Source organism: Juglans microcarpa x Juglans regia, chromosome 3D (genome assembly GCF_004785595.1).
Source record: "Juglans microcarpa x Juglans regia isolate MS1-56 chromosome 3D, Jm3101_v1.0, whole genome shotgun sequence".
Lineage (NCBI taxonomy): Eukaryota > Viridiplantae > Streptophyta > Magnoliopsida > Fagales > Juglandaceae > Juglans > Juglans microcarpa x Juglans regia.
In genome coordinates this window covers 24,061,136-24,133,224 of record NC_054598.1, presented here as the reverse complement: position 1 = coordinate 24,133,224, position 72,089 = coordinate 24,061,136, and the positions used below count along the sequence as shown (strand labels likewise).

Here is a 72,089-nt window from a genome sequence, read left to right as displayed (position 1 = left end):
TTAAAGCATGAAATGTGATGAGTGAACTAAACTTAGATTAAAGTCTTAGACTTGTGATGTTTGCTATGTTGCAAACTAGCTGTTGTGATAAATTCACTAACATTTAATGTTTTATTCTTATTATTAATATTTATTAATGTTTGTATATAGAGTTGGGCACACAATCAAACGTGACAAGTATTGAAGATTGAACGTTGACGGCTTGAAGTTGAAGTAGCAAGTAGCAACTATCCAATTTGTTGTCATTTAATTATGTTATATTTTTTAGTTGCATTTTGCTATGTATAAGACAATTTGTTTTGTTTTTTTTTTTTTTTGTTTTCTTTTAATATGTATTAACTATTAAGTAATACTAAACATCTAGTAAAGTTAATTTTTTTTAATTATGTAATAAGTAGTAAGTAATAATTATTAATTAATATAGTTAGTTAGTAATAGTAGAAAATTATAAATGACATTACTATTAAAATTTAAAATGAAATCAACTCAAAAAAAGCTCAAAAAGATATTGGATAATGAAATGAGAAAAAAAAAAGCCCAAAATATTTGTTGAATTGGCCCAATTGGGATAGAACAAAGGCCTAAAAAAAGGGCGCAATAAAAAAGCCCAAACCAATCAAACTGACCGGAAACCGGCCGGCCGGTTTCAGTCCTTAACACCGGTTGGTTTTGATCGGTTTTTGTCCCTAATATATGTGTCTCGGTTGGTTTCGATTTCATGAGAAAACCGAACTGATTAAGTCGGTTTTCAGGCCTAATACAAACAGATGGAAGTTACAACATGTATATAGGGGAGGCAATCAAGTGGCACATAGTTTAGCTAAAAAAAGAATTGATTTAGGAGAGAAAATAGTGTGGATAGAGGATTATCTGGATGATGTGTTTTCTGTTCTACAGTTTGCTAGAAGTGTAATACTTGATTATAGTTGAATGAAATGAAGATATATGAGGTTTTATTAAAAAAAAAATATTAATATTAAGTTATTAGTATATTATTATTTATTTTTATGTATTAAGTTACATACTTACGTGTACAATATGGTATATTATATATGTATATTATACAGTAGTTAGTGACTTAGTACATACTACATAGTATTTATCTAGCTTATCATATGTACTTACATGGGTGTTTTAGGCTTAGCCCTTAGGTATGTTGTTAAATGCATGTAATACATTAACTAATGTATTTTGGTTAATTATTATTTTTATCTTTATTTGGTTATATGCATGATATTTTGGGCTCTAAAATTTATATTTAGATTAAAGTTCTGATTGGATAGGAAAGTATTTTACTCATCTCATCATTATAATTTTTCTAAATTTCCGCATAAAATATGATAAACAATTCAAAATTTTCAAATCTCAAAATAATAATAATATTAAAAGATAATATTATAATAATATTTTATTCAATTTTTAACTTTTAACTTTCATTTAAAACTAACTCATCTCATCTCCTCTCACTATTCAAATCGCACTTAAAATAGTATTATACATATGTACTAGAAAAACCAACAAACCCAACAAAAAGTCAAAAAATGAATCAATCATTAACCAAAAACACACACATAAAAAAAAAAAAAAAAAAAAAAAAAAAAACGTTTTTTGGTTTGAGAAAACAGAGAATACGGGCACCTTTAGTGAATCGATGTTCCAATTTTTATACTAAAATCATATGAATTAATTCGCCAAATAAACAGACTACATGTCTTCTCTCGTCTCCTACGAGTAGAGGTTTGGGTTTTCTTCCTGTCGTTTCGTGCAGGGTTTCCCTTTTTTTTATCTTTACTGATTATTTCACATGGCGGAGGAGTTGGAAGAGATTTATGGGAAGCTATCATTAACTGAATCGGAGCAGGAGACGGTCGTTGTTGTTGTCGATTTGGTCCAAGACAATGTAGTGAGAGGGGGAAAGTGTTTGATTGTGCGGTTGCTCACGCTACGTAGTTACAATCAGATGGCTTTCAAGCAGATGCTCTGGAGAGTTTGGCATCCTTCGAGAGGATTGAAATTGCAAGAACTAGATTCAAAGTTCCTCTTGGCAGAATTTGATGATGTGCGTGATAAGGAAAGGGTTCTGCGTGATGGTCTGTGGTCCTTTGACAAACAACTGGTATTAGTCAAGGATTTTGATGGTTTTCAACAGGGTAAGCAACTCAAACTAACAACAGCATCTTTCTGGGTCAGGGTTCATGATCTACCCTTGGCTGCTCGCAATATTGAAGTTGGAGAACTCATTGGGCAATCACTGGGTCATATGGAGGAGATCGACTTGCTAGATGGTGAAATTGCTTGGGGTGAATTCATGCAGATTCGAGTATGCCTCAATATCACGAAACCTTTGCTACGAGGGAAGAAACTCTACATTGGTTCTCGAGTCCCCTACTGGGTGTGGTTCTCTTACGAAAGGTTGCCTGATTTTTGCTTTCTCTGTGGACGGCTAGGTCATGTATATTGAGACTTTGAACAGGCACGAGGTTTTGATGAAAAGACAACCCTTTTTCCATATGGATAGTGGTTGAGGGGAGTGGGGCGTGGAAACAAACCATTGGGGACTAATGGCCGCCAACCGTCATCAACAGAGGAGAATCCCGAGTTTGTGGTTCACCGCAATGCTGGGGTAGTGTTGGAGGACGATGCGGCGAAACATGCTCCACTAGATGTAACAGTTAATCCTGAACCGTTACGTGCTGATTTATCGGAAGAGGCTGTGCAAAGGGTGGAGTCCGTTGTGGGAAGATCTCACACGAATATTTCGAAAGTGCCATTGAAGGAGATGGAACATGAATCACGGGTTCAAATAAATGCAGTGAATCCTTCTCGGGTTGAGGTATCCTTGTTGCCAGTGGGCTTACCAGATATGGGCTTAATGAATCCACTCACTGAGGGGGCAATGTTTAATGCGGCCTAGATGGATATAGGCTCGACAAGTAAGGAGGGCCCCCGCTCGAAAAAGAAGGCCTTGGAGGGGAGAATCCAGTCGTCTCCTATGAGCAAGTCCTGTGCAAAACGGAAAGCTGTAACACTCGAGGCTAGGGCTCTTCCACTGGGAGGAAAATGACCGAAGTTGAGGGTTGTTATGGTGACAGAAGCTGAGCACCTTCATGAGGTCCGAATTGATCTATCGGCAGAGGCTGGGGTCCAGCCCTGCCGGCAGCCATGAAAACATTATGTTGGAATTCCCGTGGGCTTGGGAACCCACAGGGAATTCGTGCTTTGCACGATCTAATCGCCCACGATGGTGTTTCTTCAAGAGACTAAGCTGACGACTCGAAAGATGGAGGTATGTAAGTATAAATTGGTTTTAATTCTTGCTTTACTGTGGATTGTGTAGGGAAGAGTGGGGGGTTAGCGTTGTTATGGAAGGAGGATCTTGTGGTTCGGTTACAATATTTTTCTATAAATCACATTAATGTTCTTGTTAGAGAAGAGAGTGCGTGTGAATGGAGGTTTACGGGCATATATGGAAATCCACAGACTACAAGTAGATTTATCACATGGGATTTGATTCGTCATTTACATGCTGACGATAGTGTACCATGGATTTTGGGGGGTGATTTTAACGAAGTATTGCATATGAGTAAAAAAAGAGGAGGTAGACTACGACCTGAGAATCAAATGGAGGCATTTAGGGAAGTATTGATGGACTGTTCTTTGCAGGATGTGGGGTTTTATGGACCCAAGTACACATGGTCGAATGGAAGGGAAGGTGATGAAGTCATTAGTGAGAGGCTTGATCGTTTCTTGGGCAACAACAGTTTCTTTGGTTTGTTTCCCTATGTGGTGGTGAAGCACGGGGTAGCTGCACATTCTGACCATTTACCTATCTGGTTTGATTCTAAGGGCTCTTTTGTTGAAGGGAGAAGGAAGAAACAATTTATATTTGAAGTAATGTGGGTAGGGGAGAAAAAATGTTCTGACATTATTGAGAATGTGTGGGTTGATGGGGACAGGGATGAAAGTAATAATATGGAAGGGGTGATGAAACGTATTACAACGTGTGGTAAACAATTGGCTTCATGGAATAAGAGGTCTTTCGGTCATGTGCAGAAAAAGAAAAATGAGGCAGGCAAAAACTGGAAGAGATGCAAGCAACAAATGTGGAACAACCTGATTCAGTGGGCTTGTCAAAAGCTAGAGAGAATTTGCAATTATGTCTGGAATGGGAGGAAGTGATGTGGAGACAGCGATCTAGAGTGCAGTGGCTACATGAAGGGGATCAAAATACCCGTTTTTTTCACTCTCAAGATAACACTCGAAGGAGGAGGAACTGGATTAAGGGCCTACGAAATGAGCAAGGTGTGTGGGTAGAAGGAACTTCGAAGCAGAATTTGATTGTTGATTTTTTCGAGAAACTTTTTTCTGCATCTGGGCAGAGTGGACAACAGGGAGTTCTAGACTGTCTGGAGAGGAAAGTCACACCAGAGATGAACCAACAGCTCACCAGACCATATGAAGCAGAGGAGGTGAAGGTGGCTCTCCAACAAATGCATCCAACAAAAGCTCCAGGACCTGACGGTATGTCTTCACTATTTTTCCAGAAATATTGGCCTATTGTTGGAACTTCTGTGACTCAAGCTATGTTGCACACTTTGAATGTGGGTAGAATCCCTAAAGAGCTAAATCATACTTTAATTAGCTTAATTCCAAAGAAGAAGACTTGTGAGTTGGTTTTTGATTTTCGACCTATAAGTCTTTGTAACGTGGTGTATAAGCTAGTTTCAAAAGTGATTGTTAATAGGTTGAAAAATTTGCTACCTGATGTTATATTTGAATCACAATCTGCTTTTGTTGGGGGAAGATTAATGACTGATAATGTGTTGATTGCATATGAGCTTGTGAATTTTTCGAGGCACAAATGAAAGGGTCCGAAAAGTTATATGTCCCTTAAGTTGGATATGAGTAAAGCATACGATATGGTGGAATAGATATTTCTAAAGAATATTATGTTGAAGTTAGGGTTTGTCAAGTCTTTTGTAAAGCTGGTCATGGAATGTGTTAAAACGGTCTCGTTTTCCATCCTGGTGAATGGTGAATCCCTAGGGCATATTATTCCTACTAAGTGCCTTGCTGAAAGATGTTAAGCGGAGAAGTATGGTGAAAGGCATAAAAGTTTGTAGAAGTGCACCGAGTGTAAATCACCTTCTATTCGCAGATGATAGCCTAATTTTCTGCAAAGCCGATTCTCAAACAACATCTCATATTCAGGATTTGTTACAACAGTATGAGTTAGCCTTAGGTCAGATGGTGAATAAAACAAAGACTGCTATGGTATTTTCAAAAAATGTTCTAGAGTTGAGACAAAGAGAGATTCTTGCACTTTGGGGTGTGAGAACTTTTCAGCAATATGATAAGTATCTAGGTTTGCCTAACCTAGTGGGGAGATCTAAAACTAGAGCTTTTGAGGATATTAAAATGAAAGTTTGGGTTAAGTTGCAGAGCTGGAAAGGAAAATTATTATCTCAAGGCGGAAGAAAAGTTCTTATAAAAGCTATCGCTTTATCCATCCCTACTTGCACTATGAGTTGTTTCAAATTACCGTTGGGTTTGTGTAGAGAGTTGGAGAGGTTGATGGCTAGGTTTTGGTGGGGGCAAAAAGAGGATGAGAGGAAAGTGCATTGGATGAGTTGGCAAAGGCTATGTATGTCAAAGTTTAGAAGTGGTATGGGTTTCAAGAACTTACATTTCTTTAACATGGCCTTGCTAGCAAAGCAAGGGTGGCGACTCTTACAAAATAATGACTCTTTGCTCCAAAGATGATACAAAGCTAAATACTTTCCAAATGTTTCCTTCTTTCAGGCAACGTTGGGTCCAAACCCTTCTTACGCTTGGCGAGGGATAATTGAAGCTAAAGAGTGGTTAAGGGCAGGTTGTCGGTGGAGAGTTGGTATGTGGGAGAATATTAAAATCTGGAAAGAGTTCTGGGTGCCAAGCCACAACTGTTTACATCCAGCTCTAGATGGGGTTTCAGTTAATGAAGCACATGAGGATGAAACAATAGATTCACTAATTGACCGGGACACTAGACAATGGAATATCAGTCCAGTTAGATCTCTCTTCAATCCAAATGTAGCTAATAGGATTCTTCAGATCAGGTTGTCAAGTACTGAGCATATGGACAAGTGGATTTGGAATGAAGAATCTCATGGAAACTTTATTGTGAAGAGTGCCTATCGGTTGATACAGAATCTGAATTTGGAAGGTACTGGGGATAGCTCTTCGTTTATGGTTGATAAGAAAGTGTGGAAAGGAATATGGCACATGAAAGTTCCTACCAAAATCAAGATTTTTGCATGGCGAGCTTGTAAAAACATCCTACCAACGCTGACTAACTTGAGACATAAGAGAATAGATGTGGCTAATGTTTGTTGTTTTTGTCAGGCAAGTGGGGAGGATGTGGAACATGCTATTCTCTTCTGCTCTCATGTTAGATTGGTCTGGTTGCAGTGTCTTCCTTTATTGCAGAATGTTCAGTAGCAGGCAACTTTCTTGGAGTTGGTTAGGTTTGTTTTGGAAAGAGGGACTGAGGCAGATTTTACTTTGTTTTTCCTGGTTGGTTGGAGTTTATGGTTCAAACGTAATAAAATGATGATGGAGAAAATTGTGATTGAGCCTATGGCAGCAGTTAATCATGCTCTTTCTTTGCATAAAACCTTTACACAGCTGAGAACCTCTAGTGCTATGGAGTAGGACAAAATTTGTAGATGGGAACCACCTCCACCTGGTTTCTTAAAACTGAATGTTGATGGTGCAATGTTTGCTGATGTGGGGAAAGCTGGAATTGGCGTGATCTTACGGAATGAAGAGGGACAAGTCGTCATGGCAGCAACTAAAAAGGAGGATATGGTGGATGAGCCTGCTACAATCGAGTTGATTGCTGTGCTGAGAGGATTACAACTCTGTCTTCCACTTGGGATCCCTAAACTGGTAGTAGAATCTGATTGTTTACTATTGGTTCAGGAATTACAAGATAGTCATGAGTTTTCCTCCTCGAATGGCAATCTGTTAAAGGATGTTAGAGATCTAATGAAACTTTTTAATAATTTGCAAATTAAACATGTTTACAGGAAAGGAAATGGAGTAGCTCATAGCCTGGCTCGGTTTGCATGGAATGTAGTTGATATACAGATGTGGTGGGACTATGTCCCAGCTTTTGTAAATCATGCTCTTTGGTTTGATAAGTTTGCTATGTAACGTTTTTCCTTATGAATGGAAGCTTCTTTATATTAAAAAAAAAAAAAATAATTCGCCAAATAATCTCAAAATTGAACTAACCAAATTTGATTACCCAAGGGGTTGTACACTATCGAACCCCCCCTCTCTCTCTCTGAAGATTAGTTTTTTCTCCTATTAGTAGCTTTTTCCAAAGTTTTGAATACTGTGCCGAATGCGGTAACGGTCAAGGCACTGGAACGAAATATTTCGATACCGATATCGTTTCATGTACTGTTTCGAGATAGTCAATATATAAATAAATTATATATAAATATATATAAATTATATTCCAAAATAATAGTTTATATATGAATAAATTATATATAAATACATATATATATAAATTATAAATAGCCTAGTTTGAATTGAGGGGCGAAAAATGAGCTTGTAATTTGAAAAAATGAAAAAAAAATTAAAGACCGAAATATCGACTGGTACGGGCCGAAATACAGGTCGGTACAGGTCGAAATATAGGCCTGCACGACCGGTATTTGAACCGATATGAAATATATAAAATACCTGTACCAGACCAGTGGCCGGTACGACATATACCGGCCATACTGATCGATACAATACGGCATTTAAAACAGTAATTCGTTCCCTTTTGATACCTACCTTACTGATTATCTACCCATCTATTCATCACTATTGAACTCAAACGCCATCAATGCCCCACTAACTCAACCCACCAACAAATTGAAATCTACCCCACCAACTAAAGCTCCATCGCCATCAATACCCCACCAACCATTCCCACCAAATACCCTAACCAACCAAATCCCTCCCAACGATGTCAATAAAAAAGGAAAAAGAAAGTCTGGAATCACTCATTGAACGTACAAAGGCTTTAACTTAGGATGATATTACTCTAGTTCCTGAAGCAGACACAGCAGCAAAAATTTCGAACCATGCACTGATTAGTAAGTTGGTCTCTTCCAAAAATTGGAACAAGTATATTTTTCATTCCACAATCCGTGCGGTTTGGAGCTTCATACAAGGACTTACCATAGAAGATTTAGGATCCAATGTATTCCTTTTCACATTTCCATCACCGACTGTGAAAAATTGAGTTTTTTTACAAAGGCTCTGGAATTTTAAGGGTTATCATATGATGCTTAAAGAATGGCCTCCAGGTTTAAATCTTCAAGAAATAGACCTAATACATTCGGCTTTTTTGATCCAAATATATGGGTTACCCCTAGAAATAATGACTAAAGAAAATGCTGCAAAAATAGGAAGAGTGTTGGGTTATCTACTTGAAATTGATCAAGCTTTCCTTCCCACCAATGGGGTCAAACAATGTCTAAGGATTCGAGTAGAAATTAACACGGAAAAGTCCCTTTATGAAGGGTTCATTCTTCCGCGCCCCAATCATCAACCAGTAAAGATCAGCTTTAAATATGAATTGCTTTCAGAATCCTGTTATGGTTGTGGAAGAATTGGTCATCTTCTACAGTCATGCCATATTTTTCTCAATCTAGCGGAGGAACATTTTTTCGGTCCTTGGATGCAAGTAGAGTCCCAAGAGGTAAAAAAGACAAATGCGTTTCGAAGAATCCCAAAGAGACCAACAAAGCACCCAGGCCCTACATCTATCAGACCAAATGAACTTCATCCCTCCTACCCTTCCGCCAGTTCGCATTAAAGAATCAGTCACCCCAATGTTTCATGAAGGTTCGGGAACAAGTGATCCAGCCAAAAAGAGCGACATAGTTGAGCATCTGAGGAAAGGAAAATCGATTATTGTCAATACAGATGAAGGCCAAAGGAAGGAATTTTGTATCAAGAAGCTTTTCTCTGTACTACCAGGCGAAGAAGGAGAAACCCTAAAGGGTAACACTGTTCACTCCAAATCACTGTATCAAGACTCAGTATATATCGCCACGTGGAATTGTTTCAACTCACCAGACAAAGGCTTCAGACCCCATTAAGGTGAGCAGCCAAAATTTCATGTTCAATAATTTGAGGCCTATGTCACTGACACATTTGTCTGCCAATGAACCCCTGTCACTCCACGTGTCCCGCACTTCATTAAGTCACTGCATCCAGAATACTGATAATCAATGCAATGTTCTCTCGGATTTATCCCCTAACATAAAGTAGTCTGACTCTCTGCAATCTGGCAAAGAATACATTGGGCCTCTCTCAATCGAACCCGAGTCCAGCCCATCATTCATCAAACAGTTCATTTCCCAACTCAAAAACCAAAAAAGCCCATCTGAGTCACAACATTTCCCTTTTAGTTAGCCCATTTGGTAAGGTTTGTTTTGCAATCAATACGATTCAACTCAGCCTAACAAATATTTTTTCTCTGACACATCAACCCAACCCATCCTATCTTGAGCCCCAGGCCATGTTCACCCAGTTCGAACCCCCCCTTTGACTCAAACCCTACCAGAAATGAAAACGTCATCATCTGCTGAACCCTAATACCCATCTTTCATCCAAAATGATACTACGAGGAAGAGGAAAACTTCATTAACAGAGATGGAGCAGTTCAGGAATCCCTACAAAAAATGTTTACTTAGCACTACAATCCCAATTTCCACTGATGAGAAAGCAGGTGATCAAGGAAATGAAGACGCGACAATGGTTCAGAACCGAGCAGCGCAGCAACCAAAGAAAAATCAGACCTCAAGGAAGCAACAAAAGAAGAGTTCAACAGTAATCAGATACTCACCATATCAAACTCACAACTTGAAGGTAACGAGAAACAAGGTTCAGTCTCAAACCATGAATCTATTCCCTATGAATCCAGTGACTGAAGTGACAGGGTCTTCACTGCCACTAAAGGAACCATGAAACTTCTTGCTTGGAATTGTCGAGGCATTGCCAAGCCTCATGCAACCAGATCACTCAGGGCAAATCTTAGGGTTCACAACCCTGATATTATTTTCCTTTCAAAATGTTTAATAGCTTCTAGTGTTTGTGTACGTACTGTTAATATGTTGGGTTATGCCTCTTTTGTGTACTCTCCTCCTATCGAAAAATGAGAGGGGTCTTTTGCTCATGTATCGACCTGGTGTCGATCTTGAAATTGTACATAACTCTAGTAATATAATTTCTGTTTTGGTGTACTCTGATCCTAGTCATTCTCTGTGGCTTCTTAATTTGGTTTACTGTCCAGCTTCTTACAAAAGAAAGGAGAATTTTTGGAACCTTCTCTCAGGTATCATATCCTCATTTTTTGGTCCAACTTTGGCCTTAGGTGACTTCAATTCCATTACTTGTCAAAATGAAAAATCTGGTGGTAACCTTTTTGCTCAATCTCAAAATCTAAAGATCTTAACCTCTTCATGGAAAACTTTGGCTTCGTGGATTTATGATTTTCGGGTCCTAAATATACTTGGACCAATAATAGGTCAGGTCCTCACCTGATTAATGAGAGATCAGATAGAAGTATTACTAATACCTCTTGGATTGATCTGTTCCCCTATGCCATTCTTACCACCCTTGCCAAGGTAACATCAGATCATGCTCCCATCCTCTTGGACACAACAAAGAGAAATACTTTTCCCAAATCTTTTAAATTTGAAGAATTCTAACTTCGTGGCCCTTCTATTTTCAAAATTATTAAAGAAGCCTGCAATTCTCAATTTATGGGAATCCTTTCTTTTATTCTATCAAGGAAGTTAAAAATCACCAAGAAAGCTCTCAAGGAATGGAATCAAAAATCTTTTGGCCATATTCAAACTAATCTTAAAGTTTTGATGTCTAATATTTCATCTCTCCAAGATCAAAACGCTCAATCTTCATCTAGCGCCGTAGAAGCCGACATAAAAGAAAAAATCAATTAGTTGCTTCTTACGGAGGAATCTCTCTGGAGACAAAAATCAAGAATAACCTGGTTGACAACAACTGATCTTAATATAAAATTCTTCCATGCCTCAACTTCAATTAGACAGATAAGGAATAATATTGATTGTCTCAAGCTTGGAAGAAAAAATTGGACTGCCGATCAAACCATAATCTCTTCCAAGATCCAAGAACAATTTCAAGCAATTTTTTCTTCTTCTCATCCTATATCTCTAGTCGACATGGATTCCCTATTCCTAAGGAAAATCTCTGATTTTGATAATGACTTTCTTTGTAAAATTCCTAATGAAGAGGAAATTGCTTCTATTATTAAAAATCTTCCTTCCACCAAGGCTCCTGGCCTGGATGGTTTTACGGGTCTTTTTTGCAAAACCTTTTGGGAAGTCATTAAATTGGACTTGATTGCCGTAGTTAGGAGTTTCTTTATCCATGGAAAACTGTTAAAGGAACTTAATCACACTAATTTAGTCCTGATCCCGAAAGTTGGCAACCCAAATGATATCAATCATTTCATACCCATAAGCATGCCCAATGTTTGCTATAAGATTATAGCAAAAATCCTTGCTAATAGGCTTAAATCCATCCTCCCTAACATCATCTCTCCATGCCAATTTGCTTTCTTACCTAGGCGCCTTATTCATGATAATACTATTTTGGCCTAAGAAATATTCCATTGTATGAAAAAAAGAAGGGGAATAATAGGTCAAATGGCCATTAAGATCGACATGGCTAAGGCATTTGATTCCATGGAATGGTCTTTTCTCCTTGATATCCTAAAACATGCGGGTTTTAGATAACAATGGATCAATTGGATCAGAGAATGCATCACCTTGGTGACCTATTTAATCATCATCAACAGCTCCTCACAAGGTTTCTTTCACCCTTCCAGATGACTATGCCAAGGTGATCTGTTATCGCATTTCCTCTTCATTCATGGTACAGAGGTTCTATCTAGACTCATTACTCAAAAGAACAATCCAATAGTCTCAAGGACATCAAGCTCTCTACAGGTGGTCCTTTCATTACTCATCTCCTTTTTGCTGATGATCTGTTTCTGTTTGGGTCAGCATTTGCTATTAATGTTAAAAAATTATCCGATTACTTGAAGACTTACAATCAATGGTCTGGCCAAAGCATCAATGAAACCAAATCCTCTCTCCATTTTAGTAAAAATGCCACTCTTGCCTCCATCAATGATGTTAAAAGCTTTTTCAACTTCAGAATTTCCCCCCCCAAATTCTAGATATCTAGGTTTACCTCTCTCCAATGGTGCCGATAGGAAAAAAAATTTTGCAGACTTAATGGAGAAAGTCCAAAACAAGCTCCAGGGTTGGAAATCAAAGGTTCTCTCTCAAGCTTCAAAAACCGTCCTCATAAGAGCAGTAGCAACTTCCATTCCTTCGTATGTGATGTCATCCACTCTTGTTCCTAAAGCAATTGGTAAGAACCTGGATTCTCTTTTTTGTAGATTTTGGTGGGGTATGAAGATAGAGAGAAAAAGAAATTCACTCCAAAATCTTGGAAGTCTATCTGTCTTCCTAAATCTTTGGGAGGACTTGGCATCAGAAATATGTCTTCTTTTAATTCTACTCTGGTTTCAAAAAATGTTTGGTCTCTTCTTAATGGACCAAATAGTCTTTGGAAGAAGGCTATCTCAAAAAAATACCTTGGTTCTAAAGCATTTTTGGAAGCTACTCCTAAAGCTTTTACAAAGGCTTGGACTTATCCCTAGATACCCACCATTCACAACTTCATCCCTAACCCAAATCCTGATAACAACCTTGAGCCTGATCTAAACATGCTTGTTTCGGATCTCATTCTAGAGGAACCAAGACGTTGGAATGTTCTTTTCCTCAATATTCTTTTCTCGGATCATTCCTCAAGAGAAATCTAAAAAATTCCCCTGACCAACCATAATTTTCAGGATGTTCAAGATAAGCTCAATTGGATTCATCATTCCTCTAAAAAATTTTCGGTTAAATCAGCATATGCTGCCCTTGTCAAGGACAACAATCTTTCCAACCCTAATAATCAGGCCCTCAATTGGAAGATTTTATGAAAATTGAAAGTGCAAGATGGATTGAAATTATTTCTTTGGAAAATAAGCCATGATATCCTTCCTACCAAAACAAAGATGAACAATGTCATGCATCTTGATAAAGATCAAATTCTCTATTCGTTATGCAACACAGAAACAGAAGACATCTCCCATCTTTTCCTCAATTGCATTTACTCTAGAATTCTATGGAGGCATTCTAAATAGCTAATTGACATCTCTTCTTTTGCAAGACAACCCTTTCACATTTGGCTAAAAACCATCCTCAATCCTTTAGCTATCCTAAAAATCCCAAGGAAAACTGACATTCCTTCCAACTTTTTACTCTTATAGCTATGGATAGTCTTGGGTTCCTCATAAACAAGAAAATCCATAATCAGGTCCCTTCCTCTCCAACACCTTTTTCCTTCATAGAGTCTATCTCCTCAATTTTCAATCAACATTTAGCTGCTTGGGCAAATAAAATGGAACTAAGGCGCCACCCAGTAGGCCATTTTCTCATCATATTCGACATTGCAGTAAGGGCCTAAGGTTCTATAATAGCAGCCATATGTTGGAATGATTCAAGAGAAGCTATCTATGCAATTACTGATTTCATTTGCTGTGTTAGTCCAAAATTAGGAGAAGCAAAGACAACCTTAATGGCAATTACTGAAGCAAAAAGATTGGGTCTGCTAAAAATTTTACTAGAAGGGGACTCAAGCATCACCATAGATGCAATATCCAACCCTACTATTGTACAAGATTGGAACATGATTCCAACCATGGGTGACATCAAGCACCATCTCCTTTTTTTCAAAGAATGGGAAGTTAGGAAAATACTCCGTTCCATGAATTAATGCGCGCACAATCTGGCGCAATGGGCAGCGGTGACGCAAGTCTACGACAACATCCCTCTAATCCAAATTCCCCCTTCTTTATTGTTATTTCATAGTGGAAAGGATTCACCTCTTTCATCTGTATAATTAAGTTTCGTGGTTTTAGACAATTTCTGATGTACTGAGTTTCTTTTTCATATATATAAAATAGTAGTCTTCTTGTGAAAAATAAATAAATAAAACCAAATTTGATTACCCCTTTAGGGTGTATTTGGGATTGTGGTATGAGTTTTAAAAAGTATTTAAATACGTTTAAAAACTCTTTATAGAAAAATTAAGTTGGTTGTGTATTACATATCAAAGCATTTTTAATCTCAAATAAACTAAAAATACGTTCGAGGAGAAGCATCATTTTGATGCTTTTCCTCAAAAGTGCTTTTTAGGATAATGCTGAACGTAATTCGAATTTTAAAAAGATTGTCAATAGACAAAAATACCTATACAACTTTTAGATAATTACAACTTTCAAACTTTCAAGAATATGGTCATATTCTTTAAAAAATCAAATAATTGTCATTTATATTTCAGAAATGAATTTTTTAATTTGTTTCCAAACAAATTTAATATATTTAAAAATGTTTTAAATATATGGTTATCAAACAATAAATATCTTTTTAATAGTAAAACTTATTACTTAAACTATAAGCTATAAGCTATATTGCGGTGGGAAATATAACTTATAACTTTAAGACTTACAGCTTATAACTTAAGTAATAATTTCTACTATTACAAATTTATTTACTATTTGATAATCATATATTTAAAATATTTTCAAACATGTTATGTACATTTGTTTGGAAACAAATTAAAAAAAGTACTTTCTAAAATATAAATGAGGATTATTTATTTTTTAAAGATTATATATTTTTGAAAGTTTGAAAGTTATAATTATCTAAGTTGTATAGATATTTTCTCTCATTAAAGATATTTTTAAAATTCAAATTACATTCTTCATTATTTGGAAAAACACGCTTGAGAAAAATAAACATTTTTTTTAATTTATTAGAGATTAAAAAATACTTTAATATGTAACATCTAAACAACTAATTTTTTCAAGCTATTAAAATTATTTAAACAGTTTTTAAAGAGTAATGCTACTCATCATCTCAATTCTCATCATCCTCTTATGATCTCATGATGTGGCATTAGATGATTTGAGACTATTTATTATATTTCACTTGTGAACCTATCATCTAATGTTACATCATGAGAGGATAAAAAAGTGATGATGAGTAGATTTTTTTCTTTTTTAAAATTCCTAATACAACTCCTATTAGGACCTTAGTTAAGTCTACCCATGGTAAAGCTAAGAAAGCTTTTCAGAAAGCGAAAGAAGCAAGAGAGAAATAAAAGGGTGTAAATGATAGCATTGACGGAAGAAATGAAATGAGAAAACTAGTTAAAATTTAAGTGAGATTCTCTCTTGCTGCTCCTCTAACGGGAGACTCTCTACACCTCATAGTGAATTCTCACTCCTTAAATAAAGTAAAATATAAACTCAGCTTTGCAGTTCAGATCAAACAAGCGATATGGAGATGGACTCTCTAATTCAACAAACAGAAACACTATCATGGGAAGATCTCAACCTCACTCTAGCCATAGAAATTGCAAAAGAAACCACAGAACTTGCATTAGTGGGAAGAATAGTTGCAACCAGACCACTAAACAAAATCTCATTGCATGCAAGCTTCAAAGCAGCTTGGAATTTTATCAAAACAGTCCACATTGAAGACTTAGTTGTAAATCTTTTCCTCTTCACTTTCCAGACAGCTCTAGATAAATAGATAATCATTAGTCAAGCCCCATGGAACTTCAAGGAACATCTGCTCATTCTAAAGCCATGGCCTGCTGGATCTACATCGCATGGGATAAGTTTAAATACATCAGTTTTTCATGTGCAAATACATGGTCTTACACTGGATCATATGACTATTGCAAATGCCACAAAAATTGGGAAAGCTCTTGGAACTTTAATGGAGGTGGATGTTGATCCACACCTTGGAATAACATGCAAAAAATTCATAAGAATCAAGGTAGAAATAGACAAAAAAACCCACATAAGTAGGGATTTTGGCTCTTAAGAGATTACAATATAGACACATGGGTCTCTTTCAAGTATGAGAGGCTATTGGATTTTTGTTATGCATGTGGTAGGCTGGCTCACTCACAAATCTTTTGCACTTTTCTGAAAGTTATCCCCACCCAACTTCCCTTTGGACCTAGGCTTAGAGCCGAAAATCATATTTCTGGAATTATCCTACCACCACAACAAGGTCAAGCAATCATTCCAAGAATTACGCAACTAGAAAAAATTACAGAGGAGGTTGGAAGTATCGGCACTCTTGTTCCCATATCCATCACCGACCAAAATAAGTGAACCCCTACCAGAATATGAAGTATAGCCCACGGAAGGATCACGCATCACATTAGAAAACCCTCCTACTGCACATGGCCCCCCATCTAAACGACAGGAACTTTTGAAAGGACCTCCTGGCTTTTTTATCCCAATGATGGAAATTCGGCTAGTTAGCTCCATGGAGACCAAGTAGAGTGAGATTGCAGTAAAAAGAAATGATCATCTGACTCATGAAGATAGCCAATAGACGAAGAAAAAAATTCAAAAAATTTCCAAAGAATCAGTTACAACTCCCAAGGGGGGAAATCCAGGCTCTAGAAATGAGGAGGAAGATCTGGCTTTCATGTTACTTGAAAGGCAATCCAAGCCAACTTGGAAAATTAAAAAGACAAAGGAGCATGTCAGAGCCAAACCAAATCAACGGGCAACTCCACACACAGCAACATCCAGGAAAATAAAGAAAGCTGGCGAGGCGGGCTCTACCATGCTTCCAACAGTTCCATGAAGACAATTGTATGGAATTGCAGGGGATTTGCTCGCCCCAAAGCAATTAGAAGTATAAGGGAAAATATTAGGAAGTACAACCCGTATAACCAGGACATAATATTTTTGTCGAAAACTATGGTGCATGTTGAACGCACCTCCACTATTGTAAATAGTATAGGTTTCTATCATTTTGTAAATTTCCCTACCTCGGGAAAAAAAGGAGGATTTTTACTATTATGGTGTCCAGGTGTAGATGTAAAACCAGTACATGTGAATATGAATGCAATATCTATTTTAATTTACTCTGATTCGCCTAACCATCCTTGGCTAGCTAGATATGTTTATACTCCAGCACATTGGCAACACAAAGCAAATTTCTGGACTTCACTGGACTCAATTCAAATTCTTTTCCTGACCCTTGGATCTGGATAGGAGATTTTAATACTTATTAAATTAGAATGAGAAAATTGGAGGGCGTCCAGTAACTTATTCATCAATTGTGGGATTAAAAAACTTGATGCAAAAACATGGCCTAATAGACATTGGTTTCTTAGAATCTCAGGGCCCTCATTTACATTGACGACCAATCGATATGTGAAGGCACTGATCAGAGAAAGATTGGATAGAGAGATTGCAAGCACACAATGAAAACTATTATTTCCAGATGCCACAATCCACCATCTTACTTCCTCAGCATCAGATCATCATCCACTTATCCTTAATACGACCAAAGTGAAAAAGCGAGCCTCATCTTTCAAATTTGAAGAATTCTAGACCTGAGAGCCTCTCAATCAGATAATTATTCAGGAAGTTTGGAGTAAATATTTCAATGGGAATCCGGCCTTCATATTATACAGCAAGATTAAGGCCACTAAAGAAGCTTTAAAAAAATGGAACAAAGTCCAATTCGACAAGATCCAAGTTAATATTCAACAAATAGAAAGTGAGCTCAATTAGATCCAGTGCAATGTTCCAAGTCCGCAAAGTCTAGCAAAAGAAAAGCAGTTACAAGCCAAGCTCCAAGATCAACTGAAGCATGAAGAAACGCTATGGCATCAAAAGTCACGAATCAGTTGGTTCACTATAATGGATTTGAATACAAAGTTCTACCATCTCTCCACAACTATTCGATGTAGAGGCAATGGGATCGACTCCATCAAAATCAGCCCAGGTAATTGGACAATGGACCAAGATATCATTGAAATGTCTTTCATTAATTATTTTAGATCTATCTATGCTACTTCAAATTCAGTTATTTTGAAAGACTTGGAAAATCTTTTTGAACAGCAAATAACAGATCAAGATAATGATTTTCTAACTGCACTTCCTATGGAGGAAGAAATTTATGGAGCACTAAAGCAAATTCCAAACCATAAAGCCCCGGGCTCAGACGACATGACATTTCTTTTCTACAAATATTATTGGAAGAACATAAAAAAAGAAGTCATTGCTACAGTCCATAATTTTTTCTAAAGTGGGAAATTGCTGAAGTAGATGAACCAGACCAATATAGCGCTTATCCAAAAAATTGCAAATCCATGCTCTCCTCAAAATTATCGACCAATCAGTTTGACCAATGTCGTATAAAAAACCATTACAGAAATCCTGCCGAACCGCTTAAAGAAAACGCTCCCAAATATCATATCCCCTTTTCAAACAGCTTTTGTCCCCAGTCGCAACATCAAGGAAAATTCTATAATTTCCCATGAGTTGTTTCACCATCTCCAGTGAAAGACGGGGAAAAAGGGCCAAATGACGATAAAACTAGATATGGAGAAAGCTTTCAACTATATTGAATGTGATTATCTTTTTGCTATAATGAAGGCATTGGGATATAGCAGTACATGGATCAACTGGATTAGAAAGTGTGTAACAACAACCTCTTTCTCAGGTTCTCATAAATGGTTCTCCAAGAGGTTTTTTCCAAGCGCAAAGAGGTCTCAAACAAGAAGATCCAATCTCTCATTTCCTTTTCATTTTAATAGCAAAATCAGAAGCTACGGGGAATCTGGAAGGAGTTAAATTGAACAGAAACTGCCCCCATATATCTCACTTATTTTTTCTGGATGATCTAATAATTTTTGGGAAAGCAGATGAAAATACGGCCCAAACCATTAGTGACAATCTTGAGAAATACCAAGCTTGGTCAGACCAGAAAATCAACAAGGCAAGATCATCAATTTTCATAACCCGAAATACCAACCAAGCCAAAAGAGTGATGATCCTGGCCAAAATGCAATGCAAAGAATCAACATCCAGAATGAAGTACTTAGGAATTCCGACATCTTTTGAAAGGTCAAAGAAAGTGAACTATAAAGAACTAATGGACTACATAAAGAGGAAGCTAGAGGGCTGGCAATCAAAATTATTATCACAGGTAGGCAGAACAATGCTTATTAAGACAGTGGCAAGCTCGATCCCCACGTACCAAATGTCCACGCATCTATTGTTGAAATCAGTTTGCAAAGCGCTATATAAAAGTTTTAAGAATTTTTAGTGGGGAACAACAAAGGAGAAAAAGCACAAGCTATATTTGAAATCTTGGAAATCGATTTGCCAACCAAAAAAATGAGGATTGGGATTAAGGTTAATGGAAAATATGAATTTAGCACTCCTAGCAAACACATGATGGGAAATGAGCCAACCCAACTCAGGCCTGTGGCATTCACTACTTTTCAAGAAATATTTGAACAAAAATTCATTTTGGCAGGCAACCTCAAAAGTGGCGGATTCATGCTTATGGAAAGGAATTTTGAAGATGAAAAAACTACTAGAAACAGGTACATGCTTCCAAATCTACAATGGTTTTTCGGTTAAAGTATGGTCAGACCCATGGATACCAATTGCAGAAAATTTCAGGCCACAACCATTGAACCAAGACATTGAAATCTCTCCATCTCTTAAAGTCTTTGATCTTATCAACCAAATAACCAACTCCTGAAACATTCAAAAATTGCAAAATCTTTTCAAGCAAGAAAGCATATGAGAAATTCAAAAAATTCATTTGCCTTATGCTAGACAAAGATGGAACTGTCCGATTTGGATAAATAGCCAAAAGGAAATTTTCTGTCAAAACTTACCATATTGCAGCAAACTTCGCAAATACACTAATTTCAAATCTTCAAAATTTCTCAGTTGGAAAATATGGAAACTAAAAATTCATGATCGCCATAAACTCCTCTTATGGAAAATTTTTTGGATCATAATACCAACCAAAGAAAGACTGAAGAGCTTCATTCCAAATCTTCCATCCATTACTTGTCCATTATGCAAAGGAAAAGAAGAAACTATGTTCCATTTTTTTATTGAATGCCCAATCACCATAATTTTATGGAGGCAAAGCAACTAGACATTAAATCTTTCATCACTGGCAATCACCATAATGCAAGAATGGATACAGATTATCACTGATCCTGAAGCAAAATTGGGATTAAAAACGCAGGAAGAGCATCCTTTCCAATTATTTGCAATTCTGATAATAGATTTTATATGCAAATCAAGAAATGATGTAGTCTACAACCAATTAGTTATTTCTCTAAAGAAGGCAAAGGAGAAGTTGGACGCTTCATGCCAAGAAAATCTCCATGCAAGGAAACAAAAGGCGAAATCAGGTCAATCACAAGAATGGCAAGCCCCTTCCAGATACCAGATAAGTATATCCTTTGATGCTACAGTACGTGATTCTTACTCGACATCCTCAACGGTAAGTCGAGATTCAGAAGGGAATAATGTAGAAATCTGGATAGAGAAAAATGCTACCATAACACTTGTCATAGTAGAAGCCCAAGCAGTAAATCTCGCATTCAAAATGATGGGAACATGTACAAAATGGCAAATCAATAATGGAAGGAGATGCATAGCTAGTGATATCAGCAATCCAAGGAGAATTGGTGGTCTGGCAGATTGACCCTATAATTGAAGACATTGCTCAAGTGTTGAAAACTCAAAACGACTGGAACTTTAAAAAAAATAAACTGATCCTAAAATCGATGTGCACATTCGGTAGCGCAATGAGTAGCAACCAACCATGTTTTTGGTAGCATACCCATAGAAGAACTTCCCTCGTGTATTTTGCTTATTGATAACGGGAAGGATCCTCCCCCTACTAGCTTGTAATTTACTTCGTTAATGAATCCATGCTTGATTAGAAAAAAATAAATGAGAAACACCGACAGAAGGTAGTTGAAAGGACACCATCATTCAAAATTCAAGAAAGAGAATAACTTCAGACATGTGACACCTACAAGCTGACTTTAACGGAAACCAATAGCGCGCTGACATGTATTGGAGCTCATGACCAAACATTACTCCCGTAAATAGCAGATTAGTCTGTCCTATTTGCCTCAACCTCTCGATCTGAACCCTCGCCCTTTCTCTCTCTGCTCTGCTCTCTCACTCTGTCGAAGGAGAAACAGCTTTCTCTCTATCTCTGCTCTCTGAATCTTCATCTCTGAAAGTACCATCAGATGTGCTCCCTCTCTCTCTGCTCTCTGAATCTTCATCTCCGACAGTGCTCCCTCTCTCTATGCTCTCTCTCCATCTCTGAAAGTGCCATCTGAAAGGCATTATCCCAAAAATCTGCTTCGTCTCTCACTTCCCTCCATATCAAATCTTCGAAAGAAAGCCACCAAGCCCTCACTGGAGAACGTAAAAGCCACCCAGATTCTCGAGATACAGAAACCCAAACTTTGGGTCACGCTGCGCTCTCGATCCAAAAACAAAACTCAGATTTTCTTGGTATGAACCTATTTTGGATTTCATTGTTCATGTTTTCTCATGATTTTATTTTTCTGAAATCCCTAATTTTTGAAATTTAAATTTTGTAGGGTTTTATCATTGCTTGCTTGAAAAAACTTGAAAACCCTAACCCTCCCTCGACTCTACCGAATAATGAAGGTACGTGGCTGGATAGAAATTTGAGTTGGATAGATTTTGATAGTAGATTTGGATAGAAATCTGAGTTGGATAGAACCCCTACTATCAAGTGAAAATGCAGCTAAGCAAATATTGCTGTCTGACTTTTTCTCTGTTTATTTTTCTTGTGCGTTGTAAAATATTGCTTGTGTGTGTATGTTGGGAATTCTAACATCTAGCTATAGCTGGTCTGAATCATTGTAATGTTGGAAAATTGGATTGCATTGTGATAATCTTGTACTTAATGCTCTTTGTGCTTTCTTTTTATATTTTTTTAGGTATTAGAGTTTCAGTTTGTGGGATGCAATACGTGCTTGAGATTTTGTATGTAATATAAGCATACAAAATATTGCATTGTGAAAATTAGTAATCAAGACCACTCTGTAGCCATCAATGGCATGGTCTTCTGTAGTGAAAATTAGTAATCAAGACTGTCTGACTTTTTCTCTGTTTTATTTTTCTTGTGCGTTGTAAAATATTGCTTATGTGTGTATGTTGGGAATTCTAACATCTAGCTATAGCTGGTCTGAATCATTGTAATGTTGGAAAATTGGATTGCATTGTGATAATCTTGTACTTACTGCTCCTTGTGCTTTCCTTTTATATTTTTTTAGGTATTAGTGTTTCAGTTTGTGGGATGCAATATGTGCTTGAGATTTTGTATGAAATATAAGCACTACATTTGCCCAAATCTCAAAATAGTATTAATGTTTGGACTAAAAACAGCCAGCTTATGAAATGTTGTAAAAATGGCTACTAAAAACATTCAACTAATTGTTTTTGCCTTTCAAGTTTAACAGCGGTGCTAGTTCAAGTTCTTGGACTTCAACAAGAATGGATGAAGGTTGGTTGGAGAGACCACTTTGTTATTGTGGTCTTCCATCGAATCTAAGGATTTCAGCGAAAGATACTAGTTTTGGTAGACGGTTCTTCAATTGTCCAAAGTATAAGTTGGACAAACAATGCAGATTTTTTCAATGACTTGATTTTGAAATAGAACAAAATAGTTGTTGCAAAATAACATTAGAGTTAGCTCAAAGAAGGAACAACAGGATCAATCAAGAACGTAGGTTCGCTGAAGAAAAAAAATTCAAAACTATGGAAAAGAAGTATAAGGAAACATTAAAAGTTTTATTATTGTCATGGCTTTGTACTGTTTTGCTTTGTGTTGTAATTGCTTTAACTTTTGAACGAAAATCATGTACTAAGGAGTAATATTAACTTGTGTTGTAATTGTTGTAAAGTTTTATTAACTTGTAACTTGTACAAAAGGGTTGTCGAGTTTGAAACTGGAGTGCGCTTTCCTTCCAATTTCACACTCAAAAATGAGTAAGCACTAAGTGTCCCACATGCTACTACTTACTGCTCTTTAGGCAAATCATGATTGATGGCAAGCATTTCCGCAAGGGAATCCTTAGGTCTCACTCCTCAAACTCTCAATCACACTTTGCCCAGTTTTATGGAGGGAACATGGCCATGCCAGACCCCACACCACTTTCTTTGTTCTTTAGTCAGTCTCAAGTTTCAACTGACATCTAAATTACAAAAGAAAACCAAACCGCCCCTACCCAAAAAAATATCCAACTCACCTACAACTTCCATTGCCTTCTCTTTACAATATCTCCACCTCTATCCTCTGACTTTATATATATATGTCTCTCATCTCCCTAATTATCACAGATATATCCATATAATACTTGCTAGTTATGGATTGGTTTTCATGGCTATCCAAAACCGGCCTTTGAGCCTTTGCTAGTTATGGATTGCATGCACAGAGAAAAGTCTATAATGTTTTATAAGTGAAAACTATATGGCTACCATCAGGGAAAAGTCTATAAATTTTCTTGCTTAAGATCAACAACAAAATCATCAGTAATAATTTTCTTGCTTGATTTCTTGGTCCCAAACATCCTAGAAACATTAAAAAATATCAAATAAGTTTTGGCATGACTTCAACTAAAGAAAGTCTATAAATTCCAAAAGGATCTTTGTACAATTGCTAAGCAAAAAATTTAGACAAAATAAGACATCATTGGCGGATTGATGTACAAGTCCAACAACAGCAACACTAGCCAATACGCCACCATCAGTGGTTGAATTTCCAGAGGAATGGGGTTGGTGAATCGATGAATTTCCATAGGCTGTGACATAATAAAAAAAAAAGAAAAAAAAATCAGTTTTGCCAATAAGAGTACCATACAAAGAAGTTGCACGCCCAAGTTTAACACCTACCTCATGTTTCTTGTTCAAGATCCACCCTTTGTGACATGTTGTCATTTATATTTCTAACATCCCTACATGAAATACAAAAAATTTAATAAAAATGAATTTATTAAATTAAAACACAAGAAAAAAAGGATCTTTGTACTATACCCCAACGAAGGACAGTTGTTCTTGGTATGACCCTCAATCTTACAAATGCTACAACGCATTTTCTTCACTGATGCAGTCTCTCTCGAATTCTTTGCTCTCAAAGATTTTGGTCTTCCTTTCGTTGGCACCCGTTGAGGATCTTGTAAAGTTTGTGAGAAATTTGATATTACTTGTGATCTTAATGCAGGGGATTCATTACGTGACATGTCTCCACCTTCTAGATTTTGTTCTTTAATAGTATCCATCAAAAGCAACTCCTTGTGTACCTTGTCCAAGGCAAGAGAAAGATGTTCCATTTTAAACCTTGATTGTGAGGCAAGTTCTGCAATGTCATAAAACTGCATCATCAAATGACTTTTTTGCATTATCGGATCTTCTTGTATCGAAACATGGCCCTCAGAATTTGGTATTTCATGGATAGCTCGACTCTTAGCGTTTATGGTCCATCTTTCAATAACATAGTTATGTGGCAAACAATCTAAATTTGATTTCTTCATGAACACACATAGGATATGCCTACAACGAATACCCAGAAACTCAAACATATGACATGTACATATTGCTGTTGCTGATCTACAGTCCACAGTCACATAATAAATACGTTTGTCATTGCCCTTAGGTGCCATCTCCTACATCTTACTTTCACCCTCAGTCTGAACTTTTGTTGCTTTGTACCGTTGGCAATTGAATAGCTCATCTTGAAAGATACTAAAGGACTTCCTTGTATACACTTTAGCCGCTTCTTCTTCAATTTCCCAACATGTTTTCAAAACCGGCCTACTCGATTTTGTTCTCACATCCTTCTCATTCTCCTTAAAATAGCGTGCATCTAATGCTTTCTAGTACTGATGCACAAAGTCACTCACCATCGTGCTTGATCGCACGTAATCCTTGAAAAATTTATTCATGCTCTTGCTCCTTTGTGTGGTTGACATACTGGCACAAAATGTGGTTCGCAATTAAGCCGGAACCCACTTCTCTCGTCGGTTGTAAAGATTTTGCAGCCAATCATTACCTACTAGACTATACTTCACTAGTATGGTAACCCATTCCTCCTCGAACTCATAAGATGTTATTGTATCATGGATATAATGATAGAACTCTTTTTGAAAGTCTGGAAACTTGTTATAGACATGTGCCAAATATTCTGGAAATTTTTGTAAAATATGCCACAAGCATAATCGGTGAGTTGTATTTGGGAGTACCTCTGCGATGGCCTTAGCCATAGCTTTGTCATCATCAGTAATAATGGTTGAAGGGGCACGCCCAAGCATTGCTTCCTGCCATGTTCTTAGTAACCAAATATATGATTCAGCTGTCTCATTGACTAACAACGCACAACCAAACATTATGGTTTGGTGATGATGATTAACTCCTGAGAAAGGCACAAATGGCATCTTATAAACATTTGTCAAGTACGTCGCATCAAACGTGACAACATCTCTGAAATATTGATATGCAGACCTTGATCTTGCATCTGCCCAAAAAAGAGCTTCCCATACACGCATTCTCATCGACTTGCATGGAATACACAAACCCAGGTTCTTTACACTGTCGATCAAGAATATGCATACAACCTTTGTGCATCTCCCTCTTCAAACAATTTTCTTCTTTTATTTTCCAAAAAATTTTCTACATCCTTTCCAATACAGCCAATTTTAAAATCACCACCTGCTTCTTTGCTTAATACTGACATTATCTTCCTTGTCGGTACACCAGACTCATTCAAAGTGAGAATGAGATTTTTTTGCACCCGTGTCACACCTCTATGTCCATGAAGCATACTCGTACTTCTTGGTGTGAGTAGCTCATGATTGTGTTCAGGCATTAACTTGCATACTTTCCACCTTTCACCATCCTTTTTTATACACATAGTAGCTTTACACTCAATCTTTGTTTCAGCAGTTTCAGAAATTTGTCTTTCTTTTTGTTTGAGACTTTCACGTCTAAATCCCTCCCTTGTACGAATATAGTGTACTCCAATTAATTTTTTCCCCCCTCGATAATTGCGTATAGTTGATCCTCATTGCAAAACCTTTTCGTCTTGCATACACCTTGTAAAATGCTTGGGCGTCCTCAACTTCATCAAATTCTTTCCCAATAAACGGTTCAAAAACTTCACTATTAGAAGTGGAAATGAAATTGACTCCATCTCCATCTCTATCTTCCACATTCACTATATTATCATCAAGGTCTCCCAAATTCACATCATCTCCCACATTCACATTATATTGATCTTCTACGGTTTCATCCTCAATAATTTCATATACACCTTGTGGACTGTTTGTACTCGTTAGTATGTCAACATCATCACTATCCGAACTCTATCCAAAATCCTTCATACCAACATAAAACAATATCATTAATATAGGATTCAGTCCCTAAAAAAATTCCAATATTATCAAATTACTATTCAACTACACAAATTCACATCATTGCCTTAGAAAAAAAATGCACAACCAAAACAAGCATTACCAGCACACTAACTTTGCACAAAATCAGATTACTTACCTCAAGTTCTCTACTATTAGTTTGAAAAATGAAATGCAATTGTAAAGAAACACTGACATGTGAAATGCAATTGTAAGATAACACTGACCATGTGAAATGCTTGGTTTGTGCAAACAGTGGGAAATTAAAGCCAAAAATCCAAAAAATCCTACAACAAAACACACACCATTAGAAATTAGGGATTACAAAAAATTAGGGATTACAAAAAAAAAAAGAAGGGAAAAACAGTACCTGAGGTGCCGACTGTTGTGAGTGTTTTCGTGAGGGAGATCGAAGGATCGGAGTGACTCGAAGGAGCGAGAGGGAAGGAAAGAGAGAACCGACCGACTGATTTTGGGAGGAATATCCCGTGCGAGATCGAATGAGAGAGAAGGAGAGTCGAGAGAGAGAGGGAAGAAGAGAGACAGAGAGAGCCGCACAAATTTCTTGTTGAGAGAGAGAGTTGATTTCTGAGAGAGGGAGAGTCGATCGAAGGAGAGAGGGAGAGTCGATGGAAGGTAATTTTACCGAAGGAGAGAGAAAATCAGATTCGGGGGCGAGAGAGAGAAAATTGAAGGAGAGAGAGAGAGAGAGAAAATCGAGTTCGAGGGAGATGGGCTGATTAGTTCATACCCTACATGCGGTTGCACATTAACAATTGAGGAAGGCCTACGTGTCACCTTCCTATTTGTTTATGTTATTCTCTGAATATAGGTGCTTCCGTCCAGCAGCTCCTCTGTTCAAGAAATCCGCACAAATTGAATGCCTTGGGACTGTCTCAACTGGATTGTCGAATTAGATTGAATCTGGGCTTCCCTAACGAGGAGCAATGGGCTAACGAAGGCACACACTGAAATTTTCTTATCAACTTTGGTGAAGTCAACAAAGAGATTTGGAGGTAGTTGTTGGGTCTAAAATCTTAAAAAGGGCCTATAGTTTGTCTCCTAAGAGACCCCATAAAAGGCCTGTTGGTCTGAAATATGGGGGCCCAAAATAATCAAATGGATAAACTCAACAAGAACATGGGTAGGACCATGTAAAGCCCTAAAGCTATAACGACGCAAAATTTCAGTAAAGGAAGGAAATAAAGGCAACTGCCCAAGATGAAAAGGAAAATATTTTAGTCACAAAGAAATTACACAATAGTAATTTTACAAATTGATATAGTTTGATGTAGTTCGTTAGATTATAAAGTTATTTTTATTGTAAAGTAGATTTAATAGATTAGATGAAACTACATCAGTTTGTGTGATTGCTTTTATATAATTCTTTTGTAGATGTAGTTGTACTCTTTGAGAATTATATTTGGTATTTCTTAACAAAAAATTCATAAGATAGATTCTTAAGAGGTCTTAGGCTCCGTTTGGATACACAGTTGATTTCATCTCATCACATCTCATCTCATTTCATTTCATCTCAACATCCAAACACTACTCAAACATAAATACTTTTCAATTTCTCTTTCACATTTTTTATTTAATCATTACAACTTTTTCAAATTTTCATATAAAATACAAAAAATAATTTAACTTTTTTAAATTCTAAAACAAAAATTATATTATAAAAATATTTTAATTTTATAAAAATTTATTCAATTTTTTTCTCTCATTTTTCAAAACCCAATAAAAATATTGGGAAAATGCTTCTTCCACCGAGAGAAGCTATTGATTTTATTTTTTATTTTTTTGGTTTTTTTACTTGATAGTTAATGAATTATTTTTTATTTTTTCAAAATATTTAAAGGGGTTTAAAAAATATTTGAAAAAAGTACAATTTGTACTATTGGTACAATGCAGGATCACATTTTTTGGTGATCTCAACATTTTCTAAAATCTTAGCGTAAACTATTTTACTACTATTTACAAATATCTGACTACTATCACATATTTCTCATATTATCTGACCATCCAAACTAGGCCTTAATCTATTAATCATAAACAACTAACAAGTCATAACCTATTAAAGCATTCATCGCAGAGAGATTAAAAACAAGAATAATGATATCCACATAATAAATCTCAAAAATATGTTTTAAGATGAGGGTATTTCTATAAAGTGATGTTACTTTTATAAGTTATTTTATAAAAATACTCATAATTTAAAATATAATTATATAAAGTGTTGCGAAAAGTATTGTGTGTAAATATTTTTCTAAAAACAAAGAAAATATATGAGGAAAAAAAAAAAAAAAAGAATATTCTCTCTCTTTTATCCTATTCATATATATTTCTAATACTTATATTTAAAAATCTTTACAACTCACCAATTTACCAGGAAGGGATGCCTTAAAAGGAAGGGCCTTAAGAAAGGAACTTAATTTCGTATTTCACCTAAAAATCGAGCACATATTTGGTAGCGACCATGTAATCAACGGTGAACCCATGCAACTTTTGACCAATTAATTATCCTAACGGCTAGCAGCCAAAATATCATTCTTTTGACCCCTGCAATCCCTAACGGCTTTCCATTCCTACTTTGACTCTTCCCAACTTCACCCACTTCACTCCATCGACTCTTATCTCCCCCCCTCTATAATTCTTTATAGCCGTTAGAGCCTCTTCTCCTCCCGTCTCTCTGTAACAATGGCGAGGGACTCTGCGTTTGTTTCAGAGGCGAACACGAGCGCCTCTACCGCCGCAAAATCCTCTCTTCATTCCCCTTCTTCGTCTTCTTCACTGAAGCGGAAGAGACCCCCCATGATTGAGATCCCAAGCGTCTTGCAAGAAATCCGAGCGGACAGATTCACGTCCCGAGACCCCACGCCCCGAGCCGAAGCTGTCTGCCTCGGTGAAATTGGCGTCGGGGTTTTCTCCATCAAAGGCAAGAAGAAGTTCATGGAAGACACCCACAGGATTCTTCCTTGTTTACTCGGCGACTCAAATAAAGTAATTTAATGGCTTCTTTTACCTTTTCGTTTTTATTTGTTTTGAATATTTTTTTTGGTATTGTAATGAGGCTTACTTGGTACTTGGATAATTGATGTATGAAAGTGGGATATTTGTCGTGTAACTGATTATATAGTTTTCTTAATAATGTGTAGGGTTTTTTCGGTGTTTATGATGGACATGGAGGTAAGAAGGCTGCGGAGTTTGTTGCAGAGAATTTGCACACTAACATTCTTGAGATGATGGAGAACCGTAAAGAGCCTACGGCTAAGGAAGAGGCTGTCAAAGCTGGGTATCTGAAAACGGACCAGGATTTCCTGAAGCAGGTAATTTTTGTTTGTGTTCCTCTTATTTCTGAGAGTCTTGTTCTATTTTATGAATTTTCTTCTTTCCGATAACGAAATAATGACAAAGGAACCCATTTGATGTTTAACTTGTAATAATTGTAAATATCAGAAGAACCACCTTTGAATTTGATGACCGTAGAGCTTTCTTCAATGGAAGAAATTTTTCCGTGGCGTTGAATCATAAATTTTGCATCGAGTCAGGATACTTGGAATGATCGTGGAAACTGATTTTGACGGGAAATTGTTATTTGTTACAGATCTTGTCTACTTGGATTTCCGTTATTCTTGGTCCATAAAAGCTAGCAGCTGTACGCAGAGTTTGAAAAGAATTTGGATTATGGGTCTAATGATTAGCGAATGAGGGACTAGATTTGGTTTTCTGCGAATCTTACATGGATTCTTGTTGCTTTGTTGAGATAGGTGGAATTAGATGACTGCGGTTTATTCTTTTTTATGAGGTTAACTAAGGTCTGGTTTGTTTTTTACAACAAATCTCATCTCATCTAATTAGTATAATTTTTTCAAATTCTTACACAAAATAAAATAAACAATTAAACTTTTTCAAATTCCAAAACAATAACAATATTAAAAAAATATATTTTAACAATACTTTATTTAATTTTTAACTTTTATCTCAACTCATCTGTGAAAACAAACGAGGTCTAATTCTTATGTGGATGCTTTGTTTCTCTATTTAGGCAGGTGGAATGGGATGACTACAGTCTTTATTCTTTTTGTCCGAGGCCAACTTTTGTTGTTAAGTTTATGTACGAGGGCCTAATGGCATCTCATCTCGGATAGGCTTAAGTTTTGAATCTTGACCTTTTGGGTTAGGCCAACCATTCTTTGTGCTCTAGCTGAGCACCTCTCTTTCTATATTCATATTTTCCATGGATGATATCAGTGGTGATGATGAACCTTGTCAATTCATTGGTATTGAGGTCACTTGATCCCTTTTATTCTATAGATAACCGGAAAGGATAATTACCTTGTAGTACTTTCAATGAAACTGGTTGCCAGTTCAGCATTGTATACAGTATACACCTGCTTACCATGCCAGTTCGTCTTTGCTTATTTTCTTATATTCCAAAAATGCTACATTTATCATTACGAACAAATGCAGGGTTTGGGCAGTGGTGCATGCTGTGTCACAGCCTTGATTGAGGGACAAGAGGTGGTTATTTCAAACCTAGGAGATTGTAGGGCTGTTCTTTGTAGAGGTGGCGTGGCAGAAGCTCTTACGATAGATCATAGAGTGGGCCAGGAGGATGAACGGAAAAGAATCGAGGATATGGTATATATTTTTTCATATATTGTGTTAATTGGTGGAGCAGGAAGTGTTATTGATTGTATGTCTTGACTCTTGATACTCTGATGAAGGGGGGATATGTAGAGATACATCGAGGAGCATGGAGAGTTCATGGGATACTTTCTGTTTCTAGAAGCATAGGAGATGCTCATCTGAAGAACTGGGTGCTGGCTGAGCCTGATACAAGTATCTTAAAGCTAACACCAGACATGGAATTTCTTGTCCTGGCTTCTGATGGATTGTGGGAAGAGGTGAGAAAAAGAAAGTAGGAGTAGTTTACATAAAAAATCCATGCTAACTTGAAGATATGTGGGAAGTTAATTTTTTTGGAAGTGCTACCTTAATGTATTTGCCCATGTTTGCTTCATATTTGTTGCTGAGTTCGTGTTTGGTTTTTCATGGATTAGTTAACTTAAGTTTGTATGTCATGCATTATGTCATTATAGATTTACTACAATCTAGCAAAAGCCTTGGGTTATGTTATCAGTGATTGTGTAAGTTTGTTGTTGCTTTATTAGTGCAAAGTAAATGGCACATGAGAGCATCTGCGATTGCATTAATTGATACACAGATCGTTGGAGTTCGAACAAGGGTAGTTTGCTTATGAAACAATCATAATGTGTTTATCTCAGTTTTTTTACACCGTGCATCTCAAATAACCACCTTAATGCTGGATCTTAATGAAATGTGCACATTGTAACTTTTTTGGTAGTTTGAGGATGTAATGTGAAAAAGTTAATAATTTTTGGAGTCATTATTTGGGCTGGGGGGGGGGGGGGGTGACTAAATGTAATTTTTCAAAAAAAAAAAAAAAACACGGATTACAAGGAGCTGTTGCTCTCCTTTTTTTTCAACAGTGTGTTTAGATTTGAGTTGGATACCATTTCTTAGTTGCTGCATACTGAGACCCCATTGCATGAGGTTGAAATATATATCTCTTTAGTTTTATTTGATTGTTAAAGTTGATGTTGTCTATCTTGCCTAGGTTGGCAACCAAGAAGCTGTTGATCTTGTTACTAGATTATGTCTTGTTGAAAAGAAATTGGGACCCTCAAGTGTTTTTCGAAAAGATCACGAAGATGATTATGGCCATGTGAATGTAAGCCTGTCAGCAAAGTTGCGGAGGATTTCACTGGTCAAGAAACAAAAAGGGACCGGTAAGGATCCAAGCTCTAAGGAAACGACTAGATGGAAAGGTAAAGAAGATGACTTTCCTAGTGAAAATGAAAGCCCACCGTCGAAGTCGCAAAGAATATCCTCAGTAAAGCGAGTAAATGTGAAAACTCAATCTCCAGCAAAAGAAACTATTAGCCATAAGAGGAGACCTGCCTCTGGTGGACTTGTGGCTGCTTGCAAAGAGCTTGTGAACCTTGCTGTGAGTAGGGGTAGCTTGGATGATATAACTGTGATGATAATTGATCTAAGCCAATTCAAATGTAACAGCTAAAGTTGGTGGGTTAATTTGTTGATTTCACGCATACTCTAAAAAATGCTTTCCCTCGCGCATATATGATACTTGGATGATGTCCACACAGAAAGCTTGCTGATGATTTAGATTCTTTTCACTCCGATTGTACCAGTAAATTGCTTTTTCTTTCTTTCTTTCAAAATGTGCTTTCTGACTCAACCATTGTGTTTGTGACCTCTCCCCGCAACCGACTCTGATCATCTTACTCTGGACCACCACTGCTAATAATGTTTCTCCCTCACCTCTTCACTTTTTATTTTACATGCCAATTTTAAATCTATTATCACAGTTTCTTAAATCAATGATACTGTTTGAGAATCTGGTTTGAGATTACAGTGTTGCTGGTTTGGAGTGTCTTAAAGTTGTCGGGCATCATAGGTTAACAAAGCAGCAGACAAAACACTCGAGATTATTTTATAACCCCTGACAAAGAAGGGAAATAAAATGATACATAAGGACAAAGCCAATAGCAAAGAAATTAGGAAGAAAAGAGAAGAGACTGAGAGGAGAAAGAAAACACCTGTGAAAGAATAGAGCAAATGAGGGAGAGGGATGGAGAAAACTTCAGTTTCTCAATATGTAATCCATTCAATGATCTGTCTGTCTAACTATAATACTAATTGTTAGGTATAAGTGAACGTTACAGGCGAGAAAAGGCCACTAGATGACCAAAGGAATGACGATCATGAGAAGTTTACGTGATATAAGGTGAGGAATGGTTGAAATGTATCGTTTGTAGATCATAGGATGCAAGGATACCTTCGCCGGTGAGATACTATCAACTCCAATAGTACTGTATCTTGACTCTTGACGAAGAGTTTACCATGTGGGGCACCTTGATCGTTATAAATCATTACCTAGTAAACAAAAAGGCAAAAAGCACTCGCATTCCAATGCATCTCAAGTTGAAAGGTATTCAGAAGGAAATTTTAAACACATCAAAATTCTATTGAAAGGTATTCAGAAGGAAATTTTAAACACATCAAAATTCTATCACCAAATATTAACTAAATTAAATGGGAAAAAAAAGTAGGGGTGTTAATATGGGATACGACCCGTTAACTCAACACGAACACGACACGATAATAATGGATTTGGGTTTAGTCTTAATGGGTTCGGGTCAAAACAGACTCGTTAAGAAAGTTAAAATTACAATGATACCCTTATACCTAAAAGTAAAATTATTAGAATTTTAATTTCAATATTTTTATTGTTTAGATTGTAATTTTAGACTTTTAGTTAGTTTTATATTTTTTTTTATAGATATTATGATTTTAATATTTATATAAAATTATGTTAAACTTAATCAGGTCAAACGGGTTAATTTCGGGTCTGTTTAACCCATTTACAAAACGGGTCGAAACGGGTCGGGTCGTGTTAACCTATTTCGTAGTATTCACTAACGGGTCATAATGGGTTGACACAACCTATTATGTTAATGGATCATGTTAGAAATTAAAATTTTGACATGATAAGCTATATGAAGCCGTATCGTATCAAAATATATATATTATACTATATGGATCCATTCCGAATACGTTAACACGATTTAACACTCCTGGGAAAAAGCCCATTGACAGCATAGGATGAATGGTAAGAGAACCATTCAATCTTTAGCTCCATACTCCAACTGACTGAATTATTTGTTATAAACAAGTTGTGTAATTTAATCGTTTGTCTGGACCTGCCTTGTTTTTCTTTTGTTCCCCAGTTCAAACTTGAGAAAAGTTGGGTCACTGTTCATTTATTTTCTTATTACTTGAACTCGAGTGCAGTGAAGACTCAGAGTTTGGACCCGATCTGTGCAGATTCCTCACTTTTTTCTACACGTCAATCCTAGATTCCTTGGCTAGTCACTTTTCTACATCAGTTCCACACTCAAAAGTTATGGAAAACCCCAAATAAAAAATACACACCATAAATACATAAAATAAGTAGAATTGTAACAGCCCACATCGTAAATCCAAGTTCTGTTTAATGTCTACTATATCTTTTTCATCACCTGCCTCCTTTTCATCCCCACCCACATGCACATGCCTGAAAGGACTGCCCCCCGCTTCCTCTCATAAACTTTTTGTTGGTACACCCGTCACATGATATACAAGACTGATCTGAAGGGGTTGGTTTGCTTTTTTACCGGTATGAGAGAGAATTCTTGGAGATAAAACCTTATCATTGAAACCAAACCGCTTTGAAGAAGGAAAAAAGTTGGAAAAACAGAGAGAAAAGGGGAAACACAGCTAAAAGCTTACAAGGCTATGCACATAATGAATATAAAAGGTGTTGTTCTGCCATAATCCCCACTCCTCTCCAGATTTCCAATTGCCGGTTTAGAGACTGAGGACCCTCCAGTGGATGATAACATGTAGATAAAAGAGCCCCCGGCTTCAGCACCAACGAGCCAGATCTTGTGGGTGAGACCTTGATCAAATTCTTTCATCCTTCTCTGTTTTAACAAGTGTTTGATCCTCTGTTCTTTGTCCAAATTCAAAGTCTTTCATAGTATAAGTCGATTGATTCTCTTGCAACCTCAATTAAGTGCCATGCATGATTCGATTGGAATTCCTGCTTGCTTTTCATCCCGGGAGAGGCCAGCTGACGACCCAGCAAATGTAATTAGGTCAGGTCAGAGTGTATCTATGTCAGTATATCTAACAAAGATTGCCGGTCAGTGTCGTCTAATCAATATAACATGGTGTAAGAACGTGCTACAACATGGCCTATATGTTTCCGTTCGAGGACTAGATGGAGATGAGCATCATCGGTGCAAGGTTGAGATCAAGGCTTGGTATTTTGGGAGGAAACAAGGCTCAAAGCATTTTGTGATTGATGGGAAAACAGTCTATGTGGTTTGGGACCTTAAAGCTGCAAAATTCAACAGCGAGACTGAGCCACAATCAGATTACTATGTAGCCATCGTTTGCGACGAAGAGGTGGTTTTAGTTGTTGGTGATCTAAAGAAAGATGCCTTCAGAAAAACTGGTTGTAGGCCAGCTCTTATCGAACCAACTTTGGTTTCAAGGAAGGAACATGTGTTTGGCAAAAGGAAATTCTCCACAAGAGTCAAATTTCAAGAGAAAGGTAATGTTCATGACCTCTCAATTGAGTGTAATAGTGCTATCAGCAGTGAGAACTCTTTAGTTGGGTTTGATCCAACAATGGAGATTAGGGTAGATGGGAATCTAGCCATTCATATTAAGCACCTTCAATGGAAGTTTAGAGGTAATGAATGCATCAGTGTAAACAACACTAAAATAGAAGTTTATTGGGATGTCCACGACTGGCTCTTTAGCTCTGGTACAAGGCATGGTCTGTTCATATTTAGGCCAATTTCATTATCTGTACCTGAGTCATCAACATCAGCACTGCCTTCTTCAGCTCCATCAACACATTTGTCAAATCAGGAATCCAATATTTCTGCTTCTGGAGATGAAGATAAGGCGGGTGGGTCTTCCAGGTATTCCTTGTTTTTCTATGCCTGGAGGGTAGAATGAATTTGCAGAGTGGCCTCTCTGGTAATCACCATCATCAACATTATAAAAAAACACAGGCATAGCCAAGGAGTTGAAGACAAAGATGCATGTTCCAAGTTCATTGAAATTTTGAAAGGTGGTCTTTGAATTGAGCTCTCACAAAGAGGAAGCAGAGAAAGAGAGAATTTGGTCTTTGGAAGCTTAATTACCAACACAAAGGGCCCAAAGTGAGTTGGTATCGTGGTACGTAGCTACAGCTGGGATTGAATAATATGGACATGATTGGACGTGCCAGATTGGGTCACATCCATCTGCTAATAGTTTGATAATTCTCCAATCCCCATTACCCAACCTTAGTTGCTCTATTATGATGTGTGTTTTCTTTTCTTTCTTTTTTTCTTTTGTTGAGTATCCATCCAGAGGAAAAGGTTAATGAAGTCCCATATAGGTGACAGAAGCACCAAACAAAAAGAGCATGTATATATGTGTGTGATGTATGTTGATATGGTATAAACTGCTGTTCAATATAATAATATTCCTTTGTTTATTAGATTCATTGTCCTAGCAGATTCTTATTAGGGTAATACTAATGAGGCCGATGATGAAATTTGACTGATAAGTGCTAATGTATTTTTTTCCCTTTTAATTCAATCATTTTTTTTTATATATTTTAAACATTTTTAAAAAATAAAAAAATATCAATTAACTAATAGTCACTTTCTTAATTCTTAAATAAAAAAAAAAGAAAAATAATCGATCACTTTTATCGGTAACTTTTATCGGATCAAATAGCATTTTCCTTCTTGCTATCCTAAGAAACCACTAGGACCATTCTCTGCTTTGCAGTGGAAATAGACAAAATCTGTGTCTAGAACCACTCAGAAAAACAAGGCTGAAACTGAAATAATAATTAAAATAAAACTGCAAGTCTTCAACACATACTGATTTTTCAATCATCTTTACCAATCATCATCATTAAAATCCAACAAAGACAAACTTAGTCATTGATCCATCTAATTCTGCAGGAAATCCTTTTTTTCCCCTTCCGACTTTAACAATAGGAATTGAAGTTTTGAACCACCTCACCTCATATACTATTGTGAGATTGTTGTCACTTTTCTGAGTACCCAGCACTCGAGATTGTGAAATCATTGTCATGTTACATTATTTATTTATTAAAACAAAATGTAACACAGAAAAGGACTACAGATGACCCATTACAGGAGGATTCTCACATGCGGGTGTAGCCATAAAGATGAGGGGGAGAGATGAATGCTTGCATGATTTGGGCCTGTGGTGGCCCATCTCCTCTAAAAGGTTGTTCCCTCCCTCCCTGTTAGGAAAAAGTTCTTTGGAAGATGAGAGAGAGAGAGAGAGAGAATGTTCCAAGTGATTTCAGTGGTCCATTCCTATGAATGACAGGCTATTTTCAGTGAAATTGGTGGGTAAGAAAACGAGCCATTAGCTATTTGTTGGAATATCCACTTGTTAGCCGCCTCGGTGTAATGGACCCCATCCCAATTAATCCGAACCGTCGGATCTACGCACGATTTTGCAATCACAATCTCCTTGCCATTTATAGTCTTCTTTGCCCCACACTTCATTAACCTATTGAAATTATATTTCCCACCGTGCCCGCAGCATGCTATCAGAGGGTCTTGGAATCCTTCAAATAAAACCCCATTCAAATAATTAATTGGTGATGATCAAGTGCTCAACCTATCAAATCAAAGCAATTCTTCAATTGAATTTTCTCTAATTGGAGAGAGGACACGTGGAAATTAAAAATACCATGATCTTGGGCTTGGGTTATGAGGGTGTACTTCACTGAGTAGACATCAATGTAGGTGATTGTGGCCTCGGAAAGTTCCTTTCTGAGTTGGGCTAGGGTTTCTTTCAAACCGAGGTTGAAATATTGGGCCACCTCATTAAATGGAATTGCACACCCATATTTATCTATTTGGGCTGCCGTGACAAGAAAGCGGTCCAAAATGTATGGCAGGCAGCCCACTGGGCCTGTGTTGTGTATCCAAAATGACCTTCCACCTTCACCATATATCTTCTGCAAATGTTGAGAAAGCAACGCAACCATTAAACTTTTAAACTATAAAGGCTGAGAGAAAAAACAAAAAGAAAGCTATTTGTTTTACCCTAATGACATTTGAGAACTGTCCCAGTACATCAGGAATATATGCCTTGACTTGTTCAGTGGTCATGTTGAGTTTGTAACCAGCAGTGAGATCATTTTGACCAATGTCGAAAGTGTAGAGAGCTTCAGAGAAATAATCTTCCTTTGGCAACAACTTCTCAAAGATCCCTCCTGTGCCAGATTTTGAAACAGTCCCATTGAGAATAATAACCTAAACCAAGTAAAGCAATTGGCAGGAAAAGGAGAGAGAAATTATAACACCTACCTTGTTTTTTAAATACTTGGGATCTTCTGTGAAAATCTGAGAATTGAACAAACTGCACGTCCAATGAAATGGGGCTATATCCACTTTGTGATAGGGTTGTGTTTTGGGGTCTGATGGTTGATCCAGCAGTTGCAAAATTGGCTCCATGGCTAAAGTTTGAACCCACTGAGTCCAGATAAGCACTGAGATAAGGTAATCCTAGGCTTTCCGCTGAAAACCAACAAGCAGTATGCTACTTACTTCTGTTTCATTCTTTGAGAAATTTTATTTATAAACAGATGTGAATAACAAAACGGGGAAATTCCTTCCATGAAAGAGAAATTTTAAAATTTGAATTTTATAAATCAAAATCTTACTATTTAAGTAAAAATGTTGTTCTATATAGACCGAATTGAAAATAAAATAACTGTTCATGACATACAGTGCATGAAGAACTGTAATCAATGGACAATCACATTGCCATTTCCACGCAAGTAAAAGAAAAGCCATTATTCAACTTGATTAACGACAAAAGAAAAAGCAACCCCGAAAAAAATGTAATGATTATGAATATCAAAGTCTTCTCAAAAAGCAAGATGTGGTTCATCATTGCAGATGACACCAAACATTCCTGTACCTAGTGGAAGTTGATCCTCGAGATCTAAGGCAAACAAAATTGAAAAACAGATCGCTTTCCCAATATCACAAACATATATGCCATGCTTGATTTGTTTTAGGCTTTTGATTTGCCAATTTCGAAACGTTGAAGCAGTGTTCATGCCCGCAGTAGCAGTGCCATGGATCCATCTTAATTAAAATGGATAGATGATTCAACCAACAACATGAAATCAAAAAAATGAAAGGAAAGGTGAGAGAAGAAAAAAGGAAGAGAAATTGAAGTACCTATGAAATCGATTACTAGACGCCCATCAGAATACCGTCCTGCTGGAGAGTGGAAATAGGTTTCTCCATTGGGTGGAGGAGCTTCTCCGAATGCTGCCGATAAACCGCCAGTGTCTGAATTTGAGTCACCAAAGTTGAAGATGGCCGGAAAATTGCATTTGATTATGGATACAGTAGGACTTGTTAGTAGTGCAATTGACATTACAAGGCGAAAGATACCATAAATCATGTATTTAGGTTCCATGAGCGAGAGAGAGGAGAAGAATTACATAAAGAATAAGCATAAAGACAAGGAATTTGCAACCGCTAATGTCTTTCTATATTTGTCTCCGTCTAAAAATGTGCTTCGGGCCCGTTTCTTTTTACAATGGAGATTGTGATGGATGCCGTTCTAGTGTCGGGCCAAACTATATGGGCCTGACTCACGAGGCACCAATGGGTTTAAGGACAGCCCAGTAGAAGGAAGTCAATATGGGAGGACAGGATGGATTGGGCCGAGCTGAGAAGGGCAAGGTCAATCCAGGAAGTCCAAGAAGAAGCAACAAAGTAACACATGCAAGACGTGTACCTGAGTTAGAAGGCTTGACACCTCTACTCGTTGACAACCCATACGCACATGCTCAGGGATAATTCTGGTCCCTGAGCATAGACGACTAGACAGACCTAAAAGGTCGGTGTGTCAGACCGAGGCCACTTCACATTTAATGAAGGACAGTGACGGACACGCCATGACACGAATCCTGGACTATCAGTGGTCGCCACGATTAGGCATGGATGGCTTGTTGCATGATGGAATATTGGAATAGGGCACGACCTGAGTACGAAGCGACATCACCACGATTGGCTCGCTAGGGGACCACCCCCACTAGATATATATACCCCTCCTCGGGGGGCAGAAAACTCTCTAATCACTTCATTGGAGCTCCCTTAAAATATAGACCCAAAATCCAAAACTGATTTAGGAATTGGAGGTGTTTCTCACCACCCCAAGTCCCCCCCCCCCCCCCCCCCCCCCCCCCCAATTTTCCCATATTCACATGAACAAATCGACCTTAATGTGGAGTTGCTCAAGATTCAAAACATGACATCAATAGTGGCGCCATCTGTGGGATATATCCCATAGAAGTGTGTCCTTCGCATATCGGCAACGATGCATTCCCAGACTTCACAAAGAGAAGAAGATCAATTCGGAACGATGGAGGTAAGACTTACCGAAATGGGAGACATGATAAAGAAGCTGATGGAGGAGGTGGGAGCCCTCCGGCAAGAAAATGCCGCATTACGAAGAACCAATGAAGAATTGGCAGGAGGAGTATGACCCAGCCACAACGAACACTCCGAATCACGACGCGCCACAAAGATCGTTATGGCGGAAGAAGAAAGATCCAGGATGTACCTTGAGCTCTGGGAGGTCGGGGACAAGTATATAGAATAGGCTAAGCGAATGGGCGCATCATCCTTTGTAGACCAGCTGCTCACTAGCACGAATCTACTGTAAAGCGCAGAAGTCATGGTTATCCCTCTCCCAACCAAGTTCAAGGTCCCTCAGATGGAAGCATACAATAGGTCCAAGGACCTGCTGAAACATTTGGAGATGTTCAAAACCCACATGACCCTTCACAAGTTTCAGGAGAGATAGTGTGCCGAGCCTTTCCACTGATGCTAAAGGGGGCAGCAAGAGCTTGGTTTGGATCCCTACCACTGAAGTCCGTTGACAGCTTCGGCGAGCTGGCCTATCTCTTTCTAACACAGTTTATGAAAAGTCGAAAGAGGAGGCGCCCAACCACCTACCTCCTAACAGTAAAGCAATGTGCCAGTGAGAGCTTGAAGTCATACCTCTTCTGATTCAATCAAGAGAGCATGACTATGGACGACCAAGATGAAAAGATCACCCTGGTGGCCTTTCTAGGGGGAATCAGGCTACGAAACTCGTTCATGATCGAAATAGCATGAAGGACCGTCACGACGCTGAGAGAATTCATGGACAGAGCCGACGGCTTTATCAACGCTGAGGACATGCTCTGGAGAACTGAGCTAGAACAAGAGGATAAGAAAGTCATGGGGTAGGATAGCAGAGTGAACTGCAAAGGGAACAAGAAGGGCATGCAGGAAGTCAAATGAAGGAATGAGGCACCGGCTCGGGCGCGTGGTGAACCATGCACGCATACGAGTATGGTCGTGGAAGGTGAAGCACCCTGAGCTCACAGAAGGAACCTCAACAGGGGCAGGGGAGCCTCAAATATTGCACCTACCACCGGACAGATCGGTATCAGACTGAGGATTGCTCTTCGTTAAAACGAATGGTGGAAGAATTGGGGAGCCTATTGGAATAACGACGCTAGGAGGACGAAAGGCCTACACCATGAACAAATGACTGCCCGAGGCCCTGGCAAAGTGAAAGCCCGAGGAGACAAAGGGCTAGAAGGGGGCCCAAAGGAGCCCACGACGTCAATGCCCGACAAGGATAGGCAATCTGGTAGGCGAAATCCGCACGATCGCAGGGGGATATGCAATCCTCCATTTTTAAAACCTATCATAACCGGTCTGATCTGGTTTTATGTTTTTTAAGACCAAACCGGACCAGCTAGCATATTTATATATTTTTAATTAATTTTTAATATTATATATAATATTTTAATATTATAGATAATTTTTATAAATTATAATTATATATGAAATAATGTTATATTATAATTTATCACATAAAATTTTAATATTAAACATGAACATTTATTTGATCATATATTTTAAATATAAAATATATATTAATTACATTTTATGGCCTAATAAATTCTCAACATATTCTTTTTTTTTTTATAAATATATTAGTAATACTAATATACATTAGTATATTAATTACTATATTATTACTAACATATAGTCATAGTACTATACCAATAGTATTACTATATACTAATAGTATTAGTGTATTACTAATATTTATATATTAATATATATATATATAAGTATAAGAGATTAGAGATTTAATATATATTAAAAACTGAAAAATTGGACCGAAACCAGTAAAATCGGAAGTACTGATTTATGAGGGTAACTGATGCGGTATCAATTCTTGAAAATGCAAAACCGGACCAAACTAGACAGGTTACACCCCCTAGCATGAAGGGTCCACGCCTGTAGAGCTCGGTACAAGGGAATTTTCACAATGGGGAGGGTCGTCACTAGCGCCAAGAGACACACAGGGGGAGCTGTCATAATATTCAATGAGAAAGACGAAGAAAGCATCCTCCACCCCCATAACGATGCCTTAGTAGTTGCTGTGTAAGTCGCCAACTTCACGACGTAGAGAGTCTTGATTGACAACGACACATTGGTAGACATCCTATTATGGGAGGCCTTTGTTAGGATGAGAATCAGCGCTGACTCCACTCAACGGTTTCACAGGGGACATCGTCCAGCCAATGAGAGCTATTACCCTTTCCGTCTTGGCCAGGAAGGCCCCCAAAACGTCAGCCACGGTGGTCGATTTCCTAGTGGTAAAGGCCCCCACCTCGTACAACTCGATATTGGTCACCCGACCCTGAATAATCTAAAGGCAGTGTCATCCACATACCACTTGAAGATGGAGTTTCCCACAAACTCGGGGGGTGGGCGAAATACGAGGCAAGCAGGTTTTGGCTTGGGAATGTTATGCACAGGAATTAAGGTATGAGAGGAAGGAAGTCAGGATGGTCAAAGAAGCTAGGGAGACTGCCAGACTACCCCCACTGTCGACTTTGACCAAATGGGATGAGGAAGCCCGAGATTAGCAGGCACTGCGATAGGCAGAGCCCAATGACTGCTGAAGGCCTGAACTCACCATAAGGGTTGGGACCAAAATGGCTCTTGAGTTGAGGTAGGCCTGAAACGACCCCTTATTGAGCATCAAGATGTTTTTGGGTGGAGTCATGAAGAAATGCCTGGGATTGATAACGCGATCATTGAGCATTGCTTTTGTGTGGACCCAACGATTAGGAAAATCAAACAGAAGTGTTGAAACTTTAGGGCAGAAAAGTACGCGGCCATAGTTGAAGAAGTGGACCATCTCCTTGCGGTGGGATTTATCATGGTTATCCACTATCCTGAGTAGATGTCCAACATAATACTAGTGAAAAATGTGAGCGCGAAGTGGAGAATATGTGTTGGCTTCACCGACCTGAACAAGGCTTGCTAGAAGGATTGCTTCCCCTTGCCTCGAATCAATTTGATAGTCAACTTGACGACGAACCACTCACTGCTCAGCTTCATGTATGCGTACTCAGGTTATAACCAGATTCAAATGAGCCTGGACGAAGAGGAGAAGATAGCCGCCATCATAGAACGGGGACTCTACTATCAAGTGCTATCTTGTGCTTCACACCATATTTAGAAAGAAGGTTGTCAAATAACTTGTTGCAAAAGTGGGTCCATTTGTCACTAATAATAGCTCGTTGAGTGCCAAATCGTATAAATATATTCTTATGTAGAAATTTGAGCACTACCTTTGCATCGTTTGTTGTTGTAGCAATTGCTTCCACCCATTTTGATACATAATCAACTACTAACAAGATATAAACAAAGCCAAAAAAAGGAGGAAAATGACCCATAAAATCTATTCCCCAAATATCAAATAACTCAACCTCTAAGATATTTTTCAATGATAGCTCTTGACTCCTTGAAATACTTCCCATACGTTGGCACTGGTCACGAGTTTTCACCAAAGTATAATTATCACGAAAAATAGAAGGCCAAAAGAAACCATTTTGAAGTTCCTTAGCTGTTGTTCGAGTTGCTCCAAAGTGTCCTCCATATGATGATGAATGACAATGATGGAGAATGGCTTGCATCTCTTCTTTTGGCACACATCTTTGAATGATTTGATCAGGGCATCTTTTGAATAGCAAAGCTCATCCTAAAGATAATATTTCACATCATGCAGAAACTTCTTGCGTTGGTGGTAAGTGAGATCTGGTGGCAATACTTTACAAGTTAGGTAGTTTACAATATCAGCATACCAAGGAAGCTTGATCTTACATGCAAACAACTGCTCATCAAGAAATGCTTCTTGGATCACTGAATCTAGTCTTACTTCCTCTTGCTCCAACAGAGAGAGATGATCAGCAACTGAATTTTTACTTCCTTTCTTATCTTGAACCTCCAAATCAAACTCTTGAAGAAGCATGATCCAATGAATCAGCCTAGGCTTAGCATCCTTCTTACCAAAAAAATAACGAAGTGCTACATGATCAGTGAATACTATCACCTTTGTACCAATGACATAAGACCGAAATTTGTCACAAGCAAATACCACAGCAAGCATCTCCTTCACAGTTGTTATATAATTTAATTGAGCTTCATTTAATGTCTGGCTTGCATAATATATGGCCCTAAACATTTTGTCTCGCCTTTGTCTTAACATTGCTCCAATTCTAAAGTCACTTGCATCACACATGACTTCAAAAGGTTAACTCCAATCAAATACAGTCATAATTGGTGCTGAAATTAGTTTCTCCTTGATTGCATTAAAGGCCTGCAAACAAACATCATCAAAGTCAAATGTAGAATTCTTTTCAAGAATATTACATAAAGGTTTAGAGAGTTTAGAAAAATCTTTTAGAAATCTTCTATAAAATCCCGCATGTTCCAAAAAGCTTATGATTCCCTTCATATTCTTTGGAGGTGGTAGTTTTTCTATGGTTGTAATTTTTGCTTGATCAACCTCAATTTCTTTAGATAACACTCTATGGCCAAGCACGATCCCTTCTTGAACCATGAAATGACACTTCTCCCAGTTTAGGACTGGATTTTTATGTTCACATTTCTACAAAACAAGAGCTAAATTATGCAAACAATGATAAAAAGATGTACCAAAAGCTGAAAAACCATCCATAAAAATTTCTATTATATCTTCCTCCATATTAGAAAAGATAGCCATCATGCAACGTTGAAATGTCACTGGGGCATTGCACAATCCGAAGGGCATCCTCCTAAAAGCAAATGTTCCATAGGGGCATGTGAATGTAGTTTTCTCTTGGTCTTCAGGGGCTATGGCTATCTGGTTATATCCTGATTAACCATCTAAGAAGCAATAGCAGGAATACCTAGCCAATCGATCCAACAGTTGATCAATGAAGGGAAGTGGAAAATAATCCTTCCTTGTTGCCTTGTTCAACTTGCGATAACCCATACATACAAGCCAACCTGTGACTGTTCTTGTAGGAATAAACTCATTGTTGTCATTTTTCACCACTGTCATACCACTCTTTTTTGGTACAACCTGCACTGGACTTACCATTGAGCTGTCTAAAATAGCACAAATAATTCTAGCATTAAGGAGTTTCAAAATTTCAGCTCTCACTACTTCCTTCATTGCTAGATTTAATCTTCTTTGGTACTCGATCAACGGTTTATAAGATTTCTCCATTAAAATCTTATACATGCAAATAGAGGAGCTTATACCTTTTATGTCGGAAATGGTCCATCACAAAGCTGTTCTATGCTCTCTTAACACACGCAGCAGCTTTTCCTCTTCTTCGGGTGTGAGTGATGCCGCAACAATCACTGGAAATGTGTAACTATCACCCAAGAATGCATGGTGAAGATGCTTAAATAATTGCTTCTACTTTGGAGTTGTAGTTTGCTGCATCTTTTCTTTAGAAATTACAGAATCCGTCCTTGCTACCATCGGCTCTAACCTCCCAACTTCATTGCTCAGTGTGTAACCTATTGCAAGGCTCCCAAGGCAAATACATATTGGATAAATTCTTCAATAACAAAAGGTAAATCAGATTCACAAACATCAGAGTTATTAAAATCATAAGCATGAGATGATTTTAACACCGCAAAATCAACAGGAAAAATAAATTTATCCACCTTTATCAATATGTCCTCTATGATTCCATGTGGATACTTGATGGATCGGTCTGCTAGTTGCAAAGAAATGGTTATTTGTTTCATCTCTCCAAGTCCTGATTTCCTGCAAACAGAAAGTGGCATAAGATTAATGTTAACACCAAGATCACATAAAACTTTATCAAAAAATGAATTTTCAATAGTGCAAGGCAAAGTGAAACTCCCCGGATCTTTTAATTTTTGAGTAATTTCTTTTGAAAAATAGTACTGCATTCTTCAGAAAGCTTTACTGTTTCTAACTCCTCCAACCTTCTCTTCTTGGAAATGATGTCCTTTAAGAATTTGACATAATTTCGCATTTGTTCCAAGGCATCTGCAAAAGGAATATTTATGTGAATTTTTCTAAAACTATCCAAAAACTTAGAATATTGCTTGTCTAATTTTTATTTTTGAAAACATTGAGGATAAGGAAGTGGAGTAGAGAGAATAGGAGGATTGTCAAGAAATGAAATTGATGGAAGCATGTCAGGCTCTCTTAGTGTATCATCCATAATCTCATCTTCTTCTACTTTATTCTTGCTTTATCCATTGTTTATAACTGTAGAGATGGACTTGGTTTCCTTTGATGTGACCTCTCAATTTCTCTTCCACTCCTAAGTGTGATGACCTTGCATTGTTCCTTTGGATTTACTTCTGTGTTACTAGGAAAAGTTCCTCTTTGTTGGGCATTGATGGTCGTGGCTGGTTGCCTAATTTACACTTCAAGATTCTTCATAGTGGCTCCCATATTACTACAATGAGTCTCAATGTTATCCAATAGTGAATCAATTTTTTTAAACCTTGCTTTTGTCTCCTCAATAAAGGAAACCATGGCATCCTCAAGTGAGATTTTCTTCTCGCTTGGTTGACTACCAAATCCTGGAAGAGATTGAAGTTGCAACACATTTTTTGTGTTTCCATAAGGCAAATTCTCATGATTTCGAAACCCTGGATGGTAGTAATTTGGTATAGGATTACCACGATAGTTGTAGTTCCGATTGTTGGCGTATTGAACTTGTTCTTGACTCACTTCATTACTCGAAACTGTCATACTTGTAGCTGCAACATATTTTGCACGTTGTCGTATCTTTTGGGTTGTCAAATCTGAAATTTGATGGGATGGAGGCAACTTGAGCTGAAAGGGCTGCTAACGGCTCCAATTCATGAATCCCCGCAACTTTCTTAGTCATAGTTCCTTCGATTGGCCATTGATAGTTATTTGAGGCCATTTCTTCCAAAAGAGAGGTAGCACCTTCAGTTGTCTTTGACATCAAAGTTCCACCAGCAGCAGCATCAACTATGGTCTGAGTTTGCCCATTTAATCCATTGTAGAACATCTCAACTTGCAACCAATCCGGCAATCCATGTTGAGGGCAGCGTCAAATGAAAGCTTTATACCTTTCCCATGCTTCATAGAGTGACTCGAAATCATTTTCCTTGAATTGACCAATCTCACTCCTGAGTTGGATTGTTTTTGTAGGTGGAAAAAATTTAGCAAGAAACTTTTTAGCCATGCCGTGCCAGCTAGTGATGCTTCCCGGTTGTAGAGATTGTAGCCAACCTCTTGTCTTGTCCTTCAAAGAAAAAGGAAACAATCTCAATCTAATGGTGTCTTAAGTAACACCATTAATCTTTACAGTGTCAAAAATCTCCAAAAAATATCGCCAATGAATATTGGGATCATCAAGTGGCGATCTACTAAATTGGGCTTGTTGCACCATGCTAATCAAGGCTGGTTTGAGCTCAAAGTTCTTGGCATTAATGGTCTGGCATCTTATACCCAAGTAGTTGTCATTCACAACTGGCCATACATAATCCTTCAAGGTGTGTGGTTGTGCATCTTGTTGTCTATCAGCCATGACTAGTACTTTCTTTTTTCTTCGTGATCTAAGATTTCTTTCAATCTCCGGATCAAAAGAAGTAATGTCACAAGTTCTAGCACGACGCATCCAACGTCAAAGACACACCAAGAGAGAAAAAATAAAATAAAATAAAGTAAAATAAAATTCTAAATTAAAATCGATATTACTTTGTATCAATATTGACAAAAATAAGAAGAAATCAATCCCCAGCAACGACGCCAAAAACTTGATTGGTGCAAAACTGCAAGTGCACAGTATCATAGTTTTATAGTAAAGTGATGAAAAAAGTATCTTCCTCAAGGATTGATAACTTACTTTTGACAAATACCGAAATTATACTAATCTCGATTTTATTTAGAAAAGTCACTAAAATTTTTGTAATTGCAATTTAAAATAAAAACAATTCAAAGAAAATACTCAAATGAAAAGAAAGATGTTGGTTGAAGATCAAATTAATGGGAAAGAAAACTTCTAGAAAATCGATTTCACCTAATCCCTCACTATGCTTTACTCATCTAACTAATTGAATTTAATTCCCTTTGTTTGTTCGCAAATCTCTAATTTATTCAAAAATCTCTTTCAATAGTCAATTGGAAATATTCTTATTCATCATTTTACATAAGAGTATGCAAATTAATAACGCAAGAAAGTAATAAGACCAATGAGTTTAATATTACATATGTTTATATATGTCTTTCGATCTCTATATTTACCTATGCCGAAATATCAAAAATTATCCTATAATTCCTTCTTTCGATAGCAAATCACAAGATCAAAATCATCTAATTAATGGCCAGTTAATTAGAAGCGATAAGCTCAGAATAAATCAGACAAACATAAAAAAAATTACTTTAAATCAGCATAGAAAAGCAAGCATAGTTCAGAACTAGATTATATAGTTTTCCTAGAATAAATAAAATTTAATTCATTCTAAAAATTAAATTTAACATAAAAGAATTCACTATAATTTTTTCAAGAAGAGTGGAAGGAAATGAACACTGAAAAAATGCTCCTAGCAGTCCGCAGTGTTGTCCTCCAAGTCGCAGCATCCTTCTCTCATTTCCTTTTTTTTTTTTTTTCGGCTTTGTTACGTAGCTTTTTTCTTTCGCTCTGTTTCGTGCATGCCAAAAAAAAAAAAACATCCAACTTGCGTCCGTGTGCCAAAAAAGGAGAAAAAAACCAAAAAAATTGAGAATTAGCTGCACGTCTAAGAGTCTAGCTCTCTTAGAGCATTGGTGCAAAGTCTAAAATTTAGCTAGAATGTTAGATTTTGGCCATAACATGGACTTGTAGCTAGATTAGTCTACATTGGACTAGCTATCTTAAAGTCTAAATAATAATAAAATATTATATATTTTAATAATATATAATTTTTTTAATATTTTGTAAAAACACTTCATATATTAATTAATAACTTTATTAAAAAATAAAATTATTATTTTTCAACTATTTTTCCCTCAACCTAATTATTCAATAAATATATTTTGCCAACCATTTACCCAACAATCACATATACAAACATATCAATATTTCTTCTACCCAACATTTACATTTAGAATTGTGGTTGAAGCCGACAAACATGCCAACAACTTATTATACCAACCAATCACCATCTACAATTCTTGAATGAACTAATTTGTAGCCAACCCTTCTTCTTTTACCAATTTTTTTAGTTGTAACTAATAGTTGATGATCAAACCCTATAAATAGACCCATCCTCTAACTACACTCATCAAAATCCAAACTTTCTTCCTCCAATTCTTCTATTGTTTTCCCTCAATTTGCTATGGATCCTTCTTCAAATTTTGATGATGATTATTCTGACCATGAGTTGGATATGATGCAAGCAATTGCAATGATATCTGAGGGAACATCTTCTACACCTTGTCGTGCTCCTCAACATCGTAGGTTCATCAGACGTGATTCATTCAAAGGTCATCAACGCATTTGGAATGATTACTTCGCTGAAACACCAATATATCTGCCCTATCTTTTTAGGAGGAGATTTTAAATGAGTCGTAATCTTTTTTTACGCATACATGATACAGTAGTCTCCCACAATGATTATTTTTTCCCAAAGAGAGATGCTAGTGGGAGGCTTGGATTGTCTTTCCTTTAGAAGATGACTGCGGTAATTAGAATGCTAGTATATGGGGTCACCATAGATCTAATGGACGAGTACATAAGAATCAGAGAAAGCATTGCACGACAAAGCATGAAGAAATTTGTTAAGGCAATTGTCTCAATTTTTGGGTATGAGTATTTGAGATCTCCAAACAGCAGTGGTATAATGAGGTTACTAAACGTGGATTCCCAAGTATGTTGGGTAGCATTGATTGTATGTATTGGAAATGGAAGAATTGTCCTACTGCACGGAAAGGTATGTATTCTGGTCACGTGAATGAACCTATTATTATTTTGGAAGCTGTTGCATCTTATGATCTTTGGATATGGTATGCTTTTTTTGGTTTGCCTGGGTTGCATAACGATATCAACGTACTTGATCGATCTTTTGTTTTTGCTGCTTTGGCCGAAGGTCGTGCTCCTCCATGCAATTACACAATCAATGATCATGAATATATAATGGGATATTATCTTGCATATGGTATATATCCTTTGTGGGAAACATGAGTGAAAACAATTCCATCTCCTTAGGAAAATAAGAAAAAATACTTTACTGCTTGCCAAGAGTCTACAAGGAAAGATGTGGAGCGTGCATTCGGAGTACTCCAAGGTAGATTTGCAATTGTGTGTGGATTTGCGAGGTTTTTTTTGTCTTGAAGTATTAAAAGACATTATGTAAGCATGTATTATCTTATATAATATACTCGTTGAAGAAGAGCGACATCTATATCTCGAGGCCGAGTAATTCATTTATGAACAAACGGAAGAGACTCGAAATGAGCCAATTTCGCGCGATAATATACCTGAATTCATAGAGTTCATTACACAATATCATCGAATTAGAGATAGAGGCACTCATAGTAAACTCCAGGCCGACCTTATCGATCATTTATGGAATATTCATGGCTATACATAATTTGGATTTCTATTTCTAATTTGTAATTTAGAATTTGGAATTCATTTAATTTGTAATTCTGTATTCAACTTTAAGCAAATCTATGACATTGAATTTCTTTCTAGATCATGGAATATCCAGGTTGATGTAGATTTTTATTTCTAGTTCATATCAAAGGTTATTCTAAGTGCTTTTCTTTTGCAGGTGTATACAAATTTGTCATGTTGTAATTCCATAGTTTTACATGGTCACCATAGTACTAATATCCAAAAATAGCAATTACAAATAACACTAACATCCATAGTTGTAAATTACAAATGTTCTTCAATTTTTACAAATATTCTGAACATCCATAGTTGTAAATCACAAATATTCTTCAGTTTTTATAAATATCCATAGTTGTAACATCCACATCTGAAGATCACAAATATTCTTCAGTTTTACAATCCTAAAGTCCCTGCTATATGTTTCCAAAATAGTACAGTAATTACCCCAAAACAGATCACAAATGAGCCAAAACAACCCACAAATGAGCCAAAATAGTCCACAAATTATCCCAAAACAATCCACAAATTATCCCAAAATAGATCACAAATAGCCAAAACAGTCCACAAATTATTCTAAAACATTTCAGAAATTGCCAAAACAGTCCACTAATTACCCAAAAATAGTTCACAAATTGCTAAACTAGTCATCAAATTAGCCCAAAACAGATCACAAATACCTAAAACAGTCCACAAATTATCCCAAAACAGTTCACAAATTGCCAAAGTAGTCCACTAGTTACCCCAAAATAGTTCACAAATTGTCAAAAAAGTCCACAAAATATCTCAAAATAGATCACAAATACTTAAAAAAGTCCACAAATGAGCTAAAACAGTCCACAAATGATCTCAAAATAGATCACAAATAGCCAAAACAATCCACAAATTATCTCAAAACAGTTTACAAATTGCCAAAACAGTCCACTAATTACCACAAAAACAATTCACAAATTGCCAATACAGTCCACTAATTACTCCATATCAGATCACAAGTAGCCAAAACAGTTCACTAATTACCCCATATCAGTTCACAAATTGCCAATATAGTCCACTCATTACTCCATATCAGATCACAAGTAGCCAAAACAGTTCACTAATTACCCCATATCAGATCACAAGTAACCAAAACAGTTCACTAATTATCCCATATCAGATCACTAACAGTCAATTAATTTAGTTGCTACCTAGCCACATGTTTATCCAGCCCACATATGGCTGGACAGCCACTAACATTTCAAAAAAATTATTCACTAACAACATTAGACGTTAGACATCTCCATAAGGTGTCGAAGGAGATGTAGATGTACATCCGGAATGGGATTTACATTTCTCAAAATTGTTGTCTTCCATCGACTTTGGCTTTCTCTCCCTTTCTTTCTCAGCTTTTTTGCCTGAAGGTCTCTCAATAAGAATCTCCACGTCCTCCTCGGCTATGTCAACAACAACTTCACCAAACACTTCTGGTGACCTTCTCTTTTTACCAACGGTGGAGATGTGTCGCTGCCATTTTGGTTGGTGTCGAAGAAGACACCAACATTGCTCCATTATGAAATTAGACCCTACTATCTCTTTGTACCAAATCTTTGCCTTCTCAATCTACAAAGGTGAAGAAATATTTATTAGTTCATAAGTCCATCACAAATTGCATGAATGGTGGAAGATGGTACATACATTGTCTTGCTTTGTGATGATACATACCTTGTCTTACTCCGTTGCACCACTCGGGTGCAATGACTCTACTTGTGCTAGAAATGCACAAAATTTATTTGTCCATTTTTTAATCGTAGATCACCGACTCATCAAAGAACCCTCAGAATGGTTGGCAATGTTTGGTTTTTTATATTCATGATAAAATGTGGTAATCCTTTCCCACATTTGACTGGACTTTTGATCAATATCTCTTATTGCATCGACGCTAATGTTGAGCCAAGTTGAGACAAGGAGAATATCTTAGCATCATATTGCAATATCTTTGATCATATTGCAGTATCTCAGCATCATATTGCATAAACAAAAGAAATTGAATAATGAAAATCAAAGAAATAAGAAGTACAAGGGTTATTTTGTAATCTGGAAATTTGGAAAAGGCAAACATCCATTCAGGCAAAGTGCAACATTAAAGTGAAAATTTGATGTCAGCAAACATTCATCTGAAAAAATAAGCACAAATACTAAACATGGATAAAGGCACTAAATGATTAAAAAAGGAGAAAGAAAAAATAAATATATGACATGTGTATTCCAATTTGTCAAGCAGGACGGATTATGAGGGTAATTTTTTTTTATAAGTAGGATTATGAGGGGTAATGACAAGTGTATTCTAATATGAGGAATGTGTCCTCTCTAACTAGAGGCCCATTTTAATTCATCTCTTCTAGTGACTCATTGTCATTCTTAGGATAATTTTTTAGGATATTTCTTGTAGACTCATTGTCAAAGTATTTCCTGGTCTTTGGGTTTTCCCTTTGTCTTGGTTCCAAGAGAATGCGGTTCACTACTTTGTCCTCAATGATGCAACATGCAAGGCACCAAGAACGGACTAGATAATTTAGCAATGAATTGCGGGTAGATTGTAGCAGTTTTCCAATAATCCTCGATTCTTCATCCTGGATCCTTAGTTTTCCAGTTTTATTTCCATTTGACAGAAAGTAGTTTGTTATTTTGTTAGCAAGTTTCCATTTGACTAAGTTTCCTTAGTTGTTATAGTCTCCCTTATAAAAGGGCCCAGTATTGTAATACGAAAGGAACTTTTTTTTTTTTTTTTTTTTTGAGAAATAAAGATTAGAGTGGCTTTTGTCCAACTCCGTTGGCTTTCTTTACTGGTGGGAAACACAAATTTCCTAGTTTAATTTTCATAATCTTCCGCTACACCACTCAAGGTCTTGGATAGTGTGGTCATTCACTGGTAGGGGTTTGAAGTATTGGATTCCTAGGATCCAAGGGTCTTTCCATACTATCAATGAGCTCCCCCATCAATGACTCTATACCATGTACCTTTCTGGATTAGATCAATGCATCCTATTATGCTCCTCCATATCTATGATGCTCTTGTTATTCTATGAGCATTAAGGAATGGCACCCTTCCCAAATACTTATGTCTTAAGGCTTGGACCCGTAGAAGGTTGGGTTTGTTTACTATTTTTCGTCCCAGTTTCACTATATGAACCCCTATTAATATCACATATTGTCCTGAGTTTGAGTCCCCCTATATCTGAGGCAGTCGTATTAGTAGTTTGGTGGTAGGGGTTCCATGGTCTAATCAGTCAAGTGCTTATCTCTTGCTGTGACAATAAGCCAATTGAGGCTAGAAGTATTTTTTATAACTAATGTCTATTTCGACTTATGACAATAGAATTAGAGAGGGGAAAAGCAGATATCCAAGTATCTTTCATTTCCTAGCAATCCCCAGCAAACCGAAACAACAACAAATTCAAAGAAACAAATTCCGAAGTGTGCGCCAATTGAGTTATTAAGTTTTTGGTTGGGAGAGGCCTATTTGTAGTGCTGCTGATCATTTATGGACATGAACACTACCCAAGGTACTTCATCAACAAATATTACCCTCACAGACTTGTAAATATGCCAAAATCAACAAACAATATACCAAAACAGAGATGGTAGAGAATCAATACCCAATATGAAAAGCAATACACCATACCATTTTAGAGAATCAAATGCAATACTAAAATTGCCCAATCACAATATGCCAAAACAGATAATCAATGATAGTAGAATACACCATACCATTTCAGATCATGGAACCCAATAAAATACCAAGCAAATCTGTGGCAAATATTATACACCATACCATTTCATCCTCAAAAAAAAAAAAAAAAAAAAAAAAAAAAAAAAAAAAAAAAAGCAAAGCATTTACCCAAATCGCACAACCAGATTTCTAGTGGCAGATGCTGTATAGGGTAGAGCCAAGCCAATTCGTGGAGCCAAGCCAATTCAATAATTATTTGTCTTGGATAGCAAATTTGCAGGTGATTTAATCACTCGATGAAGGTAAAGTGAGAATCAGAGAAGAGAGAGAGAAGAGGGAGATAAGAACGAGGAAGAGAGACTTACGTTGAAGACCACGAAGACGACGACAACTGCTGGAGAGAAGGGGACACTTGCGGGGTGGGGAAGAAGGGGTGAAGGAAAATGTCTTGTGGGTTGAAGAAGAAATGAGCAAAGATAGAATACACAGAGAAGAGGGAGAGAAGAGCGAGGAAGAGAAAATAACTGTTGAAGACCACGAAGAAGACGGAAACAGCTGGAGAATGCGACCGCTAGAAAGAAGGGGACTCTACAGGCTGGGGAAGAATGAGGCTGAAGGAAAATGTCTTGGGGGTTGAAGAAGAAAGGGGCGAAGACAGAGTTTCGGAAGAAAAAAAAATAGATGAAATGAGGGTTTTGGGATGAAGAAGAAAAAAAAGGGGGAAAGAAAGAGCGGGAGATAGAGAAATGATAAAAATTTAATATGGTGTGTGTACAGTCCTTCGCCAAGTATGGAGAGCTGCTAACATTTACTGTAATAGAAATGTTAAAGTTAAGATGTTTGCTAGGGTTTTTTTTCACATTCCCTTTTAATTTGAACTTACATTGACAAATAGCTAGGCCATTGCTAATGCTCTTATGTCTTCATTCCAAGAGTCAAGCTAAAGCTAAAACTTCTCTTTTCAAATTCCTTTCGCATCCTCCCAGGTTCAACTTCCTTTCTCTTTTCTATTTCTTTCTTCTTTTTTGCTCTCTTCTCTATACCTGTCATACGGTGGTAGTTGGTAGAATAAGTCAAGTCCATTCCTACCATTAGCATCACGTCTCTTCCTTTTAATTTGATGAATATCTTTTATTTATTTATTTATTTTTCACCTTTTTCCCTCCTGGTAGTTAGATGCCAATAGAGTAGATTCAAATCACTTTTCTTTGCCAACGTCTCTTCCTTTTGAATTTAAAAATCTTCTTCTTGCTTTAGCATTTTAAAAAATTTAACTTGATCTTTATTTCCAAATAGCACTGGTGATCAACTCTTATATTCGAATAGATCTTCATTTAAATTTGAGAGTCTTTAGATGATAGGCTTCTAAAATTTGGATATTTTTTTCTTCAAATTTGAAATAAATTTAAATGATGACAATGAAGCCTAAAATCAACAAAAATAAATAAAATTAGACTAAAATTTAAAGGTAAGAAGTGATTAAATAATTAAAATATGCAAGTCATCAGTGATGCTACGGAATGAAGCTCAACCCACTGAAATGTGCCTTCAGGGTGGAGTCGGAAAAGCTTTTGGGTTTCATGGTATCTGAATGGGGAATCAAGGTCAACCCAGAGAAAGTTGAAGTAATAATAGGAACTCCCCCCGCGCACCCTTCATGAAGTGTAGAGCCTCGCAGGGCGGATGGTAGCCTTGAATCACTTCATCACTTGATCAACTGAAGGATGTCTTTCCTTCTTCAAAGTTCTAAGGAAAGCCCGAGAATGGTACGCCGACTGCGACTAGGCGTTTGGCGAACTAAAGGAGTACCTGGTCCACCCTTCGCTTCTTAGCCAAACCAAACTAGGTGAAAACTTGACTATGTACCTAGCCGTATCGCCACACACCATGTTAGCCGTACTGATCTGTGATGCAGAGGAAGGGTAGCGACCCATCTATTTCACGAGTGAGTGTTCCATGGAGCCGAAGCAAGATACCCACGAACGGAGTTGTTAGTGTTTGCATTGGTACTCGCTGCAAGAAGGCTAAGACCATATTTTCAAGCCCATCCGATGAAGGTAATCACTGATGTTCTCCTAAAAAAGATCTTACAGAAGCCCGACGATTTAGGGCAGTTGAAATGGGCAATTGAACTGAGGGCAGTTTGATATAGAGTATCTTCCTCGCACAATGATTAAGGGCAGGTGCTAGTGGACTTTGTGGCAGAGTTCACCAATTTCACGGAGGAAATACAAATTGCACTTTAGGGAAAGCCCTGATAGGCCTACATCGATGGCTCATCCTGCCGGGTTGGAAGGGTGTAGGGGTGCACATTGTCACTGAGCTCAGGGAGGAGCACAATGAGGCTGGATACGAGGTGTTGTAGTAGGATTATCAGTGGCCATGTTGCTAGGAGCCATCAAAGTTGAAGTAAGGTCCAATTCTCAAATGGTTGTCAACCAAGTGTTGGAAGAATTTGCCAAGAAGGGTGAAAAGTTGAAAGTACCTTCAACAGGTGTGTTAGGAGTGCGACCTTTTCCGCTACTTCTGAATCGAGCAAATTTTGAAGGGAGAAAACCAAAAGGCAGACTGGTTGGCATGGGCTGCCTCAAGACAAGAAGACCTCCCACTTCGTGAACATACCATGATCCGAGCAGTGAATGTCTGGCCATCGGGATTAAGGTATTAGTTGTCTCCCCGACACCACCCCAGTGGGCCACAAACATCATAAGATTCCTTATGAAGGCGAAGTCCCAGATGACCAGGAGGAGGCACAAAAGGTCAGGAACCGAGCTGTGTGACTCACACTATTGGGAGGAATTCTTTACAAAATGGATTTCTTCGAACCTTTCCTAAAATGCATCTCGCCAGAAGAAGCTTAGTATGTATTGGCTGAAATACATGAAAGAATCTGTAGGAACCATTTGGGCAAAATGGCGTTGGCCGCAAGAGTAACACAGGCGGGGTACTATTGACTCCACTCCCTCTGAGATGCAAAAAGCTTTGTGAAGAAATGCCCAAAATGCCAAGAGCACACACCCATGTCTCGCTGCCTGCTAGAGGAACTAACATCGATAATGTCTCCGTGGCCTTTGGCACAATGGTGGTTGGATCTAATCAGGCCATTTCTTGTGGCCAAAGGCGGGGTAAATTTCGTAGTTGTAGCGGTTGACTACTTCACAAAATGGGCTGAAGCAGAGGCATTGGCGACCATCACGGCCCAGGTCATCACAAGGTTCCTATGGAAGGCGGTGTTATGCCCGTTCGGCATCCCCCAAAGCTTCATATCGAACAATGGCCGACAATTTGAGTGCTCACACTACCTGGAATGGTGCGCTGAATTAGGGATCAAGGTCAAGTATTCCTCTCTGGGACATCCGCAAGCTAACAGACAAGTCGAGGTGACCAACAAAACTTTGTTGAGAATCTTGTAGAAAAGGTGGGGAGATCAGAAAGGAAATTGGAATGAAGAGATCCGGGGGTGCTATGTAAGGGAGATTAAAGGAAAATCTGGATCTTCTGGAAGAAAAATGACAAGAAGTTGTGGTGAAAACAACAAATAATAAGAGAAAGGCGAAACAATACTTCAACAAATGGGTCAAACCACGATCCTTTAAAGTAGAGGACCTAGTATTGAAGCTAACCTGGGTGACCACCCAGGAGGAAGGAAAGTTAGGGCCATGGTGGGAGGGGCCATATGTGGTAACGGCCAATGGTAGGCCTGGCACTTACTGCCTTAAGGAAGACAGGGGCTGCAAACTCCCCCCCCCCCCCCCAACCTGTGGAACCTTGAGAACCTCAAGACGTACTTTGCCTAAAAATCATAACTATGAATCTATCAAACGTGTTTTATGTATGAATGTTCACTTCAACTCACCTTTATCAGAGTACGAATCTAAGTCTCTTGACTCACTGCAAATAAGTGGTTGGGCCAGAACATCCCGAACTCTGTCCACATGACCACTCGGACACAAGTCCTTTGACTTGCCAAACTTGGTCCCTTAACTCGCTGCGAAGATGTGGCTAGGCCAAAGCATCTTGAGCTTTGCCCACATGGCTACTCGGACACAAGTTCCTTAACTTGCCGAACTTCATGACCTATAAGCTGAGTCCCTTAACTCGCCATGAAGAAGTGGTCGGGCCAAAGCATACCAGCTTTGCCCACATGGCTACTCGGACATGAGTCCATTGACTCGTTGCGTAGAAGTGGTCGGATCAGAGCATCCTGAGCTCTGTGCGCATGGCCATTCGGATACAAGGCCCTTGACTTGCCAAACTTCGTGACCCATAAGCTGAGTTCTCTGAATCACTACAAAGAAGTGGTCGGGCTAAAGCATCCCGAGCTCTGCTCATATGGCCACTCAGACACAAGTCCATTGACTTGTTAAACTTTATGACCTATAAGCTGAGTCCCTTGACTGGCCACGAAGAAGTGGTTGGGCTAGAGTATCCTGAGCTCTACCTACATGGCCATTCAGACACAAGTCCCTTGACTTGCCAAACTTCGTGACCCATAAGCCGAGTCCCCTGACTCATCGCGAAGAAGTGGTCGGGCTAGAGCATCCTGAGCTTTGCCTACATGACTAATCGGACATAAGCCCCTTGACTTGCTGAACTTCATGACCCATAAGCCGAGTCCCTTGACTCGCCATGAAGAAATGGTCGGGTTAGAGCATCTCAAGCTTTGCCCAAGCAACCAGTCGAACAAAGGAAAAGAAAATGCAAAGAGAGAAGAAAAAGCACACAGTCAAAAAGGCACAAAGGTCATGTAATATATATACACAAGCATTACATCAAGAGGCTCTGTTGGGTGAAAAAAGAAAAACCAAAAACAAAAAAAAAAAAAAAGGAAGAGTCTAGAAAAGCGTAGAAAAGGGGCATCTAGGAAGGCGAGCGGCATTACGTCATTCCTAAGGGTCCTGATGAATGCAAAGGCTCAGGAGTTGTGTTCTAGGGAAGCCAGACTCAAAGTGTTGGGATCGGCCGTGGTGTGCTCTTGCATATAATACATTAGCCATTCAAGACCCTCCTTGTAGCCATATCCCCAGGACTCATCTCGAACAGCTCTAACACCCTTAAGCTGGGGCATGACCGCTCCCCAGTAGGTGTGACTGGTTGTTCAGCTAGACTCCAGTGCTGAGATACTAACATCTCGGGCCAGGATGGTGTTGGTTAAGACAACCAGCTTCGCCTCAAAGGAGTAGACCTAGACCTTGCATTGTTGCACGAGGGCCTTCTGGCGGTGGACCTACTGGCTCAGCTCGAAGTGCTTGGACAGCAACTACAAATGTTGCCCAACATTCGAAGCACGTTGCTTAAGCAATAGGTCCTTTTCTTGCTGGAGCGTCTAGAGCCCCTCCGTGCCGACTCCAATTCCTCTTCCTGCCTTTGCAAGTCCCGCTGTACCCTGGCGTGCTTGTCCCTAAGACACTTGCACTCCGAATGGACCTAGGAAAGCTTCTCCTTGGTTCTACCTAATTTGCCCTCTACAAGGGCCTTCTCATCGTGGAGCTCTTTGCCCCTCCCGCAAGAACTTGTTATGCTCCCTTAAAATGTCCAGGTCCTCCACCAAGGAATCACGTTCGAGGGTCACCTCCTCCACCTCCCAGTCAGCCTTGTAAACCGCAATGCTGGTGAGAAGAACCAACGAGTGGAGTGCCCTATTCTCCTACTCAAGCTCCCCATGCTCTTCCATGATCATGCCAGCCAATTAGTCTGTAGCCTGTGTCACAAGCAATGTTAAGAGAATGGAAGTTTTGAAAAATTGAACAAAGTGCATATAGAAGGTACCTGGGTGAAGAGAGGCCTTAACCTCAGGGCCTCCAGATCAATTGCTTCGGCCCTAGCCCTCTCGAAGCCCGAACTCATCGTTTGGGGCCTCTCTGCCCTAGTGCATGAGGATGGTCTGACGCCCCCCTCCATATTTCCTTAAAGGTTAGGGCGTGTCCGGAAGAGATTCAAATGAGGGTCCCAGCATCACGACCCTTCGGTACTTCGCCCATGACCTCAACTCTCATCAGCTTGGGCCCGGGCTCCACCAACATCGTCTCCTTAAAGGCAACGGGCCCCGAGGAGGGACCTGTGGTGGTCATAGGAGCTTCAGCTTGTGTGGGCGCTTCTTTTGTCCTCGAGATGGCCTCCACCTTTGGAAAGTCTAGCTCACCGGCGGGGGAAGACTGTGGCACCGCTGCATCTAAGGCCAAGTAGGAACCAACTTCTAGCTCAGTAGAGTTGTCTAGGATATGTGATGGGATAAACACACGGTTGTTGCTCAACTCCATGACGAAAGAAGGACTTGGCCTAACCTCTTCCCAATTAGTTGGTTGGGAATCGAATGGGGAAGTGAGGGTTTCTGCCCCTACAATCAGAGGAATGGGGTCCTCTGGTAGGAGCGATTCTTCGAAGGAAGGGAAAGACCCGACCTCCAATATAACCCCGCGGGGTGCGGGTTTGATGAATGCATTGAAGAAGGCCATTTGAATGATGGGGCCACGGATGGTACGAACGAGGGGCACTATGGCTCCTGCACAGAGGCCCTTCAAGAAGATGGAACTGGGCTCCTAGCACGGGATCGAGAACCCCTAGCCCCACTCCTAGAAGCCTTGCCAACCGTGTCGCTCCTCGAGGCAAGGCGAGAATTCGAACCCCTAGCCTCACTCCTAGATGACCGACTAACAGTATCACAACCTGCCTGATGACGCTTATCCTTTTCACCAACTATAGGAGGGCTGGAGTGGTATTTCTAACTCCGGGGTGAAGGATGAGCCTCCAAGAAATCCCGACCCAACACATGCGAACGGTCGAGGGAGGATAGGAATCTCGTGATGTTGGCCTCAGTTAACACCACGCCGGTCTCGGTGTTAAGGGTGTGGGTCGCCACCCAAGCTAGCACGATTGCCAACCTGGCCTCCTCCCACTTGTTCAACCTAATGAATAGGCTCTTGCTATTGGTCACATATGACTTGATGGCCTAGATTGGGAAGTCTTGGTGGAGCTCCTCCCCTTCGAGATACTCTCATCTCGAGCCAAAGACAAAGAAGAATCGCATGGACTAGTCTTTGATGTGAGAATACCGTTTCTCCAGGCTGGCAATGGGCTTCTAGGAGAAACGCTTCTAAAAGCTACAAAAGCTCCAGTCAAGGCACAGTACCAGGTACACTGACAAAAACTCTCAGGCTGTCAGGTAAGTATACTCCTCAGGACCAGAGCTGAGCACCCTCAGGAAGATCACGCAGCTGTTAACCAAAAGCCTCCAGGCGTTCGGTTGAAGATGTGCCGGGGCCAACCCTAGAAAGTTGAGGACGTCCCGGATGGGGTGGCAGAATGGAAGACGAAGACCATTCGCAAATATCAATGGATAGAATGCAACTAGAGACGCTATCCCATCGAAGTCCGCTGAGGCTATGAGTCACCCCGGGATGATTCTGAGATGTTATACATCCTCCTCAGTGCGCAGAGGTCGTCAGTAGCGATTGAAGACTCCCAGCTTTGCCTGGTGAAGTACAAATAACGAGCATCGAAAGATCCTTTAGGAGCCATTGGAAACTAAAAGGAAGAAGGAATGAAGTAAGAAAGTGAAAGGGGAGAAACTAAGAAGGTAGGCCTGAAGAAAGTGCAGAAAGTTGAGAAGTAGAAATGGGAGAAAATGGGGGAAAGGGAGGGGCTTTATATAGAGGAGGATGCAACAGTTGGAATTATGCAAACAACAAAGCGACCCTGAGCCAGAAACCTAAGGGACGGCCAGGTCAAGGGAAGCACTCAAAGTGGCATCGTAGAACCCAACTGACGGATACCCACGAAAGCATAAAGAGCAAGAGACGGGTTCATGAGATGCACAATCAATTACTCGGGCTAGTGCGTGGGCAGACTTTCTGTTGCCTCCAACTGTCGGATGATGAAGGGTTGGGGGAGCACGAGGCACCATCAAGACATTAGTGATGCAACCGAATAGTCATGGGATGTCAAAACGTGCACTAGGGGAAACTGACCCGAGAAAGGCAAAAGGAAACTTTTTGAATTCTCACCATACGTGTATGGTATGAATTCACGGGGTACTGTAAGGGAGGTCATTCCCAGTGTCAGGCCAAACCACACGGGCCCAACCCACGAGGCACCGATGTGCTAAGGATAGCTCAGTAGGAGGAAGTCAGTATGGGAGGACAGGATGCGTAGGGCCGAATTGAGAAGGGCAAGGTCGGCCCAAGAAGCCCAGGAGGAAGCAACAAAGTAACACACGAGGGACGTGGACTTGAGTCAGAAAGCTTGACACCTCTATTGGCCTACAACCCATATGCACAAGGTCAGGGACAACCTTGGTCCCTGAGCACAGATGGCTGGACAGACCCGGAATGTGTGTGCGTCAGACTGAGACCACGCACATTTAATGAAGGAAGGAGATAGACATGCCACGACACGAAACCTGGACTGTCAACGATTGCCAGGATCAGGCATGGATAGCTTGTCGCATGACATAATGTTGGAAGAGGGCACGACCTAAGTACAGAGCGACATCACCACGATCGGCTCGTCAAGGGACCACCCCCACCAGGTATGTATACCCCTCCTCGTGGGGTAGAAAACTCTCTAAGCACTTCATTTGAGCTCCCTTAAAGAATAGACCTAGAACCCAAAACAAATTTAGGCATAAGAGGTGTTTCTCACCACCCTGAGTCCCCTATTTTCACATATTCGCAGGAACAAATCGATCCCAGCGTGGAGCTGCTCTGGCTGCAAAATACGACCTCAATAGAGATTGACCTTTTTGTTTTAATTTCTGTAAATGAGCAAATTTTTTTCTTGTTTAAAATAAGTTGGTGTTAGTTTGATAAGCATTCTAAGACATATAATACTCTCTACACAGTTTCCCATTTTCTAGAAGTACCGTGAACCTGAAAATAGAAAATGAGTGGCCAAGTGATCCCAATGAAGATTCCTCCGATGATCAAGTTAGATTTTTGGACAATGAGTTAATCAAGATTCAAAGGTTCAGAGTCATTAGCCATACCTGCTTACTAGGTGAGGCATTTGGCATGAAGCTATCTTCCCTATGTTAGTCACTTCTTATTTTAGGCTAGTCATTTGGCTATATGTGTTTAATATCAGCTCCTGCAAAAGTTCGAAGCATCGCGTCTAAGTCTTTCCATTATATTTCTCCACCTATCAAATAGCTAGGGATCCGCTTTTTGTTCCTAGAGAGACAATTATCCCCTGACAAATACGGGCCGAACCTTCATAACCCAGGGCCCCAGATTCATCGGTCCACCCAGCAAGAGGTCTTGGTTGTAACTAGTAGTTGTGCTGAAGTAAAACCCTGAACTAACCATAGCCAAATAACTGGAAGATATGGTTGTTATAAATTATTCTCAATAGGGTGAATGTCTAAATTAGGCGCTGAGGATAATAACCTCACCTAACCCGTCAGCAAGTTCAAAATGCTAAATGCTTGCAACCTAATATGGATCAAGATGGTTAGCTGTTACACAATCCCTATCACTTTAATACTCACTCTCTCTCTCTCTCTCTCTCTCTCTCTCTCCCTATATATATATATATATGAAGAGGATACACTCTTCTAAGATAACTTCTAGACTATTCTCCTTCTTGAGATATGCAGCCTACATCTACTTCCCTAACTTAAGCATCAAAGGTATCACGTAATATCCCGAGCCTTCACTTGGTTTTTTTGGTGCAGGTCTGTGAACATAATGAGCAAGAGTGTGAAACACATCCTTAATAGTTGGCGTCGTTTGTGGGATCTTCAAAAGAAAGTGCAATGTGCTTTTCGCATGCCTGAGACAACGCGTTCCCAAGCTACACAAGATCAGGAGGCCACCTCGCCAAACATATAAGGGAGGCTTGCAGGGATGGAGGAAGGATTGAGGAAGATGACGATGGAGATGGAGACTCTCTAGTGCGAAAACAAAGCCATAACAAGCATGCTGAAGCAGAGTCACAAATTACGAGCATACCCCCATTGACCAGTTATGCAGAGATAAGATGGACACGAGTTATGTAGTCTTATGAACAAATATGAAGAGATGGTTAGAAGGATCGGCGCATGCCCATCCATTGACCAGTTGCTTACTAGCACAATGTAGAAATAATGGCAATGCCACTCCCACCAAAATTCAAGGTCCTGCGGGTCGAAATGTAAGACTAGTCTAAAGACCCTGTCAAGCATCTAGAGACATTTAAGGCCTACATAATGCTCCATGACTTTCCTGAAGAGATCGACTGCCGTTCCTTTCCCTTGAAATTCAAGGGAACAATAAGAGGGTGGTTTGGAGTGTTACAAAAAGGCTCTATAGACAACTTCGAGGAGTTGGGCAGGCAATTCCTGGCCCAATTCATGGCCAGTAGAAAGAGGAGGCGACCTGCAATGTATCTCCTTACTGCAAAGCAAAAGGAAGATGATAGCTTGAAAGCATACCTTTCTAGGTTCAACAAAGAATGCATAATAGCATATGACCAATATAAGAAGATCACCTTGGCGGCTCTATTCAGAGGAATCTGGCCTAGAAACCCTTTTATGGCAAAATTAGTGAGGAAGACTTTAACCACATTGCTGAAGTTTATGGACCACGCAGTTGACTTCGTCAAAGCTAAAAACATCCTCTAAGATTTAATCACCCCAAGGAACAGACTCGGGGCAACAGTGGCCATACAAAAAGAACCCGCAGGTTTTGAACATACCATAACATCGAGTGGCATCGGATAAAGGACTACCACTTCTTGAAATAGAGGATTGAAGAAATGCAAGAGATTGGGGAACTGGAGTGGTTAGTCTCCCAGAACTCCTCGCTGCCGAGGCGAGAAGATGAAAGGAAACAGGAGTTGGAGTAGAGGAACCGCATGAGTACGAGTCCAGAAAGGAGAAGAGCTATGCGAGAAAACCCACCAGAGACCCCTATAAAAGGCAAGACAGGGATGCTACCCCATTTGAGGAAATCCGTATGATCGTGGAAGGACTACCTGGGGGTGAACCGACGTCCTCCGGAAGGAAGATTATGCGCGCAAAGCATAGTATTAAGAGGTCTTTAACTTCAGGAGGTCCGCTAAGCAAGTGAAAGCATGACAAATAGGTTCCATCTCCCTCAACGATGATAGTTGCAAATTAGTCATCTATCCATATGAAAATGCACTAGTAGTGACAATGTTGGTGGAAAACTTTACCACCCGAAAGATATTGGTTGACAATGGGAGCTTGGCAAATGTCCTTTTTTGGGATGCTTTTGTGAAAATGGGAATTGACCAAGGCCGGCTACGGCCATCGCATACTCTGCTAAAAGGGTTCTCAGGGTAAGCAATGCAACGCATAGGTGCCATCACCCTACCAGTATGAGCACAAGCGTGCACACAGCCTCAACCATGACCAATTTTCTAGTGGTCAAGACTTGATCCTCCTACCATGCCATCATCAGGCGATCGATGTTTAACAATTTGCAGGCCATTACCTCAACATACCATTTGAAGATGAAGTTTCCTATGGAAGCCAGTGTTGGAGAGGTGCGTGGTGAATAAATCCTAGCCAAGGCGTGCTATGTACAGGAACTCAGGGGCGGCAATGAGGATGTGAAAGTAACCTAGTTGTCCACACTTGAGGACTGACCACCACGACCACCTCCCGAACTCATCGAGTGAGGGGTTGAGACTCGGGACGAGCGAAGCCTGAGGCAAGTAGAGGTTAATGATTCCTTCCAGCTGGTCTCCATAGATGAAGCTCGCTTGCAGGCAAGAGTAAAGATTAGAGGCAAGATGGGGCCTGTAGTAGGGGATTAGTTGGAGCAATTGCTCACCAAGTACAAGGACATCTTCGCTTGGAGCCACAAAAATATGCCTGGGATCGAAGATGAGGTGATAGAACCAATGTTTTGAATACCGTACCGGTGACTATTTCAGTCGAGATATTAAAACGAGATATTTCGGTATCAATATCGTTTCAGATACTGTTTCAGAATAGTCTATATATGAATCAATTACATATAAATATATATATATATAATTTATAAATAGTTTGGTCTGAATTGAGGGTCAAAAAATGAGCTTATAGCTTGAAGAAATGAAAACAAAAAGTAAAGGCCGAAATATAGGCCTAAACAGCCAAAATTCTGATTGGTACAAAACTATACCCTTCTCAATACCGGCTATGGCATAGAAACGGTGTATTTTGGTCATACCAGCCTGTATGATACAAAATTTAAAACTTTGGATAGAACACCAAAGTTAAACAGAAAATGAGGAGTCTCAGCATAGAGAAGTATGCGATGATTGTGGAGGAAGTCAATCGCCTCATGGCTACGAGGTTCGTCTGAGAAACTCACTATCTAGAGTGGCTCTCGAACGTCGTTCTCGTCAAGAAGCCCAACAGAGAATTGAGGAAGTGATTGTTGATTTCAACAAAGCCTACCCAAAAGATAGTTTTTCCTTACCACGTATTGACTTGATTGTGGACTCAACAGTGGGTCACATGATGTTAAGTTTCATGGAAGCTTACTATGAGTATAACCAAATCCAAATGAGCCAAGGCAACCAAGAGAAGATCGCCTTCATAACAAACAGAGGATTCTACTACTATCAAGTAATGCCCTTCTGCTTGAAAAATGCCAGGGCGACATACTAGCGGCCAGTGAACCACATGTCTAAATAACAAATTGGGCGAAACATGGAAGTTTTTCTAGAAGACTTATTCGTCAAAAGCAGTGAACCGAAGCAACACATATTAGACTTGCAGGAGGCCTTCGATGTGTTACGACGTTACAAAATGAAACTCAGCCCAGTAAAATGTGCATTTGGAGTATGATCTAGCAAGTTTTTAGGATTCATGGTGTCAGAAAAGGGGATCAAAGCCAAACCAAAGAAGATCAAGGTGATTATTGATATGAAGTCGCCTAAAAGCCTGAACAAAGTACAAAAGCTAACAGGCAGAATAGTGACACTCAATAGATTCTTGTCTAAGTCAACAGACAAATGCTTTCCCTTCTTCCAAGTCCTACAAAAGACTCGCAATTGGGGTGATGAATATGAAAAGCCATTCACCCAGTTAAAGGAGTATTTGTCTAACCCGCCACTCCTGAGCCAAACTAGACAAGGGGAAAACCTACACTTGTGCCTGCCAGTCACGCCAAAGGCCTTGTTAGCGGCCCTGGTTTGAGAACAGGAGTAGATGTAGAAGCCGATTTATTACACAAGTCGGGCCTTGAAGGGAGCTAGGACTAGGTACCTCAGGATGGAGATGTTGGTGTTCGCCCTGGTGGTGGTCACTTGTAGACTAAGACCATATTTTCAGGCAAACCCAATAAAAGTCATGACGAAGGCACCGCTTAAAAAAATACTACAGCAGCAGGACACATCCGACCGCTTAGTAAACTGGGCGATCAAGCTGAGTGAGTTCGACATTGACTGCCTTCCCTGAATCGCAATAAAGGGGAAAGCACTGACCAAATTCATAGCCGAGTTCACCAAGTTTCCTGAAGAAGTACAATGAACCCTTGTTGGGAGGCCCTGATAGGTGTATGTCAATGGCTCGTTGTAACACCCGGGTCCAACACCAAGCCGCTTTCTAAAGTTTTGTTGGATTTATATGTATGAGAGTTCAGTTAATTTTTTAGTATATTTTTTGAATAAACTATGGTCCTAATATTTTTAGTTTTGGCAGATAGCAAATTTTTGTGTGCTTGCCAATTTAGTTAAATTCATTAAATATTTTTTGGTTGAATGGAAAAATATTTTTATGGGTCGAGAAAATTTATGGAACAAATTTATATTTTTGAGGATGAGTCAAGGCCCAAAATTAAGGGAAAATCCTTTTTTTTTTTTAATTTCATATATTACCCAAAACGTGGGCCCGAATATTTGAAATAGGCTATACCTGATCACCCCAAGGCCACGCCTGTTTACTTTCAACTGGGACATCCAATGTGCAGTTTGTTTTTGAAAACTCCCTACCTTGCATGTCTTTTCCTTTAGTCACAACATGCACATCTCTACATGTATTTATAAACTTCATGCACAGCCTCTTGCACGTACTACCATTCATGCATCCTAGGGTTTTCAAAGTCGCAACAGCCCCCACAGCCTCCAATCCACGTCCAGCAAGAAACCAAGACACGAAAACCACCTCCCCTACACAGTGGAACCTCCATGTTGTGGTAAGCCTCCACTGCACCCGATTACCCACTACACTGCAGTGCAACACAGTCCACCTCCAGGAAGAAACAAAGCCACTGTAAACTAGCCGTGCAAAAAACCCACACTGACAACACTACCTCACAAGGCGCTACCTCACTTTAGAAACACCATTAAAACAACCCAGCCACTATGACCCAACGGCCAAGCAAACCTCCACGTTACCATTAGTCCTCTATTTCACAATGCCAAAACATAGCAATTTTTGTGCTCTCAAGCCAAGATACTTCCCCTGTGTCGAGATTCCCTCGCTGCATGCTAGAAACCACCATGTGATAGCACTGCCCAAGTCCCACCATGGGCCACCGTTGTCCATCCCGCCAAGAAGCTACATTTTTCCTTCCTCTCTTCCATGAGTCTCTTTGCAGCCAGCCACTAAGCACCATTGCCCACGTCCAAACTCTGGCCCAATTGCACCGCGGCCCTTGCCTTACACCACCGTAGACCCACACCACCCCAGCACCACCCAACACCAACACTGCAAACCTCCTTGCACCACCACCGAAAGCCCCTGTTTTGCACTCGTGAAAACAAAGCACGACTCTTCCCTTCGCAAGCTGCCCAGCCACTTGCCGTCTGTGCACCGTAGCCCAGCCGTGAACCACCCTCCACCACCGTAGCAATCAACATCTCCAAGCATGGCAACACCTCCCTAGAACGCACGGTGAAAATATCACTCCCTCTCCACGTAAGTGACCTCTCTCTTTCCTTATCTCTTATTTTCCCCTTAACCACAACCACAACTTCTAGACAACCGTAAGCCTCAGACATCCCTTACTGCAAGCTATGAACCCACACAACACGACCTCCCTTTCTTGTGCGATGACTCTATATATCTCACGGCAATTTCTCTCTCTCTCTCTCTCTCTCTCTCTCTCTCTCTCTCCTGTGCTGCTGCATCGACCACCTTCTACCGCCACCCACCTCACTGCCCATTGTGACTCTCCTCCTCTCTCGGTGAGTATGGGCTCTCCTCTGTCGCACAATCTTGGTTTGATAGTTTTTGTAATCTCAGATTTCTTTTGTTTCCTTGCTTTTCCCAAAACGCCATTATCATTAGGATGGTTCCATATTGGGCATGATTCATATAGTAAACTTGCTTTGCGTGGGCTTTGTTTGAAGTATAAGAAATTATATAGAAAATATTTATGGATTCAAATTAAACTATTAAGTATTTTACAACTAATTCCAGTAGTAAATAATAATATTTTATTTTGTTTTAAATACTTCAAACTGATTTAAGTCTATCTTACTAAATGAGTTTTCACTGTTACTGTATTTGAATTTGATTTAATTATTTTATTAAGTTGTAAATTGTAAGTATAGATAGGCTAGTATATAATTTAACTAATATTAGTATATATTGATTTTGTATATAACAAAATAATTATTAAAGTTATTTCCATTTTATGTATCCAATCAAAAGGATAATTGTTAGCACATCTTTTTAGAATTTTAGTAACGGTTAGTACTCTGTATAGGTAACGATTAATATTCATTCAACCCTATTGTGAGAAAATTCTGAAAGACTAAAAAGTTCTGGGAAGCAAGGTTCCTATGCTAGAATTTGCATCAAAGAAATGAACTGAGGTCAATTTTGGAAAATATGCATATTTTCTTACCGAAAGTAATTTGAAACAACTTCAGTTATTTGTTCGGCATAACTCATGAAATTCTGTATAAGAATAAAGTATTTTCTTATATGAATAGTGTAGACATGAGCTATTTTGGCATTTTGTTTCTGAACTGTGCAAAAGAGAGTGAATATGGAAATTTGTTCATAAATTATATATTTGTGATCCAATTTTGCTCTATTATGAAGATGTTCTATACTCTGATATGATATGATGTGATCTCTAAAAACCTCTAGCATGACATTCTATTTTTGTTCTGTTCTGACCTTACCACGGGTGTAAAACGGTGGTCTCTGTTTGGGTTGGTACTAACTTTTTTGTTTCTAATGCACCCATTTTAGAAGTCAAAGTGAGTTTCTGTGTGGTCTTTTTTATGTTCACACTTGGGGCTCCGAGAATAATAAGGGGAAGATTTCACATTCTATTTCTGCTCGGTTGGTCACCTGGGTTTGTACAACCTTACCATGGGGGTTAAACATAGAATTCTGTTCTGATGTGATGTTCAGTCATACTATGCCAAAAGACATTTTTGAATATGAACTTTGGATTTGATATTTTTTATAATATGTTTTGATTCTACATTCAGAAAATAAAAATATTTTGTTCTACATTCTAAACTTTATAAATGCTCATATTTACATACTAGTATATGTTTTTTGCTTACTAAGTTGTAGATAACTCACCCCTTATCTTCATAATATTTTTCAAATAATTTTGATGTCTCAGCTGGAAGTCAAGAGTATGAAGTGTTAGCAAGATTTGATGATCATAGAGGAATAAGTGTCAAAGGGGTACAAGAATTTTTGGAGAGTCTTATTTAGTAGGTTTTTTATTTTATGTTATTTTGGTACCATGAGTCATGGATATTTCTGAGTCTTTGTGGAATTTTTAATTTATTTTATTGAGGTATTTATTTGGTGTCTTGATGGAGGAGCATACATGTTTGGTTTTGAATAAATGAGTTTATATTTTTGGAAAGTTTGGAGTATATAAATACGTTATGAGAGATGATTTAGGTTATATGTGTTAACTCTCCAAACCTCCGAGAACAGGGCGTTACACTCATCCTGCAGCACTGGCGAGGGAGTAAGTGTATATATGGTGACTAGTGATTGTGAAGAAATGTATTACACTATAAGGCTTGAATTCAGGATCACTAACAATGAAGCTGAATACAAGGTCGTGCTGATAGCACTTGCTGTGGTGGAAGCCATGGGGGCCAAGGAGGTAGACGTGAAAGTAAGCTCTCAAGCAGTGGTCAACCAAATCATTGGAGAGTATCTGGTAAAAGGCAAAAATTACAGCAGGTATCTGAGCAATGTGATTGCTTCAACTATTTCCATATTAGCCAGATTTCCCGAGAAGATAATTGGAAGGCCAATAGATTGGCATGGGCCGTGTTGGGTATAGACGACACTACCCTACA

The 72,089-nt window shown here is 38.8% G+C and overlaps 3 protein-coding genes and 1 non-coding gene across 4 annotated transcripts; 3 read left to right on the top strand and 1 right to left on the bottom strand.

Moving 5' to 3' along the window:
- The first annotated feature begins 3,621 nt into the window (after positions 1 to 3,621).
- Positions 3,622 to 4,179, top strand: LOC121255158. Its single transcript, XM_041155435.1, has one exon. It carries the CDS (start codon positions 3,622 to 3,624, stop codon positions 4,177 to 4,179), a length of 558 nt encoding a protein of 185 aa, XP_041011369.1.
- A 24,882-nt stretch (positions 4,180 to 29,061) lies between these two features.
- Positions 29,062 to 36,619, top strand: LOC121256250. The gene is made up of 6 exons (XM_041156972.1): positions 29,062 to 29,472; positions 29,628 to 29,798; positions 30,943 to 31,113; positions 31,200 to 31,379; positions 32,114 to 32,566; positions 35,158 to 36,619. The coding sequence occupies exons 1-6, from the start codon at positions 29,170 to 29,172 to the stop codon at positions 36,088 to 36,090; spliced, it is 2,211 nt and encodes a 736-aa protein (XP_041012906.1). The 5' UTR covers positions 29,062 to 29,169; the 3' UTR covers positions 36,091 to 36,619.
- Positions 36,620 to 37,209: 590 nt separating this feature from the next.
- On the bottom strand, positions 37,210 to 55,241 carry LOC121256600 (GDSL esterase/lipase At3g26430-like). The gene is made up of 6 exons (XM_041157443.1): positions 55,183 to 55,241; positions 39,366 to 39,622; positions 38,484 to 38,693; positions 38,220 to 38,389; positions 37,861 to 38,131; positions 37,210 to 37,735 (listed from the first exon to the last, which is right to left on the bottom strand). Exons 2-6 carry the CDS (start codon positions 39,607 to 39,609, stop codon positions 37,479 to 37,481), a joined length of 1,152 nt encoding a protein of 383 aa, XP_041013377.1. The 5' UTR covers positions 39,610 to 39,622; positions 55,183 to 55,241; the 3' UTR covers positions 37,210 to 37,478.
- LOC121256807 lies at positions 47,595 to 47,701 on the top strand. Its single transcript, XR_005939097.1, has one exon. It is a non-coding gene; the product is annotated as a small nucleolar RNA R71 (small nucleolar RNA).
- Positions 55,242 to 72,089: the final 16,848 nt, after the last annotated feature.

What these genes read in the sequence shown, in the direction of transcription:
- LOC121255158 (XM_041155435.1), top strand. Translation starts at nt 3,622, where the DNA reads ATGGAGGCATTTAGGGAAGTATTGATGGACTGTTCTTTGCAGGATGTG.
- LOC121256250 (XM_041156972.1), top strand. Translation starts at nt 29,170, where the DNA reads ATGGCGAGGGACTCTGCGTTTGTTTCAGAGGCGAACACGAGCGCCTCT. An exon ending in ACCAGGATTTCCTGAAGCAG is followed by an intron (nt 29,799 to 30,942) that starts GTAATTTTTGTT and finishes GAACAAATGCAG; the next exon opens with GGTTTGGGCAGTGGTGCATG. An exon ending in CTGATGGATTGTGGGAAGAG is followed by an intron (nt 31,380 to 32,113) that starts GTGAGAAAAAGA and finishes TATCTTGCCTAG; the next exon opens with GTTGGCAACCAAGAAGCTGT.
- LOC121256600 (XM_041157443.1), bottom strand. Translation starts at nt 39,609, where the DNA reads ATGGAACCTAAATACATGATTTATGGTATCTTTCGCCTTGTAATGTCA. An exon ending in TCTAGTAATCGATTTCATAG is followed by an intron (nt 38,694 to 39,365) that starts GTACTTCAATTT and finishes GTTGGTTTTCAG; the next exon opens with CGGAAAGCCTAGGATTACCT. An exon ending in CCAAGTATTTAAAAAACAAG is followed by an intron (nt 38,390 to 38,483) that starts GTAGGTGTTATA and finishes AATCTGGCACAG; the next exon opens with GAGGGATCTTTGAGAAGTTG.